Source organism: Haemaphysalis longicornis, unplaced genomic scaffold (genome assembly GCF_048455015.1).
Source record: "Haemaphysalis longicornis isolate Haplotype H1 unplaced genomic scaffold, Haemaphysalis longicornis Haplotype H1 scaffold_5, whole genome shotgun sequence".
NCBI classification, from domain to species: Eukaryota; Metazoa; Arthropoda; class Arachnida; order Ixodida; family Ixodidae; genus Haemaphysalis; species Haemaphysalis longicornis.
The window spans coordinates 89871843-89937646 of record NW_027526385.1 but is presented as its reverse complement, the minus strand read 5'-3'; the positions used below and the strand labels follow the sequence as shown (position 1 = coordinate 89937646).

The 65804-nt window shown below is 46.5% G+C and overlaps 2 protein-coding genes across 2 annotated transcripts; one reads left to right on the top strand and one right to left on the bottom strand.

Annotated features, from left to right (window-relative positions):
• Positions 1–15373: 15373 nt before the first annotated feature.
• LOC144138562 (serine/threonine-protein phosphatase CPPED1-like) lies at positions 15374–39083 on the bottom strand. The gene is made up of 5 exons (XM_077670908.1): positions 38516–39083; positions 35789–35998; positions 31352–31581; positions 26018–26210; positions 15374–16015 (listed from the first exon to the last, which is right to left on the bottom strand). Exons 1-5 carry the CDS (start codon positions 38703–38705, stop codon positions 15813–15815), a joined length of 1026 nt encoding a protein of 341 aa, XP_077527034.1. The 5' UTR covers positions 38706–39083; the 3' UTR covers positions 15374–15812.
• Positions 39084–39394: 311 nt separating this feature from the next.
• On the top strand, positions 39395–61079 carry Mkk4 (dual specificity mitogen-activated protein kinase kinase 4). The gene is made up of 12 exons (XM_077670907.1): positions 39395–39731; positions 40160–40292; positions 41649–41712; positions 43434–43547; positions 46753–46872; positions 48112–48231; positions 49026–49077; positions 52391–52518; positions 53216–53290; positions 53651–53802; positions 55915–55960; positions 57567–61079. The coding sequence occupies exons 1-12, from the start codon at positions 39692–39694 to the stop codon at positions 57666–57668; spliced, it is 1146 nt and encodes a 381-aa protein (XP_077527033.1). The 5' UTR covers positions 39395–39691; the 3' UTR covers positions 57669–61079.
• Positions 61080–65804: the final 4725 nt, after the last annotated feature.

The window sequence follows — 65804 nt, the reverse complement described above, 5'->3', positions numbered from 1 at the left end:
GCAAGGCCAACTGGGGCAAAGAGCGCCAAAACAATAGTCGATGATAGGGGTGGAACCTTAAACACTAAGTAAAATCAGCAAAAACAAAAGTAAAATCACAACACGACAATGAGCATGGCTGGTGTATAGGGCCAGATTTCATGATGCGTGATAGGAAATGAGGTTTAAAAACTTGACGTCGGACAAATACTCAAACACACGTTTCACGGAAACAATGGCATCATCACCTAGGAAAAACGATGGATGTAGGGGAATATGTTGGCTGTAGAGTTCTCTGAAGTGTTTGTGTCGTGTTGTGTGAAGTGCCTTGCATGTGATTAGTATGTGCACTACGGATAGGGCCTCTCCGCACCTGCTGCACTGGGGTCTAGAAGATCCCGTCAGCAGATACGAGTGCGTCGCATGGGTGTGCCCTATCCGCAGCCTACCCAAGGCGACTTCAGTGTGTCTGTAGTTAGATGTGTACCGTCCCAAGTGTGGCTTTATTACATGTAGTTTGTTGTCTGTCTGTTCGTCCCAGTGTGTTTGCCATGTTCTGCGCAGGTGTTGTCTTATGTGTGGCTTGAGGTCTGTGTAGGGTACCGTTGTAATGTCCACAGTGTTCCCGAGTGCAGCAGCACCGGCCCTCCCGTCTGCCAACTCGTTCCCAGCGATCCCTGCATGTCAGGGAAGGAATGTGGTTACATCACGAAACCGTCGTAACTCTTGTTTTATCAAAACTATCCAGAAAAAAAAACACAGTAGACTCGCGATAATTCAAACTAGTAGGGACCTCGTGATTTTGTTTGAATTATCATTATCATAAGTTGGAATTATCAGAAGTTCTCAAAAATATGCCTCGGAGCAAGATACCAGCTTGTGGTGTAATGATATATTAGCGATATAAGGATGCAAATGTGCAGCTCGAAGCGCCCAATGCAGCAGGTATTTTCCGGCAAGGCCAAGCCAAAAGTACAAATTGAGTATACCCCATAGAGCTGTTTCAATTAAGTGGCTTTGTATACAATACATCGGAAGCATAGCAGGCCAATCAAAATTTTGAAATTGTTTTAATTAACCGGAAGTTTGAATGATCGCGAGTCAACTGCATATAACTGGCAGCTCAGACAACTTTATGTGGAGTTTCATCTTTTTATAATTACATATCTACTGTGAAGTAGTAAATATCATGGAATTTTCGTCTTCTGCCAATACGTGGGCTACTATGGGAGGGAAACAGACAGCCCCATGTTTGTCCTCTAGAACAAAACTGTATTCTGTCCAAGCGTCATTCAGCTAATTAGCTAGTAGGTACGGTCAACCATAATTACAAACGTGTCTGTTTTGTGCACTTCTTGGACTGCGTCCAGCTCTACTGGTCATCCTTTGTCACAGAGTGGACGGGCACTGCATTGTTTCCCTCCGCGACATTGAATGAGGCTTCACATTCCGACAGAATGACGTCGCCTACCAACGCACGTATGCCGATGCCTTCAAGCACCGGTATATTCATCTTCTGATGGTACATGCCCTTGATTGGCATATCTTCACACACTCTCAATGTCAACCATCAAAGTGCGCCCGTGCACGTACAGTTGAGCCGGCTTATAACGAACATATCGGGAAACTGAAATCGGTTTATTATATCCGCGTTTCGCTATATCTGGACACAAAATATATGTATACAAATGGTAACGGGAAATGAAGATTTGTTCGTTACAGCCGCTATTTCGTTAGAACCGGGTTCGCTATAAGTGGGCTATACTGTACTACGCTCACGGTACATGTCACTCTGTTAAAAACCGAATACTGATATTATCTGACCTTTCCCTGCTGAAATAAAAGACTGCACATCACATTTCCCAGCAGTGCCTGTGGCTGAAATACTTTCGAGAAAAGTGAACAAGGTTCAAAAACACGTTTCTCAGTTTGTTTTATTTCACAAAAACTAGACAATTCAGACACTTCAGAGCACGCAAGACACATTTTCGCCTTTTAAGCTTGAATTTAACAAAGTACCGCCAAATCCACAAACATCCATGTCACCGTCCATCCTGCAATGTAAAGTGTTAGCATCTGCTGCTGCTGTGAACAGACGTACGGCATAGCCTTCACTTTCGACGCAACACTGGAGATAACAATCCCAGCATTACGGAAAGGCCATCGCAAGATATCAGCAACGTTTAAATCCGAGCGTATAGCTCAACCCAGCGCTTTCAATGCATGCAGTAAACACGTCACGGCCAGATGACAAAATTATATCCAGCAGCTAAAATGTACAAATCCTGCCGCCGACAGCAGCCGCTAGTACAGACAGCCCTCTAGGGGCACAACGCCTTTCCCTTGGGGCTTTTTCGTAGAGTCACGCACTGCAGCCATTCAGGTTTCCAAAGAATCTGATGTGCAAATGTAACTGAAGACACAACTGAAGACCAATAGGTTTCCCTGTACAGATATGCCCAAACACATCATGTGCTCACTGATATTAACAGGGGTGAGACAGCTGAACCAGATTTGGGAGCAGTTTTCGGAGCAGCAAAATCTCGATTTTGGAGCAGGAGAACCTTGATTTGGAGCAGAAGAACGACATTTATTATGTCACCTTAGGAGCCTAAAAAAACAAATTTCTGGCAAATCAGGGGAAGGGGGGGGGGGGAGGGAAGAGCACCTTTTAATTGGTTTTGAACATACATAACTCTGAAACAGCTATCAATAAAGTTTTTCTATCAGAATTGGTATGACATTTTTACAAACCATTTTTAAATGTCTAGGCTCTATGCATAGATAGCGTGGAGCGCCGTTGAGAATATCGAATTGAAAAACTAAGCAACTCCAAGGCATTTTTATTATCATGTGAATGCCTAAATTATTATTTCTGCAATCCCAGACCCGGCTCTACGCACAAGTGTAGAGGCACGGCAAAAGTTGCGCAAAGCGAGGTGACAGTCGTCGCACCCCCCCCCCCCCCCCCCCCCCCCTCCCCATTTCAATCCCCAAGGTACACGTTCACTACGATCGTAATTTGAGTAACGTTGGTATGTTCAGCCACCTCCCCCTTGGCTCCAAATTTCACTTCAGATAGATGAACCATTATTACTAGCGTGCAATAATAGCCCGTCCTCAGACACTGCTTGAATATTTTGCGGCGATGTAGCCTGCGCCGCCACTTCTGCAGCGTCTATCGTACCATTCCCGCCGCTCGCAAGCTTGCTGTCAGAGGCAGCAATATATCAGCGTTTTATAACACCTCACCGAGTGCGAAATTTCACATCAAGCACGCACCGCGCATCGCACTCAACGCCGAAACACGGCGAATTCGCCGGCACCACGTTGTTTTTGATGAACTCCCGTCTTTCGAGACGCGCAGCTTCCCGCAACAGATCAAACGACTAAATGTAAACCCAGCCACCCCCATAACCAAAACCACGGTACAAATCGGCGGTACACGGTACAAATCGGCGAAGCCTGAGCAACTGCTTCGCCCGGCGGCCATGTTTTCCAATCTTCACCACACCAAGATGGCGGCGCCCGCTGAACGCTGATGTCGTTCCGGAGATAAGGCGCTCCGAAAATTGCCGTTTTTTCGTCAACTTGCACAAGTAGTTTGTCGCCTCAGTACGCATAAGCATTTTTTCTTCAGGACTTCGGAATGGTTTTCGATAGGGAAACTTTAAAACTCGCAGAATGTAACATGTGCAACCTGACGCGACTTTCAAAAAAAAAAAAAAAAAAAACTATCTCTGAGGCAGTTTTATGCGGTGTTTTATTGAATGATCAATCAACCAAACCTTTACAAACAGCATCACCTTGGGGGTGCTGAAAAATTATGCCGTCAGTAAGCATTTTTCCCCACTGAGACTGACGGGAGCGTTAAAATCCTTGGCTCTCAGACTGTTTTGGAGCAGTTTGGCGCAATTTTTGCGATTTTCAAGCTTTTGGAGCAGCCTGGCGCAGGAAAACAAATTTGTATCAAAACTGCGCAATATGCGCAGCTGTCTCACCCCTGATATTAAGGTCATTTCTGTTAACGCCAGTGCATGGGCAAAGGACAGCAAAGGCACATAATAGCACCCACACTTAAATCATGCCTGTGCTTGTTTTTACACTGCTCTTTATAAGTATCAGCTGATATGCTGCTCCGAATGATTGGTGTTTGAAAGTTGGTGGATGCAGGTGAGCCATATAGTTTGGTAAAGATACTTGGGTAATGTTACGGTGCTAAAAAAAGTACAGGAAAGTTTTTCTGCGCCAATCACAGAACACCTTGCGGAAGCAGCGTACATTCTACCTATAATGCGTCATCCAATACCCCACGGGCGCATGTGCTATTGCATGGGTACATATGCAACACTTCGGTAGGCCTCAGAGAATGCACATACATTCAGAGCGCAGCCACGGGTTTCTTGCGGTCGACCCTCCTAGTGGTCGTGCTCAAAGTAATTGATTGATTGGTTGACAGACTATTCACTACATGCACCAAAACCCACCAAGCTGCTCTGCGAGTGTGTATCACATAAGTATCACTTTGCTAGACTAACAGCTGCAGTTCCCGGGTCATGCGCTAAATTAGGCCTATCACTTTGCTTCCAGGTTTCGCGACGTCAACTCATACCGGCATCTTCGAAAACAACAAGTATTTTTTCTAATGTTTACCAGATGATAATGCCAGGCCTCAAGGCGTACCGTTAGGTGTTCAGGCTTGCCATCAGCTAACGATGAGTAAGGCAACGTCGTACTCGTTCTGCGTCGAGCTGCGCCAGTACCGATTGACGACGTTACCTTTGGACTGTGACGTTGTCGGGTTGTTGCATGCTCGGTAATGTGCTAATCAGGCCTAACACTTTGTTTCGAGGTTTCGAGACATAAACTTGTACCCGCATCTTTGCAAACGAGTACATTTTTCTAATGTTTGCCAAGTGACAATGCTAGGCCTCAAAGCATACCGTTCCACGTTTAGGCTTACCGTCAGCTAATGACGAGTAGGGCAATGTTGTACTTATCTGTGTCAAGCTGCTGGTACCGATTAACGATGTTAACTTCAGACCGTGACGTTAGGCCTAATGTTGGGCCGTTGCATGCCCGCATCGTTTCCCCTCTATGTGGCATGTAGGCCGTTGCACAACTGTGTTATACACTAAAAAATATGAGGCGCTTCAAAGAACTGGCCTCACGAATTTTCCGTTAAATTGGGAGGTATGGCGCAACAGCGCTTCCACATTAAAATACGCCGGGGCTAGACAAAGTGTGCAACATAGTGCTGCCCGCAAAAGTTGTGTAGTGTAGCGATAAGTGAGGACACTGTGTGTCACCTATATGTCACTTCACAATGCCTAGGTCTGTAGAGAACCGCTTTATGATACCAAGTGGCACTAATGTGTCCATACACTCCAGAGTGGCAACACATTCACTTTTTACTATCATGCAATAAGTGCCAAAGTTAGCACCTAAATCATTTCTGCACTCCGATACTGCACTCCGAGAGCTGTTTAAGCATTTAGTTTCGCTGTCGAGTGTTACCAGAAAACTCAGCACAGCCGAGCTCACGTGAGAGCACGTCTCGTGAGGAGTGCCCGGTGTCAGCCAGCTCGACCTTCGAGAACACTCTGGCCCGCGTTTGTGGCATAATCTCTTGCGCGCTCTTCTCCTCGCCAGTTCACGTGCATTCGCACCTGAAGTGGGAAGCACAGAAAAGCTTGCAGTACAGACGGCGAGTTCGCAAAGCCGGTGGCCGCGGATTCTAGCGTGCGCTAACACGCTCCACTCTGGAAGAGATGTGAAGACCTGCGGACAAAACGATCCGGGCTTGCCAGTCATGGAAGACTTTCAGCGGCAATTTCGAAAATCCATGCAAGGTGCAACAGCCAGGTCTCCGACGAAGGCGCCGCCAGCTCTGCTGTCTGCTGTTTCTCCAGCCTTGCACCCCAGTGCGTGCAAGCTGCACCAATGTTTTTTTTTTTTTTAAATATTGAAACAAAGGCGTAGAAGCTATCTTATGTGCTGTACAAGACTACTCTGGTGAATTGTACTAACTCAGTCTTTTATAAAAACCGAGAGGCATTCATCACATGACTTTCAACTACGATGGTCTCCTGCCACATTTAGAAACCCTCTTTTTCACCAAGCAGCCAAAGGGTCCACCCACATTCCGCGACACGCTTAAAAGGGCCGCGAAAACAAAATCCAAGTTCGTTCAGTTTGAAAGAACTTTGGTAGATCACTCAGCTCCATTCCAGCCACGAAAGATGCCTTTTAACTGGATAAATGCAAGAAATGTAGAGAAACTTCCAAATTTTGCCCGACAGTGACGCCATATAGGACAGCACAAAAAATGTGGTAATCAGTGTACTGTCGGCACATTAGCATTCAAGTGAAGCGATCAAACGTAACTAGGGGCCCCACTACAATCACCCAGTCCTGTTTTGTAGCGTAACCTACACTGGCCGAGATTGATCAGTTTCGCGTGGACCTTGAAGAGCCGTTCTGCGCAAGCGCGAGGTGCATTGGATTGGTTTGGATAGGATCGGATTGAATTGGATTTGGAATGGATTAAATTGGATGAAATCCAATCCAATTGGAGTACGGGTGTGTAGAGAGTTGGGTCTGCACATTCGCCGGTTTGCACATTCCAGAGGAGTGACATAGCCGCGGCAGACGCACTGGCGCCGGCGCGTGCCTAGCTGTGCGCCTCCGTTGCGCAGTAGCCAAGTCTGACGCTGCTCCGGAGCCGCTCGATAGCTATTTTGCGTGGCTCCCGGAGAGCCATGCTGTGCATGCGCGAGGAGCAGTGACTGGACTGGACTGGATGGGACCGGATTGGATTGGATTGGAAATCGTTTAAGCAGCAGTAAGCATGATAATCAGCTAATCCTAGACAACCAGGGAACCTAAGAATAACCAGCTGAACCTTAGCTCACGCTACGTATATCCTGCCATAGCTGAGCTAAGCCACTGCTAATTTTTTTAGCAGTGGCTTTGGTTGGCAGACGCCAATCACAAAAAAATTTCGGGCCATCTCCACTAATGTGAAACCTGGGGAGGGGCGAAGCATGCAGTGTGTAAGTGTATTTTTGGCGCCTTGCCGTTCTTGCCAACGGAGATGAAACCGTTGGGGGGTACAACAGGTATACAGCTTTGCTGTAAAAGTCTCTCGTCTTTGAAGCACGAAGCTCTCTAGCACGAGGTGTAAACGAGTGTCCCGGTGTTTTAGTACTGTGACTACATGAGACGACAATTACGACGATGACAGGAGATGCCTACAGCCCCAGCCCCTAAAAAAATAAAACAAGATTCTGTGGCACCGCAAAGATGTCAGGGGAGGGTGGCTAGGGAAACTTCACTTCTTCATCTCTTTTCCTTAAAATCTCGGTTAATCGTTTGCAGCTTGCGATACAATTGGTAACGCTATTATCAGGACAAAGCAGCCTTTTTAATAAACCGATTTTTTAATTTGCCTTCATGGACCAAATTACACCGTGCAGGACAACTGCAGCATAATACAAGACGAAACGCTTCGTTTACACCTGCTGCAAGTTGCTTCTTGACTGGAAGCAGCAGCATGGATTCTGTTCAAACAAATCAACATCCACAGCTGTTATTAACGTTGCGAATATCATTAATACCACACTGAACGAAGGAAAAATGGCTGTCGGTATATTTTTAGATGTGCGAAAAGCTTTTGACCCTGTAGATTATGGTATACTTCTCAAGAAACTTCATTGTTATGGTTTCCGGGATTCTTCTCTAAATTTGATTCAAAGTTACTTGTCCCAACGCAAACAATGTGTTTGCATAAATGGTACTTGTTCAAATTTTCTAGCCATAGCAGCTGGAGTGCCTCAGGGTTCCGTCTTGGGACATATTCTATTTTCTCTTGATGTAAACGATTTGCCGAATTGCTTAGTAAAAGGGGAAGGCATGGTGTACGCTGTTGCCACGGTTATTTTATTCGTAGGAAATAGGATTGCGCAGCGAGAAATTTCGTTTATGCCAGCTGCAAGTTGCTTCTTGACTGGAAGCAATAGCAAACACGCTCTGCCGCGAGTACCCCCTGCAAACACGGTCGGGTCGCACACACACACTCCGAGTACCCCCCAAAAATGGCTCCAACTCCAGCATCAGTTGAGAGAAAAATGCATTGGTTTGAATGAACTTCAAATGAAACTCAACAATGGCAAAATCAGGAGCAAGATACCAAGTTCCCTACTCAACAACTTAGTCAAATGCAAGGCTTGGTAACCTCGTTGCCACCTAACGACTGGGGCAGCAGTGGTGGCTAGTGTCCACATAGCCTCCCCCACCTACTTTTTATCATGGCACCTGTGTGACTGAGCAGCAAATGTCGCACAACAAACCCAATCAACAATACCATTCAATGAACTAAACAAGCATTCAGTGGTTCACCTGTAAATGTTGAAGCAACAAGACAAATTCTGCATAATTCGCTTTGTTGCACGGAAAAGCCCCAAGAAAGCTACTCACTTGCAGGATGCTCTTTCCTGCAAAAAGTTTACTTTGATGCCAACATCTTACATCCTTCGCTGACACAAAAACAATCGTCATCATCACTATAAGCCCGTTTTTGTTCACAGTGAGACGAACACCTTTTCCATATCCGTCCAACCATTCCTATCTTGTGATGCTTTCGTCCATTCCTTGCCCCTGAATTTTGCAACTTTCTTGATCCCTACTGCCTTGGGCAAGGCAGTTCAAAAAAAATGAAATAAGCTCACAGTAATGTGAAAAACTTGAAGGTAGCGAAGCTGTACGCAAACTTCACGACCATCATGAAGGTTTAAGTCCACGATTGCGGCAGATGTGCTTCTTCTTCGCTGCCGAAACGACCTTTACTCCATCATTGCTGCTATAAGTGTGAGGTTCTTTCATTTTTTTTGGAAATGATAATCATTGGACATCACCTTGGAGGGGCGTACACTATGACATGTCTTTCTCATTCTGAGCAAGTGTTCCCACAATTACGGCAAACGCTGGAGTTTTTCTTTTTTTCGGCCAATCTTGGCCAGTCTCCCAAGTGAGTATGCTTGGCTTCACAAACGTGCGCAGAAGATGCTGGGCAGTCGCCACGAGGCACGCACACGAGTGCTAGGCATTTTCTTGGTTTTGTTACCTGCCGGGCGGTCGCCATGAGGCCCGCGCTCACGTGCCGGTGCTCGACAATTTCTTGGTGTTTTTAACTGCGGACACAAAAATTTACGATTTGCTAAACAGCTTCACTGTTGAAACCGAGCCTGCGATTTACTCAAAAATATTTATTCTACACTGCTAGCATCTATTAGGAAATACGAAGTGAGGCTTTTAAAGAGTGTCATGGAACATGCACACTCAAGTCAAGCTCTACGCAGTGCAACAAGCTAACAGAACTCAATGCTCGATTCTTTTCACCATGTGACAGTTTGATGTTTTGATCGGTTGTTAATGGCTCCCCCTTTAAGTGGTGATGACCTTTGTCATCTCTCTCTCTCTATCACACACCACACCACACCACACACACACAACACACAACACACACACACACACACACAAATTTAAAAAACCTGATCTATCCATTTCGTACTACTGTATCAACTTAAGCGCTGCTATTAGTGGCGCGCTCGAATTAAATTTCACCACCAGCATTTCAATCTTCTGTTGGTCACCTCTACGGCCTTGAGGTATGCAGTAAGGCGGAGTGCCGGGGTACATCACGTAATAACGTCAAGCCAATACACACCACAGCGTATTCCCCTACCATGGCCTCCTGAGTAAACACGGCTTACTAAGACATTCTTAGAAGGTTTCACAGCCGAGGAATTATAATCAGCTTCACATCACAAGCTGGGTTTGTGTCACAGTGACACACATTGATTGCACCACACTGCCGTCACATTAGAAATATTAGCTCTCGCATAAATACCCTAAATTGTTATTTGCGAACACTGTCACTTCCCCAACATGAACATACTACCGTATTTGCACGTAAATAACTCGACTTTGATTATAATGTGAGGGGGCACTTTTGGTCTCACGAAAAAAAAAAAAAAGGTTATATTATGCATATAATGTGAAGTAATGCAAGCGGAAACAACAATGAAAGGTGGTTGCCCGCAGCGAATGCGCACCTCTTTGGTACCGCCTTCATCAATGTCGCACCCAGGCGGAATGTCCAAAAAGATTTGAGTCTCAGCAGCATTCGCAATCTGACATGTGAGGTACTTGCGTTCCCTTCTCATCTTAAAGACGCAACACTGAAACTCGGCCAGTTTTTCTTCGCACTCGGCCGTGAGCTTCTGGAAGATAGACGATTGTCGGTGAAGTGAGAATCCCGCAGGATGCATGAATTTTTGTATGCAAGAGCGACTGGCCTTGAAGTTGTCATGTGGCGCACCGGCCTCACATGCAAGCTTTCTGGCTTTGAACTGCACGAGCTCAGCATTTACACACAATAACTGGCCGCCACGTTCGTGGACGACTTCTGCCAGGTCATGCTTGAGCCTAGCGTAGCGGCCATTCTTCGATCCGTGGCACGCTTTAAGAGTCGGTGCGGCTTGAAAGATGCGATCACGGCACTTCGAATGGTTTACTCGCTTAGTCCGAGATGCCAGGCCGCATTTGAAGTCTCCTGTTCTACGAACAGCAGGATCGCCCATTTCTGAAAAGCGGCGGTGTACTGATTTTGCTTGTCCATTGCAGCGCTATTAAGGCAGAAGCAAGTATGAACAAAACAAAGCACAATAAGGAGCCAATGCGCCTCACGCGCGGTAGCGTTCGCCTCTCGGCCGGACCGCCTGGTCATGTGACCACTACCAGTGTAGCCAATGGCGTTATCGGGAGAAGCCGGCGACGAAGTTGCTGCCGCTCTCGGCGGAAAAAATCCGAGGGTAGGGCAGTGGGTTCGCGGTTCACGTTCTATGCACAATAGTACGAGGCGTGTGCCAGCACGAAGGCATTTGAACAAAAAAACCTGAGAAAAAAAAAAGCTCCAGATTTGTTTGAGCGTGAATATAATGCGAGACGCGCTTTGGAGGCACAAATTGGGGGAAAAACATTCACTTTACACTTGTACAAATACGGTATTATTCTCCAGCGCGTTCAAACAGTGGTCTGAGGACACTGCGAAGAATTCGTGTAGCTTACCCCGTGTGTGCATGTGTGTGCCTGAATTGCGCGTACTGCTGTGCGACAATAACACTTACACCGTTTTCACCATCTGGCATAATCAACCTCTCCAACTATTTATTAAGCTTTTGCCCCCTTTTTTGCGGAACTAATGCCAAAAAAATTCAAGCCTAAGTGTGCTTATGCTTTAAAGCCACTCGAACTGAATGAATTCAAACACATGGTTCTGCCTAAGCACAACGATGCATTTTCAAAACAAGTCTTTTGAGCGGCGCTACGCTGGTCATAGTCACAAATCTCTACAATAAAGCAATGGCAATGGCTGTCTTAACGTCGACACACCCTGTTAATGGAGACGCGCATGATGCTATCTGATGGCGGCGGAAACTTCATTTTCGGCGGTATGCATCTCCGCAATCGCACACGTTATGTTCATACGATGATGATCATCATCATCCAAACACTGTGTCCACGGCAGACCAAATGCCAAGATTTCTCTAATTGTGCAATTATCATAATTTGTTGGTATAAAATGCTTCTAAGAATGTTTTGAAAGCTAGTAAAGTCATTTGAACAGCTCCAACATTAACAACCTAGACACAACGAATTTTGTGTTTCACAAAAATTCTTACCACGAACGCGGCTTGGTTATAATAAAGTTCGACAGTATTTATGCACTACAGAGGCTCTGCAGAATTCCAGTACTTTACACAATCACGTGAAAGCACTGCAAATTCAACGGGAAAGTCATTATCTCAAGTGTAATATGTTTCACGAGAAATATTTGATAACTGTTCTACAATACCCGTGAGCGTAAAAACCAAAAGCTGCGCATCATTTCATTTACAAATACTAGCCCCCCAGCATTCATAAACTCACACACACACACACACACATGCCAACACCTTCAACTCTGTTTACGTTACCACCCTTTCAAACACTGCAAAGCTGCAGACCAACTGCATTAATCTACTCACTCAAGGCAAAAAACAGACAGTTGCGTACTCCAGCAACACAAGCACTGGAAAAAATGCAGGGACAGAAAACCTAAAGCAGACTACTTTCATGTACCTATTTACATAGCCTAACCTACAAACCATCATCTGTCAGCCCAAATAAAAAAGGGCAAAACATGCAAAATGTTGAGCAGGTTCAGACACAAGGGACATAAGGGTTGTATCAACGTAAGGCATCTTTATATTCTTGTTTGCCAATTTGAGCTTAAAGATTTGGAAGCACCATTACACGGTGCTCTTAGCTGATTATTCCACACAGTTTCGTTTGTTGACGGACAAACAAAACTGAGACAGCACCCAACAAACATTCGTCAAACCGCTCTTCCATTTCTCCTGATGGAAAAGCAGCCATGAAAATCGCACGCAGAACATAAATCCGTTTGCATTTCTTTTGTGTCATAGTTTCGTATCATACACTGCTGCACTGACGTTACACAACCACCTTTGACCCTTTCAGGGTCATGGAGATACATGTACGTCATCTGCAAACACCTTCAAAATGGTCAATAACGTACATGTACGTCATTGCTTGTATGTTGAAAAAGCGTGCTTTTTTTGCCAACTTCTCTTGCTTGGCATGTGCTGCCACACTGCGGAAATACGTCAAATAATTTTCTTGTGCCGATGGCTCTTCTTTTTTTTTTTTTTATATGATTTACTCCAGCGGCGTGCCGGCTATTGCTTGCGCATCCGCTAACGAGGGGGCGTGCTGGGTATCGCCCACCTGGCACCCGGACGCCTCTCGCTTCTTGCGCCTGCCACAGGCCAAGCTTGCCTGCGAAACTGATGCCGCGCTTTTCTCCTTTTTTTTGTATTTTATAGGAGCAGTGCGCCGCCTATCGCTCGCGCATCCGGCCGCGCGCGTGCACAGCGGCTGGTTTCGGTATTGTCCTCCAGGCGCTTCCCGTTTTTTGCGCCCGCGAAACTGATGTCTATCTGATTTCGATCCACTCAAAAGGTGCCGGCTTGTTACTCTCGTTTTATTCAGAATTTTTCTTGTGTTACTCAGGAATTAACCACATGTACGTAACAACACAAACGATTTTTTTGCCACTTTATGGTCACCCTAAAAAAATTGATATTTTTTTTCTCGAAATAGATTCACCCGAAGAATCTAAATCAGCAATAACAAAAATCGACCCTGGGGGGTCGCATTCGGCGAAAACATTCGACCTTCAAAGGGTTGAACACCTAAAAGCCTACCTTGTCCGCTTAAAAATGAAGCGATTCTACAACAACGAAAGGCCACGGTGCATTTTTTCTGTGCACGGCAGGATGATTAAAATGAGAAATCAAGAAAAAACTGCCTTGAGCTCAATTTTGCTGACCTGCACCATAAGTATGCCAGGTCTTGCTAGTTTCAGCAGGATGCTTTCAGTAAGCAAAGTCGCAACAGTTCAGTCTTAACAGCGATGAAAACGATTGTTGTTTTGCTCATTCAATCACTGCACTGCCCACGACTTCGAAGGCTGCATGAATTGCTTAGAAATAAAAAGGTGCAAAAAATTTCGCATTTTAACTCCTCCAAGCAATTTGTAGCTTATTTATCAAGAGCAAAGAGTCCGATGCGCTAAGGCACAAAACATACTGTGGGGATCTTTGTCTTTGCTCTCAAAACCAAGAAACTCGGGATAAATGGAATTGAATCGTGACAAGAAGCTTTTTAGTAGCTGGAGAGTCCGACAAGATAATGTAAAACTAGTTCCTGTAGTCCAGCAAATATGGACTATGATGGGGTGCTTTGTCTTTGCTCTTGAAACAGGGAAACCTGGCAAAAAATAAAACACATGTGACAAGAAACCTTTTGGAGCTTGAGAGTCCAGAAAAATAATGTAAAATTAGTTCCCGTGGTCCAGCAAATACGGACTATGATGGGGTGCTCCGTCTCAGCTTTTAAAACAGAGAAGGTTGGCAATGAATAGAACTCAAAATGTGACAAGAAGCTTTCTTGTAGCTGGAGAGTCCGACAAGATAATGTAAAACAAGTTCCTGTAGTCCAGCAAATACGGACTATGATGGGGTGCTTTGCCTTTTCTCTTGAAACAGAGAAACCTGGCAAAAAATAAAACAAAGGTGACAAGAAACCCTTTGAAGCTTGAGAGTCCGACAAGCTAATGTAAAACTGGTTCCCGTGGTCCACCGAAACGGACTATGAGGTGCTTTGTCTCTGCTTTTGTTTTAAAACAGAAAAAGTTTGCAGGAAATAAAAAAAACTCAAGCGCGACAAGCCGCACATTTGTAGCTTGAGAGTCCATCACACGAACGTAAAACGAGCACTCACAGTTTATCAAAACATGGACTATGTGGATGCTTTCTTCTCCTTGCTCTTCAATCATAGAAGTGCAGCGACAAATAAAAACTGGCACTTAAAAAGCAATCAGGAGCCGCAAAACACATCTCAACAATTAGCATCAAACTTTGAGTCGCGTCCACCGGCCTTTCCAAACCGCTGTCATCAGGCTACTAATGTTTCATTCAGGAACCACTGAGTCCAGAAAATAAGAATACAAATAAACGAGTCGGTGATCAGCGAGCAGCTAGGAGTGCAGAATTTCGGCAACTCGCTCTCTTTCACCTTTCACGCAACAAAGCTACCCTCTAGTTGCCACATTCATAATTTTTTCTTGTACCAGCCTACTGACCATATCATTCTAGCACCACGGAGCCTGGAAAAAAAAAAAAAAAAAAAGAAACCAATGAGTCGGTAGCGCATGAGCAGTTAGAAGCGCAGAAGTCGAAAACTTGCTCTTTCAGGCAACGAAAAGCTACCCTCTAATTGTCACACGCACAATTTCTCCAACCCTTGCACACGAGGAAAAATGCCGCAGACATTCACACAGGCAGCGGGCACCAGAGTTACTTGATATAGGAGCTGCGAAACTCCCCATAGGCCCCCCCATGCACCAAAAAGTGGCCCTGCGATTGGTCCACTGCCTTGGATCTTGTTTTACAGTGGCGCCATCTTTTGGTGACAAAATAAACTACACAGCGTGCTTCGTCGCTCGACGACTTCGGCGAAAAAAGGTATTTGCGCGCTTGCGTAAATTTGTTACGCCAAAGGAGCCCGATGTGCTCAACTATGCGAGTGTTTTATATACACAGGAAGCAAGAGTAGTAAAAGGAAATGCGACCATGGGTCAACCGTCGCTTGCGCACTGTCGCCTGCTGTGCGTAGTCCGCTGCGCGTCCTTTTCAGTCTTCTGGCGGCAAAAAAATAAATAAGTTGCTTCGACGGCCTTATGAAAGCTGAAATTGATTATTTAGAGCCGCTTGATCGCCTACTAGATTATTTTTGGCATACAATGAGCTGTAGGCCAAACGATAACTCTAAATTTGCTACTTCAGTTCGGACCTATGTTGTGCTGGAGTGCCCGCACAAGCGCCAATTGGTCGAGGCAGATGCGCGGACACAGAAACAATCGCAACCTACAAGCCGGAGTTTAGCTAGCAATTAATAACTTACAAAAGCACAAAAATAAAGAATTATGCATGTTTAAAACAAAATTTAACGTTAAAGTGTCAGTCTGAATAACTAGTTTGTTTTTTGGATAGTGCATGCGGCGGCCGCAGTGGCGCCACAGTACGCACGGTCTAGATGCGAACCGTTTTTTGAGGTGGAGTTCCGCAACTGCCTACATCGAAGAGCTCAGGCGGGCACAAAAAACACGGCAACCGTCCTCAAGAAACTACGGCGGGGGCGGCGGGTCATTTGAGGTTGACCGACGTTGGAACCTGGTCTAGCGTGTGGTACTGGTGCTGGATTCCATCGTCCAGAACCTTGACCACGCGGAAGCCGTGTCCATCGTCGCCGAGCTGTGCTCCGATGGCCGAGGTCACCACCAACTCCATGTCCTTGTAGAAACCGCCGGCGTTTCGGTGGTAGTGGCCGCAAAAGATGGCTCGCACTCCTGCATTTTTTTTGATAGCATGCGAGAAAGCAGAAACGTTTGAGTGAGATGACGGCACTGAGCACTCGAGGAAATCAAGACAGCACAGTAAGCGGCAAAGTAAAACGATCAAAGGGGCTATGAAGGCAAGATACAAGTTTTGTTCATTAAGAAGGGACACTGGTCTTAAAAAAACTTTGCTTTAATTTTCAAGTGAACTTCGTGAAACTTGTCAGACTTGCTGTTTTTTTCCCACTGATTTCAAATATGCCATTATTTTCTCACTTGATCAATTAGTTCCCAAGATAATTAAAGGTAATTAGCCATTTTTGGCCAAACAAAAGACAAAACAGTGTTAGTCATGACACTGTAATAGTTACATTTTCCAATACTACGAACCCCGATGAATGCAATAATCAAAGTTTTTTGATGCACCACCTGGAACTAATTTTACAGCTCATTAAACTGTGTAGTTTGAAATGGGCATTTGAAATGGTTCCTTGCCACTGGTGCCACCAAAGTTTAATAATGAGCTGTAAAATTAGTTCCAAGCGATGCATCCAAAAAACTGCTTCGATTATTGCGCGCACCAGGGTTCATAGTATTGGAAAATATAAAGATTACGGTTTTATGACCAACACTGTTCTGTCTTTTGTTTGACCAAAATGGCTAATTATCTCTAATTATCGTGGAAGCTAACTAACCAACTGAAAAAATAATGGCGTATTTGAAATCATTGGGAAAAAATAGCAAGGCTGACAAGTTTCACGAAGTTTACTTGGAAAATAAAATAAGCTGTTTCAAGGCCAGTGTACTCCCTTAAGGGGGGACACTGGTCTTAAAACAATTTCTTTTAATTTTCAAGTGAACTCTGTGAAACTTGTCAGTCTTGCTGCTTTTTTCCCACTGATTTCAAATATGCCAGTATTTTTTCAGTTGGTCAATTAGTTCCCAAGATAATTAGAGATAATTAGCCATTTTTGCCCCCACAATTAACAAAACAGTGTTGGTCACAAAACTGTAATCTTTATATTTTCCATTACTATGAACCCTGCTGAATGCAATCTTGGAAACAGTTTTTTGATGCATCGCTTGGAACTAATTTTACAGCTCATTAAACTTCGGTGTTTGAAATGGGCACTGAAAATGGTTCCTTGCCACTGGTGCTACCGAAGTTTAATGAGCCGTAAAATTAGTTCCAAGCGGTGCATCAAAAAACTGTTTCCAAGATTGCATTCAGCAGGGTTCATAGTAATGGAAAATATAAAGATTACAGTTTTGTGACCAACACTGTTTTGTTAATTGTTGGGGCAAAATGGCTAATTATCTCTAATTATCTTGGTAACAAATTGACCAACTGAAAAAATACTGGCATATTTGAAATCAGTGGGAAAAAAGCAGCAAGACTGACAAGTTTCACAGAGTTTACTTGAAAATAAAAGAAGTTGTTTTAAGACCAGTGTCCCCCCTTAAAAGAGACTGATTTGACATGATAGGCATGATACCAATTTTATCACAAACTTTAAATAATGGAGATATAAAGGACAACAGATAAAGCAGAGGTGACTCCTAGCCCCCTTTACAGCAAAAGAACCGACAATTGGGAGAGTTGGTACTTATTCATCTTCCTTAACAGCACGCACACACGAAGACTAAGGCAAAGAAGGGGACAGGACGAGCGCTGACTCACAACTACTTTTTGATTGAAGAAAGACGCAAAATTATAGACTAACAAAACACCAGTTGGGCATGACAATACAAGGGAAAAACATCAGATTAACACAAAACAGGCTATGGACAACCGAAGCCAACTAATCAATAGGGTACGCCACTGCAAGAAACAAAACAAAACTTCACCGGTTATCTAAAAACTCGAATTCCTCGTGGCTAAGCGATATCGACGGATGGCTGACGCACGTTTTGCCCAGTTTGGAGATAAGGTAGGCCTCTACCACCTCTCGGGTCATCCTAGCTTTATGTTTAAGTAGCACTTTGGTTTGTCTGAAATGAGGGCAGCACTGTAAAGGACAGGTTTCACAATGCATTGAGAGGTGTGCCTGCGTGTCCTTTTTAATGCTATTCCTGCGCTCCATTAGGCGCACATTCAGACATCGCCCGGTTTGGCCAATACACTGGCTCCCACATACCAACGGACAACCCCTGTGAACAACCCCCGTGCAACGCGGAACAAATGGGTCTTTGTGATTCACCCCACTGCCTCGGCGCCTGCTCGCTCCATGGGCATCCCTCCTTTGAACCGCTGAACACACACCGCTTAGCTTAACAGGCGCTGATAGGACCACGTCAACCCCATACCGTTTGCCAACATTCTTCAAACCGCGTGACAGTTCATGCACGTAGGGGACGACAGCTACACCTTTTTCTTTCTCTTTGAGGCGTACTTTCCGGCACGACAGCCGACTGCGTACCCTTCAGCCACGTAATGAGGTTCTCACTGCTTCGCGCCAAAACTTCGTCAGGGTATCCAGCCGACCTCAGCCGGATTACTTGTTCCAAGCACGCCTCTTCGACCGTGTGTGAACAAGACTTCTGTAGTGAGGATCGAAGGCAAGACTTTGCAACACCGCATTTCACATTTTTAGAGTGCCCCGAATCAAACTTTGTGGGGATCCTTGTTTCCCTACGCCTCGCCTGCACATGTTTTCGCGAGCTGGTAGCCGCCATTTTGGGTAGCCAGCGCGTCACGTAGGTCGTGTCGTCTTCATGACCCCGCGTGACGTGCCGAACCGGCTCGCCGCGAACGTGTGCGCGAGGGCGCGAGGGAAGGTGGACCAGTTTGTCGCCTTTCTTTGCGCCACCCTCTCCCCGACCTGAGGAAGACCTCCTCTCCCCTCCGAGCTGACCTGCGGGACGAACAAGCGCTCCGCCGGGAGTCGACTGGCCGATTTGGTCGGAATCGGTTGGCTCGGCTGTGCCTACTCCGAATGCCCCGATGATGGTGAACCCAGTTGGTTCCACGGACTCTGCTGAGAGATTCTGCCCTGATCGGTCACACGGGATGCCTCCCCTGCTCCCGCGGCCGTGATGACGGATATCGAGGTCTGAGTCCCGCGGCTTGAGCCAGCGACAGGAGCCACTGTCTCCCCGCGAGCGAGAGTCGTGTTGTCTGGTATATGCCCTGTATCTGCCAGGCAATAAAGCCTCACTTTGGATTGCCGGAGCCTGTCTACCGCATGTGAGTACCCGAACCCACGCATGAGTCTTCGGATTCCGCAGGGCTAGTGTACGGCGCGTAGCGTTCTCTAGCGAAGCTAGCCGGGGTCCTCTGCTATCCCGTATGTTAGCCCACAACTTCAATAGTGGCTTAACAGATCTTGGCCTGTATAGCCGGAGTGTATAGAACCGGAGTGTTTAAGTCCAAGTACTGCAGTTCATCAGACTGCGGCACTTCAAACGAAAAGCACAACCCTAACCCCCTTTCCTTGAACATGTCCAGAATGTGCGCCATCCTTTGCTCAAACCCGTTTTTTAGTAAACACTAGATAGTCGCCAATGAACCGGAGTGTCCTTATGTGAATGTCCCCAAAACTCTGCTCCAGTGTCCCGTCTATTCTTCCAAGACAAATGCTGCTGAGAGCAGGCGCGACACAGGAGCCAATGCAAACTAGAGCACTGCACAGGCCGCAATTTCTAAGCCCGGCCCGACCCGGCCCGATAGAGATTCGGCCCGGGCCCGGCTTGGGCTTGATAAATTTTTAAAATGTGAGCCCGAGCCCAACGAATTTTTAAAAATTGAGCCCGAGCCCGCCAAATTTCTAAAATGTGAGCCCGAGCCCGGCCTGAACCCGACAGAATTCAACAAAATGAAAGAGGAGCCTCTTTCCTGTCAGTTTTCCTTTCTCCAGTTGTGCCTGGCACTTATTCCGTTTCCATGATGAAGTACCAACGAGATCGCATCGACACATTAGGAGGGCGCGCAGGAGACGCTTGAGCCTGTAAGGTGCTTCGCCACTAAAACCTGTGGTTAATCCTTTCATTCAAGTTGACGAGTATTGGCCTCGAGGACATACCGTGGCGCCACCTACGAGTGAGGTCACTTGTAGGACACTGAATCGTTTGTCGTCTGCTACAACACATTTCCCGTGCATATGCGGAAGCGCGTTTTTTTGTTGTGGCCACCGTCTCGCCCGCTCCTTGTGGATTTGATGCAATTTACCAAAAAAGTTGTCTGTAAACCAAATAATTCGGGCAAGCAATCAGCGACTCACCTGTTCCCGGCGACACCGCCGCGTTTAGGTAGTTGCTACCATCGCGACCCACAGCTCTTAAATACACAGCCAGCTAACGCCAAGGACGATGCAACTGATGCCGAGAAAAGTGCGCTGTAAATTCATTATGAAATACTTGTGACGGGACATGTGTGTGTGCAAGCAAACACCTTGTAACAGCGACGGAAACGCGTCGCTCACTTATGATCTCACCACGCGAACTACTCGTATTGCCTGGTAAATGAATGACGCGAGAACGGTGATCAGATTGCTTCGCCGCACATGCTTAAAAGTATTGTTATGGTCTGCAGTTTGGCTTAATCAGTGCCTATTTCCCCTACAATGTTTTTATAGTCATGCCCGGATTTCATTAACGATCACTGCCGTAGCCTGTACTCGGCACGGCTGATGTTTACTTTTCGCGACTTTTTAACGCCTTCGAGCGGGTTCGGACAAGGCTATATTTAGTTTTCATTAGGTGCTCGGCGTGTTAATTTATAATTGCAGTGTGTTTTGTATGTTGACAGTAAGCCGGCATTTCTCGAGCATCAATTTCGAAACTCACGACTGCTCACAGAAGGCGAGGCTGCGTACGAGGCGAAACACGTCGTTAATGATTTCGGGTAATGGGGATATTCAGAATAGGAGAACCGAGCGTTGGGGGCCCCCAATAATTTAGAGGAACCCAAGCGCAACACGCGCGTGCGCGACAGGAGGGCCTTTGCCAACAGCTCGCAGCCGGCTTCGGATGCACGTAATCGGATGTTGGGAACTTTAGGCTTGGCGTCGCAGCAGATATTTCATCGCCGTTTGAGTTGCAAGTGACAGCCCATAACAGAACGTTTCACCGCGCTGGGAACTCTGTAAGCGCAGTGATTTCCGTTGAAGCGATCGACAATCAAGATACCTGCACGGCCTCTCGGCTGCTCGCCGCACCATGCGTGAACGGGCTGGCACTGCCGGGACCGACCTCCGCGGCCGGTCGCCGTAAATCGCGGCAGATATTTGAGCATCGCTTTGAAAACCACAGCTGATGACACTACCTATCAGAATTTTTCATCCCACCAACATCCACTTTCACCAATCTGGAACTTCTTTTACACAACTTGTGTGATTTTAAAAAGCGGCGACAAGTTGTTGCAGCCGCGACCTGCGTCGGTTCGAGCCGCACCATCGGCTGTGCGGGCAGGCACGGCGGGTGCGTGTGCTTCTGCGAGCAGTTAACGCTTCACGATTTCCTGCTTTATACATTTCTTGCAAACAAGGGAAATCTAGAAACTTCACTCGGCGATCGCCGTAGTCCACATTGTTGATCGGGGAAACAAGCTGCTGCTTACGCTTCGGTCGCATGCGTAATACACCACCATGCTCATGGTGTTTGCGGATAATCTACCACAGTTGATACGGTTATACAGTCGCCATTAAAACTGCGCTTGACGCCCTGAGAATTAACTTCAAACGAAGGAAATTAACACGAAAATACTTTTAGAACGCGCTTCCTAAGCGAAGTGTCACGCGCTGCAAGCCAACTACGCAGTAAGATAGGAACGGTGATCCTACAAGTGACGTCAAAACGATCGCAGCGCCGGCCTCTCCAGTGGTGGGCCTCGCGGCCAATAGTCGTCATGAGATTTTGTACTAAAATGACTGACGACGAGTATTGGCGGTGAGATGTTTGAGTGGCGCCCCCTGGATCTGACGTCAGCTTAGGGACCAGCTCCGCTGTCGTCTGCTACATTCGCCGCGCTGCTACACCCGCGCCGCGGTCGTCCGGTTCTGACTGGCAGCAGTGCCTTTGCTAGAAATCGCCTGCTTTTATGCTTTGGTGCTTTAAACAGCGTGTTTTCAATCAGATTCTGACGGCTCTGAATAATTTCAAGCTTTGTCCCGCACAATTTTACAACACACGAGGAGAGAGAGAACGACTTTCAGAGAACATCGCTCAGACGTAACTCGCCCTCGTCCTATCTAGCGTATTTGCGAGTTTCAGCGCTCAGAGCTCCTCAATAAGTACCGTATTTACTCACGTAATCCTCGCACTCGCGTAATCCTCGCACCCCTAATGTGAGCCACCAAAACTTGAATTTTTTGGTTCCTCGCATAATCCTCGCACCCCCAACTTTGCAGCGGCGAAAGTTGCCTGCTCGCGAAACCCGCATGGTGCACGCGCTCTCCAACGCGCGCCCTCCCCCGCCGCCTCTCCGTTCGGCGGAGAGCGCTGTGTATCCAAGGCCATCCAGGCGTCTAACAACCTGCATGGCTACTCCCTAAAACAGGCGCCCTAACACGCTACTCACACTGTCGCGCATGTTTCGCGTGCGCGCAACGGTGTTCGCGCAGCCCGCTGTCGTGTCGCCGTCGTGGTCCCGCCGTTGAGCGGCAGCAGTCAGTGAGTCACTCGCGTCAGTGGTGGATAGCTCGCTGCCGTTTTGAGAACTTTTTGATCTAATTGTTTTGTGCTTGGTGCCGCTTCGCCATGGGGAGGAACGGCAGCTACACTGCCGCTTTCAAATTGAAAGCGAAAGAGTACGCGATCGAACACGGCAACCGTGCCGCAGGCAGGCACTTCGGCGTCACCGACTTCAACTTACTGGAGTAGGGCACGCACATACGACGACGAGATAGGGCGCGCGCCAGAAAGCAAAAACAGCAATTTCATGATCGCTGATCGACGGGAGACTGTTTACGTTGTAAATAATAAAATAAAAAGAAATGGCTGCAGTTGGCAACACTGAGCTTACCTATACAAAAAACGACCGCTACATTTAGCGGGATTGGCATAAGGCAAATTGGCAACACTGTGCAGCGGATTTTTTTTTTTTCCCCGCATAATTCTCGCACCCCTAACTTTGCATTGACTTTTCCGAAAAAAAAGTGCGAGGATTATGCGAGTAAATACGGTAATCAAATGCGTAGGCTTCCCTTAACTATTTCTGAGATGCTCTTATGAAGACTCAAGAGTCTAATGCTACGCATCAAGCAGCGGGTCGCACAGCAGGAAATAAAACGGGTGTTTTCTCTTTCTTTCGTTGTTGTTAGATGAACGTTTTTTTTTTTCTTCTGTGCCCAACGCATTCATTTTGTGCATCGTCCTAAACGTCCTAGGAGGTTTGGGGATGTTTGCGAGGCTCACAAAGTTCGTGTGAATATTCAATGCAATAAGATCTGTGCTACGGCGCAGATAACGTTGTCCACAGTACTCGAAGGCGGCTTTGTGCACCTAATTTCTATCCAACCATCGATATCGTAACGAACTCAATCTCAACCCGAAAAGTTCTGACATGATTACGGTGTTGAAAACTTGATATACTTGCTAACTAACGCAACAAATAGTATACATGCCAATTTTCAGTATAACACAATTCGAAACCAATGAATATGTCCCGACAGCTCTTTATTATTTTCCAACCCCTTCAGTCGCAAAGAACAAGTCCTGGCCTGCTCGGGATGACGTTCGGTGAATTGAAGAATGAATCTTACTCTCTCGTCTTGGACTGAGGAGCCTGCCCACTAACCAGCTCGATTTTACTGTTTTCTCCTCCTCCTGGTCCTCCCCCTCTTCAGTGCAGTTTTACTATAATGCCTGTCTGAATATTGGGATGATATGGTTGTGGCAAATGTAACGAAATATCCCTCCAAATATGAAAAAACATAGTCTTACTGTATGTTTGCCTTACAGGTAACTCGTTTTGCTCAATAAGCCTGCATACTGGTTAGAAGCCAGGTAGAAAACCAGCACGCGCCTATACACACAGCAGGTTATTTGGAAATCAACCTACATTATTTGTGCCCCATAGTGCATGTTGGCACACTTCCATGCCGTGACAACGTAAAGTGACTTGATACAATAGTTTCGAGTGTTAGGCAAGGTTGCCAAATCTGTTTTACCTTACATGCGATTAGCTGGAATCGTAATGCCTTCTGCCAAAGCCGACAGCCCCGAAGGCCTGGAATTTGTTTTGGTCTTCCATTTTCGCTGTTGTCGGTTGTCAGCCTGCGGCTGTTACCTTTGTTCGAAAGACTGCTGAACACAGAGGCTGACGCCTAGCTCCTACTCTTCGCGCTCCGCACAGGACCAGCTTCGCAGCAATGCATAGGCGACGCCGGCAATGTTTTTTTCCGGAGCGGTACCAAAAACTATACTTAAAATCACGAGCTAGTTTACGCTATTTTAAGTCTTTTGTTACGAAAAAAAGTTGCGCATTCGCGAGATCTTCTGCGGACAAGCACAAAATCTCAACCGCGCGCAAAGAAACAGCATAGAGAGCGAGCCCGAGTGAAGCAGACGACAAATGCGAGAATCCCTAAGCCGACGTCACGGAGGCGCGCTCCGCAGCGCCGCCCGTGGTCGCGCTCACCGCCAATAGTTGTCATCGGTTATGACGAGTACACTCGCCATCGGTCACTTTGGAGCCCTGACGGCGCTTTTTTGCAAGACACTGCGGCCATGCGGTGAAGCCATCTTCGAGCTATCTTTGAGCTAACTAAAGAAATTAAGGAACGTTATTTCTCAGAAATAATGGTGTTATGTGAAGCCATCTTAGAGCAATATTTTTTACACAATCATAGCAATAAAGGAACATTATTTCATTGAAATAATGGTGCCATTTTCTTCAAAAAAAAAACCTTACAAATTGAGTGAAAAACATTTTTCGGTAAATTTGGTACATTATCTTTTCCTTTTCACGGTACAGAAAGGGTTAAAAGAAAAAAATGATCAGAGTCGTTGATAAATGTTGTATACATACAACATAGTGTTTGCACCGCAGTCAATCAAAACGACGCAGTTTTAGTCACAATACCTTACAAGCTCCTAGGAGCATTGAGTGAGTGGGGTTAAATACAAAACTATTTACAAAAGTATCAGAGAAAAATTAATGACAGAAGACAGTGTTGTAACAAAAGGCAAACGGGCATAAATCTCTATGTGCATTATTACAGAGATTGATTGATTAATTTATTGTAGGGTATAACGCGTTGACGCAACGCAGACAATGAGGTGCGCCGTAGTGGAGGGCTCTGGATTAATTTTGACCACCTGGGGATCTTTGACGTGCGCCGAAATATCGTACACACGGGCGTTTTTGCTTTTCGCCTCCATCAGAAAAGCGGCCGTCGCGGCCGGGAATCGAACCCGCGACCTCGTGTTCAGCAGCCTTAGACACTTAGCCACCGCGGCGTGTCATTATTACAGAGGACGCAAACATAATAACATGTGGTAACACACACGAAAACAACCCGAAGGTTTCTACAATTTCATGCCAGAACAAGGCGCTTATAACATATAGAAGTGAACACAGTCTTTCGGGAGTGTCGGTTAACTACGGGTTGGAGGAAGACAGACAGACAGACAAAGAACTTTATTATAGGCCCTGAGGGACTATCCTGGATGGCCGCTAAGGGTCCTCTTCAGGTAGTCGCTGGCCACACCCGCGTAGGTGGTGAGAGACCTTGGTCTTCCGCCCTCTCGCAGGCCCTTTGGACAGCCAGGAGTTGCTTGCGAGGATCATTGCTCGAGAGAGCGTTGGTCCATTCGTGCTCGGTGCTGAAGTCCGTGGCCGTACGTAACGCCGGACATTGCCAGAGCATGTGTTTAAGATTGCAGCAAGCTTCTGAGCAGTTAAGGCAATGAGGTTCGATGGAAGGCAGGCTAAGGCTGAACCTGCTCCTTGCGGGGAACGTATTCGTCCGTAGCAGCATTCGGAAAGCTATGGATTGTGATCGCGTGAGCTCGGGGTGAGGTGGTGGGAGTGTCTGGCGGGATAGCTGATAATGGGAAGAGTTGGCGACGTACCGGCGTTGTGGAACTTCTCGAGCATGCGTAGCCTCAGCTCGAGCACGATGTTGAAGTACTCCTTGTCCTCGTCGTATTGCCGCAGGAACCAGGGGATGTGCTGGAACACCAGCACGTGCTTGGCCCCGCTGCCCTGGGCTTCGGCAAGCTGCTGGTCCAGCCACGAGTCCTGCTCCTGGGCAAGCTCTTGCACCTGTCACGGAGGGGGACAACAGAGAACACGGTGCCGCCCAGTTCAGATCCCCCTGGCACTCCACATTCGAGGAACCGCAAAGATGATGACACGCTATGACCAGAGGGACCACAAAGACGAAACACAAGCTTGGTTCAGTGAAAAGGCTTCCTGTATTTAATATACATACGGGGTGTTTCACCTAACTTTAGCCTGAGTTTAAAAATGTTTTGATGCACTCTAAGACGACGCAACCAAATGCATGCTGCTAACTTTTCTATGTGGTTTCTCACGCTATTTTTTTGCATGTTGCCTAATTAGATCTGTAGGAGGGTCTGTAACTGGGCTCGTTGGTTCATTGCATGAAGTTGAACAGCGCAGGGACGGGACTAAGAGCAGAGGCGACAAACACGGGGCGCTGACTAACAACTGCTTATTTTTGGAAGGAAAGAACATTTATACGGGTACAGAAATGAGCATGGTTATCAGAGAACGGATTAAGGCATGGCAAACAGGCAGGGAAGCTCTTATCCAGCATGCGCACGAAGATATAGGCGAAACGTGGGCTCCTCTTATCCGGCCAGATATGCGAGTTCCTTATCCAGCAAAGCCACCGACGGCGTGCTGACGCATGACGATCCTCTGCTGTGAATGAGGAATGCCTCGCATATTTCACGTGTGCGCTGGCCTCTATACCTTTTCAGGACACGGCAGTCTTCAAAGTCAGGCACGCACGAATTGCAAGTTTTCACATGCTGGACAAGAATGCTGCCTGTCCCGGTTTTCAGCGAGTTGGCATGTTCGCGCAGCCTGTCATTGAGACATCGTCCCGTCTGGCCGATGTACGACTTTTTACAAGACAGCGGTATTTCGTAGACAACCCCTTCTTCGCATTGGACGAAGGGCGTGGCGTGACTCTTAGTGCAGTCCTGGCTTGCTTCCTCCTGGTTGACTCTCTTGCAAAGCCCGCCCAGCTTGTTGGGCGCTGAAAAAAGGAGATCCACACCAGAGCGGCCGACGATCTTCTTCAGGTTATGACTTACGCCGTGCACGTAGGGAATGACCGCTCTCTTCTTACGCTCGTCTTGCGGGACCTTCTTTGTGGCCGTGTTGCGCAGATCACCCATGATTCTGTTGGCTACGCTGTGTAGGAGCGGTTCTGGATACCCGGCGGAACAGAGACGCTGGACTTGAGTGTGAAAACTAATTTCAACTGTGTGCTCACAGGACCTGGAGAGGGAATTCTTAAGAGCAGAGGATTCTATAGAGGATCCCTTCCTCGTTAGACGTCCGCAAGAAGTGTCAGACTTTCTAAGGGAAGAGAGGCCAAGTCACATACAAGCCTTCTCTGCCGATGTCCGAAACCTGTACTATTCGTTGCCCCACAACACTATTTTTGAAGCAGTACGAGACGGCATTGATTCGTACGGTGCGACCAAATTCCAGAATGCCTGTGGCGTAAGCATTGGCGGCTTTGTGGAATAGCTTGAGTTCTACCTGCAGTCCACCTTTGTTCGCTTAAGAGATAATCTATTCGTCCAGAAGAAGGGAGTGTGTATTGGCTCAGCGGCTTGGTGTTGGCGCAACTTGACAGGAAGCTGCAGGAGGCACTCAAGGAGTCCGCTGTTCAGAAGGTATTCCGCTTCATGGACGATTTTTTAATCATTTTCCGAGCAGCCGTCGGGAGCAGTGCCTAGAAAGTGCGGGAGTTGTACAAGATTTTTTGTGATGTACTCGGAGAATTCGACCTGACCAAAGAGGAACCGACAAATGGTGAGCTTCAATTCCTCCATGTACGGCTGCACCTAGACCGTCAGCACGTCTGCTGGATGTACGCTCCTCGATCAAAGAAGGCCCTCCTACCGCACTCATTGGCCCACTCCAAGTTGGTGAAGAGGGCGGTAGCCACCTCTGCTCTTAAGAATTCCCTCTCCAGGTCCTGTGAGCACACAGTTGAAATTAGGTTTCACACTCAAGTCCAGCGTTTCTGTTCCGCCGGGTATCCAGAACCGCTCCTACACAGCGTAGCCAACAGAATCATGGGTGATCTGCACAACACGGCCACAAAGAAGGTCCCGCAAGACGAGCATAAGAAGAGAGCAATCATTCCCTATGTGCACGGCGTAAGTCATAACCTGAAGAAGATCGTCGGCCGCTCTGGTATGGATCTCCTTTTTTCAGCGCCCAACAAGCTGGGCGGGCTTTGCAAGAGAGTCAACCAGGAGGAAGCAAGCCAGCACTGCACTAAGAGTCACGCCACGCCCTTCGTCCAATGCGAAGAAGGGGTTGTCTACGAAATACCGCTGTCTTGTAAAAAGTCGTGCATCGGCCAGACGGGACGATGTCTCAATGACAGGCTGCGCAAACATGCCAACTCGCTGAAAACCGGGACAGGCAGCATGCTTGTCCAGCATGTGAAAACTTGCAATTCGTGCGTGCCTGATTTTGAAGCCTGCCGTGTCCTGAAATGGTATAGAGGCCAGCGCACACGTGGAAATATGCGAGGCATTCCTTATTCACAGCAGAGGATCGTCATGCGTCAGCACACCGTCGGTGGCTTTGCTGGATAAGGAACTCGCATATCTGGCCGGATAAGAGGAGCCCACGTTTCGCCTATATCTTCGTGCGCATGCTCGATAAGAGCTTCCCTGCCTGTTTGCCATGCCTTAATCCGTTCTCTGATAACCATGCTAATTTTTGTACCCGTATAAATGTTCTTTCGTTCCAAAAATAAGCAGTTGTTAGTCAGTGCCCGTGTTTGTCGCCTCTGCTCTTAGTCCCGTCCCTGCGCTGTTCAACTTCATGCCTAATTAGATGATTAGACAATTTTAATTAGCCAACTTTCGAACCAACGACGCTAGGCAAAAAATCCCTGCGCGCGCGCACGCACGCGCACACAAGGTAAGTAGAGACAGAGACACACGAGAAAACATAAAAAAATAAAAATAAAAGTTTACTGACGTTTCAGGAAGAGGACTTCCTTCCTGAAGAACCTCTTCCTGAAACGTCAGTAAACTTTTATTTTTAATTTTTGACGTTTTTCTCGTGTGTCTCTGTCTCTACTTACCATATTTTTTCGCGCTCTGTGTGAGTTTTTATTTTTCCAAACTATATATATATATATTCCCGCACTAAATCACGCCCTTTTGTTTGCTGTTTTTCTACAGATACGGTGATTATCTTTGTTATGCACAGTGCCTGTCTGGTTGCCATGTTTCTCGCGCAACCCGGATAATGCGTGAATACTTCTATATTTGTGTTTTCCGAAATAAATCATCAGTTGGAAGTCGATTGATTTGATTGATTGATTGATTGATTGTGGGGTTTAATGCACCGACGCAACGCAGGCGATGAGGCGCGCCGTAGTGGAGGGCTCCGGATTAATTTTGACCACCTGGGGATCTTTAACGTGCGCCGAAATCTCGCACACACGGGCGTTTTTGCTTTTCGCCTCCATCAGAAAAGCAGCCGCGGCGGCTGGGAATCAAACCCACGACCTCGTGCTCAGCCGCGCAACACCTTAGCCACTGAGATCAGTTGGAAGTCAGCGCTTGTCCGTGTAGCCACTCTCTTTTGTCCTTTGCCTAATTGTTCGCGCTGTAAGCATTAATTCAAAGAATGCGAAAGTTGTTTGCATTTTTTTTTTCTTTTTATAGGGACAATGAGGTGTACAAATAAGTTTGCTTCCATTGGTAGAAAACAATGCTGCAAACGCAAATATACCACTCACAGCAACAGCAGTTGCTTACTAATGCACATAATTCCAAACGCGTCAAAACAGGTATCGCCCCCTGGATGCACTTTTCCGCACCACGATTTGTGACAACACGAATCTTCGATGTTCAAGCGCAAGACTGGTGAAGCCTGCCTACGCGTTTTTCTGAAACAAACACTAAGGCCGGTGTTCAGAAAGCTTGTTTCATTTTATTCAACCGTTTGTTCCCGAAAACGCTTAGGCAGCTTCAGTAACACTGCGCTTCAACATTCAAGATTCGTGACGCCACAAATCTTGGTGTGAAAAAGTGAATGCATGGGGCGATACCTCTTTTGGCACTTTCGACATTTTCTGCACTGATAAGCAACTGCTGTTGCCGTGAGGGGTATATTTGCATTCACGGCATTGTTTTCCACCAATACAGGAAAACTTGTTTATAAACTTTAGTGTCTCTTTAAAGGGGCCAGCAGACAAAACACAAGTTTGGTTTATTCGAAAAGTTGCCTCGTTAGAATCATACTGACACCACTTTTAACACACACTTCGCTCAAATAAGCTATATAATGAGGAAACAAGGGAATGGCCATGCGACCCACTAGCTCATTTCCCGCAATAGAACCTATGATGTCATATGTGCCCAGCTGTGCGATTGACTGAGGCCGGCAAAAGCAAATGCAAATTAGGCAGAGCTTATAAGCTTGCTGAACGAGCTAGTTGCACCTAAATGTAATGCATATTCATTTTACAGTATTCAGAATGGTGTGGTAAACAATGAAAGTTATGAAAATACACGTAAACATAGAAGTACCATTGCGCACTGCTGATGGTACTGGGTGCACTATGCTTGTTTTCGCTGCACAACAGTCCGCCGCTTTGGAGTAGTCTTTCACGGCACTGGCCGATCGGCTTAAGCGTCGTTGTCTTACGTGACCCTGTTTTCGAGCATACCCCATGTTTCACAAAACAATTACTTTCTACCGTAACAAAAACCAGCCGGGTGCAAATACGGTCAAAAACAAAGCAACGGCGGCCAATGGTTCGTGGCTGAGTATGGTAGCTCCATCTGGGAGGACTGACGGCAAGCAAGCCTGCAGAGCCGAATGACGCAGTGGAACTTTGTTTTAATACGTGCCGTTATGACCCGATTGCAGGAGTCACGCAAACACACGATTTGGCGGGAGAATCAAAACTTTAACCTAAAGAGATTAATTTCTCAGTGAATATGGCATAGTTTGCTGCCGGACAATCGCTGAAGTCACTATAAAACACGAAATCTTTCAAATAAAACAAACTTGTACTTTGTCTGCATGGCCACTTCAAATAAAACAATCTTTCGTGGCTGGAATGGAGCTGATGAGTTACCAAAGCCTAGCGCTTTCAAACTGAACAAAGTTGTGCTTTGCCTTCACACGGTCCCTTTAAAAAGACGAGAGAAGAGGGGACTCACCAGGGAGGGGTCTTCATAAAACTGCGAGTTGAGCACGAGGCACATGACGCCGCCGCACCAGAAGACGAAGTAGTCGTCCCCGAAGCTGTCTTGGTATCCGCGCACACTCGCCGGCGTCGGCTGGTTGCCGATGTCGTGGTTGCCGCACACGCACACCAGGGGGACCTCACTGCTCATCTTGGAGAAGACCCGCTTCCAGTCGTCCTCCTGTGGCTTCTTGCGGTGGTCACCTGATGAATGGGGACGGGGGGAGAGAAGCAAAACGAGGGAGCTTTAGACGAACTGAATGCAGCTGGCTGCAAAAGTCAGTCCTAATATCTGGAAGTTTAAAATAGCGAATAGCTGTAGAATTAACACTAAGTGAAGCTTACTACTCTAGCTACATACCCACCAAACGCCTGGTAACGTCCCTCTGACCTTCAAGCCCAGCCAAGGTCAAGCAAGCGCCTCATGCGGTTTTGCGGTGCTGACGGACGCGTCTCGTTTGTCAGTGCAGAGAAATACTTTGAAAAGAACTTTGTAAGAGACGGATTCGGAACAGCAAGCAATTGAATCTTTGTTCCACATCAATTTCCACCTATGCTAACAGTCTGCTACATTTCTTTGCTTGCGAGTCCTTAAAGGAGCCATGAAGACAAAATACACATTTGTGTTATTCGAAAGATTTCATGTTTTACAGTGCCTCCAGCGCTTGTCCGAATGCAAACGACGCTTTTTTTCTCTAAGAAATTAATCAATTTAAGTTATAAGTTTGATTTTCCCGCTAAATCGTGTGTTTTTGTGGCCCGCAATGACATCACAGACCACCCTGCAGCCTAGGGTCCCTTGATTCACGCGCCCGCCGTACAGGGTGGAGACACGTATACGCTGGCGCCGCCATTTTGGGTCGCTCGCTCGCTGCCGAAGGAAGTCATTGTATCAAAACCGCGCTACAATTATCGCCGCAACGCGGTTAACTGGCGAAGTTTCAATCATCTTATCTGTTTCGCGTTGCTGGGTCGAGTGGGAAACGAAAAGAACGACTCGTTGAGCGTGTTGACCAATTGCAGCGGCACGGGACCGTTCAAAGGGTGTCTCCACCCTGTACGGCAGCTGTGGCATCGAGGTGTTCGCACATTTCTTTACGTTAAACCTAGATGGCGCCACCATACCGTGGCATGCCGTTTTGTGCCTTTGGTTTGTTTTTGACCTTCTTTAACCTGACTTGTTTTTGTTCTGGGAGAAAATAGTTTCCTGAAACATTGTGCTCGCTCGACAAATATGGTCACGTAAGACACCGTAGCGTCAATCAATTGGCCAGTATCGTCTGAGACGACCCCAAAGCTCCGCAGTTCTGTGCAGCTAAACAAGCATAGTGCGCGCAGTACTAACATCAGTACGCATCGGTACTTCTATGTTTACATGTGCTTTCGTAACTTACACTGTTTGTCCCACCATTCTTACGGCTCCAAAAAGAATGCGCCCTAAATTGAAGCGCAAATAGCTCGTTCAGCAAGCTTGTAAACTCTGCCTAATTTGCGTTTGCTTTTGCCGCCCTCCGCCAATCGCAGAGCTGTCTCATGTGACATCATAGGTTCTGTTGCGGGAAATGAGCTAGTGGGTTGCATGGCCATTCCCTTTTTTCCTAATTATGTAGCTTATTTAAGCAAAGTTTACGTTAAAAGTGGTGTCAGTATGATTCTAACGAGGCAATCTTTTTAATGAACCAAACTTGTGTTTTCTCTTCATGGCTCCTTTAAGTGCGAGTCACTCAGCATGCTGCGACGAGTGCGAATATGTTTAAACTGCTTCACAGTCTCACTAGAATGAAAAGTTCCATGGGCGCGAGAGGTGTCACCCAACTTAAGCTGAAACCAAATGGCTTTTCGAAGCCAAGTGGCAGCGGCATCAGCTGAATCTCTTGAGTTGGAGGCTGAATTGAGTGACACAGTAGGTTTCTTCCACATTTGGAGCCGATTGTTTCTTCTTCCACAGCAACTGTGTGGGTGCTTGTTGGAACCTTTTAGTGAGGTCAGACTATATGAAAAGACAAGTTAACTGGGGTCAAGTTAATGGGTATGCTCCCTTCTTCTGTTACAACTGTCTGTACCTTACATACAACTATGGACGTGTGTACAGACACAAGGGACACAGACACAAGGGAAGTACTAGTCAGAACAATTATACCTACCATCAACATTATGTGCTGCCTGTGACACTCAACTGTTTCTCAACCACCACATGACAACCATGTCGAAGTCAGAACTACTGTGCATAATTGACGGAATGAAATCTGAAGGGGATGAAGTGATTTGTGTGCATGAACGCCGATATTCTACAAATGTTCGCAACAACAAGGCAGGTTCACAAAATCTGGCACCGTTAATCTCTTACACTGCGGTGCCTTGTTAACTTAACACCTAAGTAGGTAACGTGGTGTCGTTGATTCAGCCACATTGGCCGAGTTCCAGTTTTCGCCCTTTAATACAACAAGAACACACTAGGCACGCAGTTTCTAACTCAACGTGTGACACCACTACTTTGAAACAACATATCTGGCAATGACACCACATATTCAGAGGACTTCTTTAATTAAAAAATTAGGCAAGTTCCATGCCTGTCAAGTCTGCTGAAACAGCACAGCTGACTTCGACATGCTGGTGGCCACCTCCCACGAAGCGAGGGTCGCCCACAACACCACTCGCCGCGGTATGTATGTAATCGAGGCTGACCCACGGAGGTATTAGTGCACCACGTGCCCTGACGCATGTGCCGAGATTGTGCACTGGACAACCGTTGAGGCGGTGGCTCCATCTGCTGGCCCAGTGGGGTACCTTCGCTTGGCGTGATGAGCACTAACGGACAGTGCGAGCCTCTAAGCAGCTCCGCCACTAAGATGCAGACTAGTGGTTCGCAGTACAGGCTACCCAAAACTGCACTGTGGGAGCCCGAATCGTACCTAATCTAATTCAATGTCCCTTGTTCCAAGATAGCACACTCAGTACTGATAGGTATAAAAGCCAGATGCTGTATCTTAAAGGGGCCATAAAGACAAAATACAAGTTTGTTTTATTCGAAAGATTTCGTGTTCTATAGTGCCCCCAGAGCTTGTCCGGAAGCAAACGATGCTTTGTTCACTGCGAAAGTAATCTAAGTTAAAATTTTGTTTCTCATGCCAAAACAAAAGTTGCAACGACGTTTGCAATGACACCATAAGAACAGGTCTTTCAGCTAAACTTGGCGTGGAGTGGAGACTTGTTGACTGTTAGTCAACCTAGATGGCGCCACCGCACTGTGGCAATTAGTTTTCTGTCTTTGGTTTGTTTGTGACCGTATTTAAACCTGGCTTGCTTTTGTTCATGGAGAAAATAATTGTTTCCTGAAATATGGTGCTCGCTCGACAAATATGGTCACGCAAGACACCGTCGCTTGCGTCAATCGGCCAGTGTCGTCTGAGACAACCCGAGAGCCCTGCAGTGCTGTGCATCTAAACGAAGCATAGTGCGTGCAGTACCAACAGCAGTACGCATCGGTACTTCTATGTTTACGTGTGCTTTCACAACATCCACTGTTTGTCCCACCATTCTTACTGATATAAAAAGAATGTGCCCTAAATTAAGCGCAAATAGCTCGTTTGGCAAACTTATAAGTTCTGCCTAATTTGTGTTTGCTTTGTCCGGCCTCCACCAATTGCAGAGCTGGCTGGTATGACGTGATAGGTTCTGTTGCGGGAAATGAGCTAGTGGGTCGCATGGCCATTCCCTTTTTTCCTAATTATGTAGCTTATTTGAGCGAAGTTTACGTGAAAAGTGGTGTTAGCATAATTCTAACGAGGCAACCTTTTGAATGAGCCAAACTTGTGTTTTCTCTTCACGGCTCCTTTAAAAGCAATTATATGTGAATTTGCCCATGACTATACACATCGAGACTCAGGCTGCGAGACAAAATGTGCACCTAAATGAATGAAAAAAACAACAACAAAGAAGCGAGAGAAATACTTAGACACAAAAAAGGCATCAAAATTCGAATGTGGAACAAAAGGTCTCCCTGTGTGGCAAAATTTATCGCTGTAACAAAAAGTCGTTTGAGAGAAGCCTTAAGAAGGAAACAGTAATGACCGAGTCGGCTTGTTTTAGTAGTATATCCCCTCTTTACTGAAATGAAGACTAAACAACAAACACATTCTAGCTCAGTCAGTTTGTGCAAGATGGCACTAGCCATCTAGCAAGCGAGAGTTTCATTTCTTTATTTCAGTACAGAAGAGACATACTCTTAAAACAAGCAAGCGTGTTCAGAACATTTTCATAAATCTGTAGAATTTTTCCTATTGGTGCAGGATAGCTTTTAAGTGCGTGAGTCGTGAATTAGTTAGTCCCACAGGAACGCTATAGGGAGAGTTCCCTTCAACCCCATAATCTGAAACACCAACACTGACCGACTGTCGAAGCGCCCACTCACCAGGCATGGCGTCCACGAGGTCCCCGCACACGATGAAGAAGCGCGGTTTGGGGTCCATCCGGTTGACTGCCTCGACCGCTTTCTCGGTTAGCGCTATCTCCTTGTCCCAGCGTGGGTCAGGCTTCTTCTCCAGGTAGGACTCGGTCATGCCGAACTGGGTGTCCGCCGCCTGGATGAAGAAGAACGGTCCCTGCCAGGTGCCCTCAGTCTCTGCGGAATAGATTAGAGAAAGAATTGTGCTGACGATTACAATACCCCTAATACGGAATTTGAGTGCAGCACGAACTGCAGTCTTTGCAGTGACGGCACATAGCTGCTGCGTCTCAGCAACTGATTGCGTCATCAGCGAACGCACGGCGGTGCACGCTCGCAGTGTGTCGGCTCCACCGAGCATATATCGCGCGGCCCCGACATACTGCTCTCCCCCTCACACTTTTGCCATGCCTTCCTCCTCAGCTTTTCAGCTCACGCTATCCCGTCTATCTTCGGTGTCATCTTTGTTCACTTGGTTACGACGAGGTCAACAGCAATGCGAAACCACAGGAGTGGGCGCTTAAAAGCTGCGCTCTAAAAAAATTTCAAATTAGGGGTATAACACACGATGTTGTACACCAACGCTACAAGGAGCGCTGTCGTGGAGGGCTCCACATTAGTTCTGACCCCCTGTGACGAAATCTCGGCACACGGGCATTTTCGCTTTTCGCCGTCATCATAAAAGCAGCCTCCATGGCCGCGATCGAACCAACATCCTTGGGCTCAATGGCACAACACCTCATCCCCCGAACCACCGATCACTGCCGATCACAGCGAGCTGCCCATATTATGTCATAAGTTCAGTGCAGAAAAGTAGCTACGGTGCCGCAAGCCTATTCTCCGTTTTCCTCATTATACGGCTTATATGAGTGAAGTTTGCGTTAAAAGTGGTGTCAGCGATATTCTAACGGGGAACTTTTTCGAATGAATCAAACTTGCAATTCGTCTTCGGTGGCCTTTTTAACTTGCGAGGCCAAGGATTGCTGCTCTTGCAGGTTATACCGCAGCTTGGATCTTGCACATTTCAGTGCATTGCACACGGCTTCGAACAGTGACAGCGAGATAATCGTGGCAATGCTGGTGTGCATTCCTTCATGAACATCATGTCCACCCACTAACAATGGTTGGCCTTTTTTTTTTTCTGGTTCCATTGCTGAAACATCAATTTTCATGAATCATTACTGCTGTGCTTGCTTTATCGAGCATTTTATTAGGCTTTGACTTTCACCACATCATTCTTACTCGGCAGTTTCGGATTCAGTGGCTGGAAGATAAGGGAACCAACATTTTGATGTTATTGCTCTTTCTATGTGTGTTATAAGTTGCAGACAATCTGGCTGCAGTTGGCCTCTAACCACCTTTTTTTTTTTTTGACCAAACATACGCACTGGCTGAAAGTTAAGACACACACAACTGCTGGAGTTTGCCTGCCTAATCTACACAAGGCAATGTTTACAAAATCAAATGAACAGGACGGAGAGCAAAATTAAAGAGTTTGTTATCAGGAATTGAATAATGTATTAAGCGGTTAGTGACATCAACCAACGGAATACAAACAAATAAAATGTAGCTGCCGGCCATCCACATTGCACTTGCCAGTTGATGAACGCAGTATTGTTTCCTTGACAATGTGACACATGGCTCGCTTACGCATTCCTTCTAAAAAAATTTGTTTGTATCCTGTCGAGTGATGTCCCTAAACGCTACAATACGTTATTAAAACCATACAATAATCAGCAGTACTGTGTCCTGTTCGTCTTGACTCCAAAAAATCTACAGTAAAAATTAAGTGTACGAATTTAAGAAGGGACTCGTTATGTCGTATTATGTGAACGTTGGTGAATTTCAACTCTATCAGCACTTTTGTTTTGCACGATGCATAAGCTAAGGGAAATACAAATAAAATGAAATGCAGCTTTTTACGCCTTCGACTTAGGGGCAACTACAGATGCTGGAGTAAGCTAGTTGTTGACATTCTTTTCTTTTTTGTTTTCTGACTCTCTTGAGGGGATTTTGTATATGGCAAATTGTTCCTGCATTTCCCATAACTAACCATTTAACGTAGAAAGCCCTTCTGGCAAAGGGCCTGGCTTCTCTAATTGTCATTGAAGGAAATTATCCTTCTGTTCTACGTTATGCTAGAGAGTTAACTTGACTGAGTCCTGGCATGGTTCGAACCTTTAAACTTTTGTTCACTACTTGTGAGAAGCATCGTTAAACGAAAGTACGAGGTTTGATATCAACGGCCGGCTGATGTTCAAGCTTTGATCCTTTGCACGTTAAAGGCTCTTGAACTGCTCGGCTCATCACGAACAAGAAGCAGAACGACGACAAAATGCAATACAAATAGAACGAGAAAAAATCCTTTGCTTGTTTATCGTTGACAACGAAACTCAGATCGGCCTTAATCAAATCGTAAGAACCTGGTTCCGTCGGTGTAGATACTTTCGCTTTGATCTGGCTGTAGTACAAAAGGAAACAAACATTTGTTTTGGACGCCGGCCAGCCGATAATCAAACCGTCGCCGCTTCTAGACCACTGTACGGTCCGAAGGGGACGCACATGGACACTGCGCGAAGTTCCTTTCGCTCCCGTAATGCGGACTGAGAAACCAGTAGTTTCCACACGCCGACAGATGCGTACGAATGAAGTACAGCTAGAATGGGTCGACAGGTCGGTGTGAAGCGTTCTCACCCTTCGTCAGGCCCTCGTAGGTCCTGTTCCGCGCCCGCACTCGAAAATCGGGCGCACTCCCAGAATCCTCCGTGATGTGGTACGGCTGGAACGACTTCTGCACCGTGCTCGGCATTGCTGACCGCGAAAGACACCGGCGGATAGCAGCAGTACAACTGACGGCACGTTTGGTGTAGTGCGCAAACTGCATACACAGCGAAACCGCACGGTGCTCGGCGTCGCGGGTCTCAGATAAGCGCCTCGAAGGAGACTAAACGCAGAAAGAAAACAAAACACCACTCTAAAAGGCGAACGAACTAAAACGTGAGTCGCAGCTGCGAGATTTGCGTCACATGCCGGTCAGGCTTTTAGCGGAAGCGTGTTCGCTGTCAGTTACTTTCGATGCGTTTACGACGGACGCACGCTTGCCAACTCTCAGCGCGGACGCACACACAACCACTATTTTCTTCTTGTTTTTTTTACCGCGCACTTTGCTCGCACGCATTAACGAGTTCAACCAGAATCGCGTAGTAAGCACGCATTGCGAACTACGCGATGCGGCTAAATTTTGCACCTGGATTGGCACAGAGCGTAAAACCACGTAAACAATGTAATAATTTGAGTGCTTTTGTTACCTTTAAAAATGTTTGGCTTGCCAGTGCCTCGTTTTGTCATATCTTTTTTAAATTTTTCTCAGAAGTGTGGGTTGTGCCACAAATAAAAATACAAAAGTAACGCATTGCAAGCGCATTTATTTAAAACAAAAACACAGATAAAATCAGGCGCGCAACAGAAAGCGTAAGCACAAATTGCAGTACGTCAACGCGTGCATTTTTTAGATGAGTGGAGCGTGCCGTAAAAGGGAACGAATTTGAAGCGTAATGCACTTTTTTGTCATCTTGAAAGCGACGAGAGAATAAAAATATCTCAGCCATTTTGTGGGAGAGAGTGCGTAGGCGTGCGCGTTGTGTGCGTGCGTCTGTGTGCGTTTGTGCCGCCTAGTATGGCCCTGTGCAGGGGCTTTTAACGTCTTCTCCAGCTCCGGGATCATGTCAGCTAATCTGTAGAGCGGAAACCCGGAAAAACAGCGCAGCCCCAGCGACGGAACCCGAGCCTTCGTCGCACACATCGGTAGAAAAACGCAGCTCAAAAGTCTCAATGCATCTGTGATCGGCGCAAAGCAGTCGGCGGTGAAAAATGGCGGAACAACAGCGCGGGATGTCGCGGATAAATTCCCGTAAGTACGGCCAGATGTCTGCCAATCGGAGCGTTTCAAATTACGCGAATCCGTGCTTAGAGAACTCGTCCGTTTGTTAAGGCGTTTATCGTTGTAGTCCCATCCAAACACGCTGCCGCTCTTGTGCGGAGCTTTTTTTGACGAGACGTAACGCCTCACCGTTCGGCCGGAATATGTCGAGCTCTCGCTCGCAGTAGGAGTATGTATTGTTTCCTAATCACGCGGGCTGATCTTTTTGTTTTTCTTTTTAACTCTGTCGCGCACTTCGGTACAAACCTCAATTTCCGTGGGTCTAACAACGCGCGCGAAGCTCGCACTCAGCGCCTTGTCGGGAGAAAGCGGACGGAGGCGGTCCGGACCGCGTGTGGGTGAAACATTCGATTCACTGCATATTGCTGTGTCACAATTCCCGTTGCCTTGTCTCACAGCTCGGGACATACACGGCCGTTCGACAACACGGGAACAGTTGAGGCTGACTTTTGGAAACGGTTCCAAAAAGCACCTTGGCAATGCCAGCAAACTTCCCTCAAGTATTCCTGGATTCAACTATCCCGTGCGAACGTGAGTACCGTAAAGGAAGTGTTCGCGGAATCGGGGTCTGAAGGTCTTCCTTGGGCGGCGCTAATTAGACGTCGCGACTCGGAAGGTTGCGACTGTGGCAATGAATGTGTACTAGAAATGACGTCTGCTTTCCTACGTATACACTCGGTTCGTGTTTTGGTTCGGCGTTATGGAAATTACACTTCGTGGTTTCTCGTAGGCAGAAATTGTGTGCACATCAGTATGTATCTAAGACAATATTAAGCACTGTGTTCGAGGGAGATTCTCTTGGTTGAAAATATGCGTGTTGTGAATCAGTCAGTCTGCTTTATCAAAGCCGTCTGACACATGACATCTGCCATCGCATGCCGAACGCGCAGTATTCTAATATCTTACTTGATGCTGTCGTATGTGTCTAAACTACAACTGGCGTAGCAAGTTGGGCATTTTAGCCTGGCTAACATCGCCAGACTTCATTAAAGATCGTTCTCTCTCTCTCTCTCTACTGCTCGTATCTACAAACGGATTGATGTAACCTTGGGTACCTTGCCTCCCTTGCTTAGTATTTGAAGATGATAATGCCATGCGCGAAAGGCGAATACACCGGAATGTAATCAAGCAAGGTCTGGCAACGGAAAAAGCAAACTAATTGGCATTTTAAAAGAGAGAGAGAAATGGAATAAATCTTTATTGGCTAATGTTACGTGCTTTGTATCGTGGAAGGCATCTTTAGTCCAGGATTCCTTGGCTCCAAATGGCTGTCCTTGTCCAGGTCACCAGTTTGAGCTGGGTATCCGGATCTGGACTGGCCACAGTTTGACGGGAGTTTTGGTAGTGAAGCCAAACTTGGGATGTGTTTGCATGCCTGTACTATATATAGTATAGTAAGCCAGGCTGGGGATAGTAAGCACAGAGGGAAAGGTTCTCTCACAAGTTAGGCTGGTTGAATGACTGTAGTGGTAAAAGCAGGAACGCCCTTGTGTACGAGATTTTGGCGCACGTTAAAGATCCTCAGGTGGTCAAAATTAATCCAGAGCTCTCCACTACGGCGTGCCTCATCGCCTGCGTTGCTTCGGCGCGTTAAACCCTACAATCAATCAATCAAATCAGTGACTGTGGTGGTAAGGCACCCAACTTCATGCTGGGAGGCAAAAGAGTACCCTTAACACTCTTGGATGGTCGTTGGCTTTGCAACGCAAACATGATTAGGAACCTGCCTGTTTTTCTTGAAATGGGGAAAACACAGCCAACTTTTATCAACATTCACTTACAAAATTGACGAGATTTTCGGTCTTCCATCCCTTGTAAGTCGCACTTGTCAGGCACTCCGTATTGTGCGCTCGTTGCTGATAATTTTTACTGCCTCCCTCAACACAGCGAACGGGCGTGGCTGCCGCCAAAGATTCACTCATCTGGAAAGCTCAAGATCTCGCCTGAAGTGGTAAGTGCGCCGCGGTAAAGGTGGTAACGATAATAGTTTTTCTATTACCCTTGTATTGTCCGATCAGTGAAGGACAGCTCTTGGATCCAACGTGGGTTTAGTAAAAAACACAGGATTTTTCTTATGTAGCTGTCGCCGTAGGTTTACCTGGTTGCTGTTGTAAAATTGCTGTTGCTGTAAACAGTAAGTTAAAAAAAGTCGTGCGGGATCAGATGGGATTTGAACATTGGGATTGGCCAGGAATCGGGAGCTTTGAGGGGCGAAATGTGCCCGCTTTTAACCAAATCCACGAAACTCCGAATTTGAAACTTAACAAGTTGTAAGATAACTTTTTGCGACATGCATTAGGATGTAGCTGTCAGGAAACTTTTAAACTGCCTGTGTATGTTTTTGATAACCAAAATTTAATTTAAAAGCCATAAACAATTTGATCTCATAAGTAGTTAATAAATTAGGTCGTGTCCGTATCGTAAACGCTTTCGTAAACGTGACCACCGTTTCCTAACCATAGCTACAATAGAAAACGTTAAAACACACTATTGGGATCTGTAGCCCCTATATATTAAGGTAACACCTTCAGTTTCGCTTTATTAAACGTTTTAACTAGATCGAAAACGTAAAACCAAGAACACCTGCTTGACGCACCGAGCTATTGGTGTGTCAAGTAGGTGGTCTTGAACCGCTCAGTAGGCGTTATTGAACCCCACTTGAACCTCTCAGCCAGCAAACTAAGACTTGAAACTGAGCGGTTCAAGTGGGGATGATGACGATTGTAACTCACAAAAGTGCTCGTAAAAATCGCGTGTACAGTTGTACACGCCCTGTCGCAAAGGGATAATGCATGCCGTGTGATACCCGAACATGATGCCACACGAGTAGAGGAAAAGAAGTTGGTCAAAGTAATCAGCTCCAAAAGACAAAGAAACGAAGGCGGAGAGAGAAACAGAAATACGATGTAGCCATAAAGAAGTTGTTAATAACTACCGCCAGTCTTTAACCTTCTAAGCACTCAAGCATATTTAAAGGAGCACTGACACGAAATTTAAAAGCTGAGATAACTATGTAAAATGCTTCCTTTTTATCAGGAGATACCTCCCAACAAGTTTCAACAGCAACCTTTCGGCGTAACATATTTTAAATCCATTTTAACCTTCGCCCGCACAAGAAAGCCCAGAGCGGGCCGACATAACATCATCTGCTACTTTTGGGCTCCTGTGACGAATCATCTGCTACTTTGGGGCTCCCGTGACGAAGCCGACGCGCTGGCTGTGGTTGGCGTGCGCTGCTCTGGCATGTGTGCACATCATGGTTTTGGGACTGACGTCATGCTGCCTGGGCACGTGGGGACGGTGAAGACCTCGGCCGGTCTGGGCGCGTGCGTGCGCTCGCTCGCGCGTGTCCAGAGCGGCAGCGGTACAGCAAGAATGTTGACGTCACATGATACCTCCTGTCAGTCACGGCACGGCCGCTTGGCGTTTGTTTTGTCAAAACCGAAACTAACACGAATAAACGACGCCGTAAATGAATGTTTACACTGCGCTCGGCCGTCTAATGTGTCACTCTGTGATTAGTGGGCTGGTAGGCACGCGTAGCAGCGGGAAAAAAACGTAACACGAAAATTTTGTGTCAGTACTCTTTTAACTGCCCTGGGGATTTTTTTGGTCACTGTTGCGAGCGATTTGCAGAGCTTGCGTTCTCGCTCTAAACGGAGTTTGCTGCAGGTTTACGACTTCACTGCGGATGACCTCACGGATCTCGGCGAGATTGGTCGCGGAGCCTTTGGCACTGTGAACAAGATGGTCCACCAGAAGAGCATGCTGGAAATGGCAGTCAAAGTGAGTCCAGCTGCCGGCCTTTTATTTGTTTATCGCTCATAATTGTTACCTCTCAACTCGACCGCGGACAATGCGACGAAAGCTGCGCGCTGTCTCCCGGAGAAGGGGGCGGCTCGCGACGTCTTCTCCGGCGACCTTCGATATAGACATGCGGGGAGTTTTCCCCCTTTTCTCCGAAACCTGGAGGGGTCTATTTCCGGTTAGGTGCCACAAAAAAGCAGTCATGGCTGCCTGCTTGCAAGCGCGCGCTCGGGCTAGTAGGGCGTCTTTGAAGCAGTAAACGTTTGTTGTCGAGTGGTCTGGTTGAAAGGGAAGTATTGAGCTCATCACTTAAACTCCGCGCACACTAAAAACACAAAAGAAATGGCAAAATTGTGCCTACAGGTTCAGGCATAGCAAGAGGGTCGCACACAGCGCCGATGGCAGCGGATCGTCATAGGAAATGGGAGAAATTAGCCGCGAAGTTGACCAGTGACAGCAGATCGGACTGCCATGGCCTGAATGAAGTCGTATAGGCCACGTCAGGGGTGCATAATGAGGAGAAATGAAAAGAGTGCAGTCGGTTTTTCCGCGTCTTTCACAGCGATTTGCGCGCTCACCGCTTCACGTGCACGTGTAATATTTGGCTCAGGTATTCCTGGCAGTGTAATCTAAACGTCGCGCAGGTTTACTTGCACTGCTCAAAGAGTGTTGCAGGGTCCCTTTCAGGTCGCTCAGCGTTTCCTTTGGGTTGGTTGCATGGGCACTGGCTTTAACTCTTTCGGGACCGCCGGAAAAAGTGATGAAAAAGGGAGGTCTCGGTAAAAAATTTTTATTACATGAAGCAAAGATACCATCCTGCTTTACCATACACCAAAATGCAGCTAATTATATGTTCTTTGACATACAATACCGTGTTTTACTTCAACACTGACGATAGCACCATGAAAAAATCAGAAAGGAAGAACTTCGCAAAAAAACTACTGAAAAAGATAGAAAAAAGCGTAAATCTAAGAATAATAAAAAAGAATAAAATTATTTCAGGATATACAAAATCTAACACAATGCTTTGTTTATTCATCACGAAAGTTTGATGCGGCTAGGTGTAACTGGTTTTTTGTTTTGTGTGTGATTTCTTTGGCACTAGGGCCATGGCTACGTCGTCGCGCAGGTACACGCCGGGCTCTCGGCTCGGCGAAAACTTGATCCGTTTCTGCGCTGGTGGCAGGAGATCACCACAATAGGTAGTTAACACCCTAGCGAACAGATATAAACTAGCCAGAACATATTTCGAGCGAACATACCTACTCCAGAGCCAATTGAAACCGAAACCAACATCCACCTTTGAGCGCGATTCATGTTCCAGGCTGATCGACACCCGAATCCTCACTTGAGCTCAAATGCGATCTCTAAAGTCGCATTTCGACTCTTCACTGCCACTCTCATCGTCAAAATCCACAGTAGAAGGCGAAGATATGCGAGACGAGCCGACGCGGATCTCTTATCGCGCTCGCGCGTGAGTATGTTTACATTTGGAACCACCGCCCGTCAGAATAAAATATCTGATGCGTTGCCGCCTGGCGATAAAAAAGAAACTTCACAAAAGAGAAAACTCTAGTTTTCAAACTATCTCCTAGATGTCGCTAGGTGTTCCATCGAGCGAAAATTTTTATTCTGCAGGCTCGCGAAACCATCGATCATATGTGACCGATGGCCTATAGGAGCGGTCCCGAAAGAGTTAAACTGGCTGAGTTGAAGTGGACTTTGGCTCTGGAAGTTTGGATTTTGGGCTTTGATTTGACTCAGTTTTCATGGAAAAAGCTTTGTGTTTTAATAACCATTTTTTCTCTAAAAAAGGGGCTTTGATTTTGATTACCCATCAACAGCTGAAAAGTCCGACGTGACTTGTAAGTGGTTGGTTTCGTGAACTGTGGCATAGGGGAGACTCGGCCAACATTGCGATCACCGTCATAGTTCTGAACACACCATTACCCCTTTGAGTGTGCGCTAATTAGTATTCAGGCTTCGTGCGCCAGAAGTGGTTGCGCGAGAATGGTTGACGCGCGAACGGTGACGATGAATAGTTCTCTTTAAGAAAAAGTAGAGCCCAGGCGGTTACGTCACTCCTGCCATACTACGTCACTGTAGCGTAAAGCTGGAAGGTTTTAGATGCGACGCTCAGAGCATCTCTTGTCGGCGGCCCTGTCCTTCCTGCGTGCGTCCGTTGTTGTCCACGTGCGTCCGTTGTTGTCCGCAACCACTCTCCCCCTCTCCTCTCCGATAGCGAACACTCTCTCGCGAGGGGCATTGGATTGGGTTGGCTTGGCTTGACTTGGATTGGATTAAAGTGGATTGTGTTGCGTCATAGCCGTGGTACTCTCTCCGCGGTCTCCTCTCCTTCGGGCGCGCTACGCATATAACCAGTGTGCCGCTCTCCGGCGGCTTTTCGGTCGACGGTTGCTCTCCGCTTGCGCTTGAACCCCCCCAGCGTCGCATCACACCAGGGTTCTCGCGAGGGGAGGTGGGCGTAATTTTTCAATGTTTCTTGCGTTTTTTGGTTAACAAAAGATGTCTTTTGTGGCTGCAGCCGAGTGAGTTCCCAAAGGCTGTCTTTCAAGTTGAAAAATACCTTTCCTCATCGCCTCAATTGTAACCCACTGTATATTCCCCGCTATGCCGCTTCTGCGAAGCCCCCAGTATGCTCTCCCAATGGTAGGGGGCTGCACCCACATCCTACTATATTACAGCAGTCCCTTGCTTTCTTCTTGCAAGCTTTGGGAGAGAGCTCTGGCCAGCTCCAACCTCAATGATCACCACCTGCTGGTGTTGAGGACTGCTGAGGCTGGAAGAGCTCAAAGAGTCTTGGACTGGGGACTCCTCCCCATTGCTTTTCGTAATGAACACATTTACCCTCTCCCCCCCTCTCTCTCTCTCTCTCTCTCTCTCTCTCTCTCTCTCTCTCTCTCTCTCTCTCTCTCTCTCTCTCTCTCTCTCTCTCTCTCTCTCTCTCTCTCTCTCTCTCTCTCTCTCTCTCTCTCTCTCTCTCTCTCTCTCTCTCCTCTTTCTGGAATTAAACCAAGGTGTACGTTGTCTTTATGGCCCCTTTAATAAGAACATGAGAGGTTTGTCGTAGTGTCCTCTAAATTACACGCATTGTCTGCCGAGGAAGGTTGTGACCCCTGACCTGTGTTGCTCTCCCCCCCCCATTCCCCACCCCCATGCACAGCGCATCCGCTCGACAGTGGACGAGAAGGAGCAGAAGCAGCTGCTGATGGATCTGGAGGTTGTGATGAAGAGCAACGACTGCCCCTACATCGTCCAGTTCTATGGCGCCATCTTCAAGGAGGTAAGGAGGAACCTCTTCCTTTCTTTGATGGGTGCTGTCTTCTGGGGACTGCTGCTTCTGCTCAAGTCGTATTGAAGCAGTTGTTGTAAGGTCACTTGTGAATACTTGGCTCAGTGCCACTTTCTGCGGCAGCCGTTTCGACCTTTGAAGGCTTGTCGCGGTGACCAATCATCTTCAGTTCTTGTGCGTGAGTGGATGCATTTTGCACAGATGAAAAAAAAAAAAAAAAAAAAAACTGTCTCTGCAAGTTTTTAAGTTCAGAGGGTTGAACTCGGGGTTCAACGCTTTTGAAGTTATACTACTTTAAACACCTGGCCTTGATTATTTTCTAATAAGGAGGTTTGACTGCGCGGTTTTGTGGGAAAGTCTCGTGGCCAGCTGTAAGATTCAGAAGGTGAAAGAAATTTTTTTTTTTAAGATTTGTAGGTTTTGCCGCAGCTGGAAACGGCAACACCAGAAGCCAGTATGCCGCTGTTGCCCCAGACCTTCCCGCACCAATTTGCACACATATGGCGATTGGGAGTGGCCATGTACGGGGGAGTCGCTGTGATGGCAAGGCCAAAAATTCGTTGCTTGATAGATCTGTGGAGGCTTATCGGCGCAAGCCCATCACGATTTCACACATGCACACACGGTGCGTGCTGAGAATCAACCAAAAGGGGATGGAATGTGCGAGTCACAGGCCAGGAATACCAACCTTTCTTGCTCACCTCCCCCCCTTCCGCTTGCTCACTCGGAAAGTTGAATTTTACGCTTCACTCGCTCGGAGGCTTTCCTCAGAAAGCTAATGTCTAATGCAGTTATGTCTAATGTTAATGCAGTTATGTCTAATGTACATACAAAACAGCGCAAAAAACACGAGGACTAAAAGTGAAGGAGCGCTGACAAGCGCTGTCTGTGCTCCTTCACTCTTAGTCCTTGTGTTTTTTGCCCTGTGTTGTATGTTCAGGATGAACCAACTGGCCCCACTCCAGACGCTAATGTCTTATGTCTAATGCGAATGTTGAGTGCAGTTTCTTTCTTTTTCTTTTTTCCTTTTTTTTTTTCATTATGCAGCAAGTAAGCTGAAAGCTCCTTGAGCCGTTCCGATAGCACTCTACTTCTGATCCCCTTGTTGGTGTATTACATCAGCATCTACATCTCCTTCTTGTATGAGGGATGGATTTGCAGATCAGGGGATGGTCATGGGTGCAGAGAACGAAACAGTGCCCGGCTTCTTCCTCTTGTTTTAATGTGCAGGGTGACTGTTGGATCTGCATGGAGATTATGGACACGTCGCTGGACAAGTTCTACAAGTTCGTCTACGAGAAGCAGCATCAGCGCATACCTGAAGCCATTCTGGGGAAGATCACCGTGGCGGTGAGGGGCCTTGTTTTTCCCTATATGGAAACTATATGGGGAAAATCCGGGACCAACATAATAACTACGTGAAGTTTGCAACTTATATTTTAAGTGCAGAGCACTTTAGGGGCTCACCATGTCGTCCTAGCTGGCTGTGACGCTCGATGTCAAGCGACTGCCAGCATCAGGCGGCACAGCGAGATAACGGACCCAAGTGGAGCCCAGTGTACTGGCATAGGGCGCCCCGAAGAGTCTTCGAAAACCAAGCGGGTTGAATGGCCATAACCATTCGAAACTCGTGAACCGCTTGCGCTTGTCATACATCTTCCCGTTGTTTAGTGCAAAAAAAAACTTCAGGTACATTTGAGGCAAAATATACGTAATTAACCGGCAGCGCCCGCTTTGGTTTAGTTGGGAATGCTGGTTGAGTTGGTTTTTCTATAGTAAACGAAAAAAAGTGGCAGTGCAACGCCGGCACGTGCGGTAGGAAAAGCAAGCACAAAAAGAACAGAACTCCCGCTGGCGCAGTTTCAGGCGGGGGGTTGCGCGAGCACTGTGAAGGCGGGAAATTTGAATTTCATTTGGTGGTAGCAGTGAGCGGATAACGGCGCTACAGCCAATTATGGCGAATCACTGCTCTGCACTTCCGACAGCTTTCACGTTGAGTGGAACGGCTTTAATTTTTATACAACCTGTTTGATGTCATCGGAGCTGGCTTTGGCTTGTTCTGCTTTTTCAGAAGTAGAATGTGAAAAGCCCGTTGTCTGTACTCTAGACAAGACGTGTTTGTCTTCTCTCCTTTTGTTGTGCAGACTGTGAAGGCCCTGAATTATCTCAAGGATAAGCTGAACATCATCCACAGAGGTCAGTAGACATCCTTGTTCCTTGACTGTTCCTGCCTGCCACTTTGCTTATGCCCCTGTCACTCGGGCACTTTCAATCACGATTGAGCCGATCCGGATCGAGCTCAATCCGGATCGAACGCTGCTACACGGCAGTTTCAATTGCGAACGAACCCGATCACGCTCGAGCTCAATCCTAGTTTCCGAAGCGCGATCAAGGTTTCCAAGCGCGATTGGACGAAAGCGGTGATACTCTTGTCCCCGTTGAGTAATGGCACAGAAGGTGACAACTTCAACTAACGCCACAAATTGTATCAAATAGCTTTACCCAAATAAGCGTGCAGTAGCATTCCTATAGTTTCGGATAACTACAACCACGCAAAGTTACCAGACGTCGGCCGTGAAGGACAATTTTAGCGCCACCTGGCGTACACGAGTGCTACCGGTGCAACTTCTCGATGGTGCATCGAGCGCGCTAGAAAAGTCGATCGCTCTTCGCTTTAATCCGGATTGAAAATGCCCGTGTGACAGGGGTATCACTAAGTGTTCACTCTGCCATTTCTTTGGCTCGAAGTGGCCCTTTCCTCTGCTACATATTCTAGCAGCATGTCAAGGTTTACAAGTGGATTATGCTCAGTTCTTTAGCTGCAGTAATAAGGCCAGCTGTTGGGCTGTCATCAGTTGGTACTGCGATTCTCAAAGAAGGAAATTTTAAAGTGAAGTTACGCCCATTTGGTCCTGTGTGCTTAGTGCAGTGAATGTAAACTTCTGTACTTAAACGACTTAGTGATGTCGATCGTCCCTTGGCTCGATGAGGAGGTTGGGAGGATGTGGGTCAGGTGATACGTGACTGTGACGGTCTGTTCACGTTTAGTGTTCCACATTATGACCACGAACAAGGCACCCATTTAGATTCAACACTACTCTTAAAACAGCTTCCTTTAATTGTTAAGTAAACTCTGTGAAACTTGTCAGGCTTGCTGCTTTTTTGCCACTGATTTCAAATATGCGATTATTTTTTGAGTAAGTGAATTAGTTGCCAAGATAATTAGAGCAGGGGTGAGACAGCTGCGCATATTGCGCAGTTTTGATACAAATTTGTTTTCCTGCGCCAGGCTGCTCCAAAAGCTTGAAAATCGCAAAAATTGTGCCAAACTGCTCCAAAACAGTCTGAGAGCCAAGGATTTTAACGCTCCCAACAGTCTCAGAGGGGAAAAATGCTTACTAACGGCATAATTTTTCAGCACCCCCAAGGTGATGCTGTTTGTAAAGGTTTGGTTGATTGATCATTCAATAAAACACCGCATGAAACTGCCTCAGAGATAGTTTCTTTTTTTTTTCGAAAGTCTCGTCAGGTTGCACATGTTACACTCTGCGAGTTTTAAAGTTTCCCTATCGAAACTGCGTACTGAGTACTGCGTACTGAGGCGACAAACTACTTGTGCAAGTTGACGAAAAAACGGCAATTTTCGGAGCGCCTTATCTCCGGAACGACATCAGCGCTCAGCGGGCGCCGCCATCTTGGTGTGGTGAAGATTGGAAAACATGACCGCCGGGCGAAGCAGTTGCTCTGGCTGAGTGTCTTCGCCGATTTGTGCCGTGGTTTTGGTTATGGGGGTGGCTGGGTTTACATTTAGTCGTTTGATCTGTTGCGGCGGGAAGCTGTGCGACTCGAAAGACGGGAGTTCATCAAAAACAACGTGCTGCTGGCGAATTCGCCAAGTTTCGGCGTTGAGTGTGAGGCGCGGTGCGTGCTTGAAGTGAAATTTCGCACTCGTTGCGGTGTTATAAAACTCTGATTTATTGCTGCCTCTGACAGCAAGCTTGCGAGCGGCGGGAATGGGACGATAGACGCTGCAGAAGTGGCGGCGCAGGCTACATCACCGCAAAATATTCAAGCAGTGTCTGAGGACGGGCTATTATTGCACGCTAGTAATAATGGTTCATCTATCTGAAGTGAAATTTGGAGCCAAGGGAAAGGTGGCTGAACATACCAACGTTCCTCAAATTACGATCGTAGTGAACGTGTACCTTGGGGATTGAAATGGGGAGGGGGGTTCGACGACTGTCACCTCGCTTTGCGCAACTTTTGCCGTGGCTCTACACTTGTGCGTAAAGCCGGGTCTGGGATTGCAAAAATAATAATTTAGGCATTCACATGATAATAAAAATGCCTTGGAGTTGCTTAGATTTTTAATTCGATATTCTCAACGGCGCTCCACGCTATCTATGCATAGAGCCTAGAAATTTAAAAATGGTTTGTAAAACTGTCATACCAATTGTGATACTCTGATAGAAAAACTTTATTGATAGCTGTTTCAGAGTTATGTACGTTCAAAACCAATTAAAAGGTGCACTTCCCTCCACCCCCACCCCCCTGATTTGCCAGAAATTTGTTTTTTAGGCTCCTAAGGTGACATAATAAATCTCGTTCTTCTGCTCCAAATCAAGGTTCTCCTGCTCCAAAATCAAGATTTTGCTGCTCCGAAAACTGCTCCCAAATCTGGTTCAGCTGTCTCACCCCTGTTAGAGATAATTTGCTATTTTGAGAGGAACAATAGACAAAACAGCGTTGGCCATAAAACTGAAATCTTTGTTTTCCAATGCTATGAACCCTGGTGAGTGCAATAAGAGAATCGGTTTTTTGATGCACCGCTTGGAACTAATTTTACAGCTCGTTAAACTTTGGTGGCAGCAGTGGGAAGGAACCATTTCGAATGCCCATTTCAAACACCAAAGTTTAATGAGCTGTAAAATTAGTTCCAAGCGGTGCATCAAAAAAACGATTCTTCTTATTGCACTCACCAGTGTTCAGAGCATTGGAAAACAAAGATTTCAGTTTTATGGCCAACACTGTTTTGTCTATTGTTCCTCTGAAAATGGCTAATTATCTCTAATTATCTCGGTGACTAATTGACTGACTCAGAAAATAATGGCATATTCGAAATCAGTGGCAAAAAAGCAGCAAGACTGACAAGTTCCACAGAATTGTTTTAAGAGCCATGTTTAATAAGTGTTTCTGCAGCTCCACCCTTCTTGTGTTTGATTGGCCTGTTGCTTGGCCTTTGTGGGTACTGTCAAGAGCAAAAGTTTACGGACCGTCTTACTGTTGATTTTAAGGCGTTAGTTTGCGTGCCCATTTACAGTTACTTGTGGATTGAAGAAATACTTGGGTTGTAATGGGGGTGAGAAATTGCCTCTAATCATTTGTGCTTCTGGCTGTACACGATGCAGTGCACTTCTCAGCGGGAGGGAACAGTTTTTCTTCAAGACGTGGTGTGGTACTCTGTTTGTTGTTTGTCTTGCGAGCTGTCTCTGGGACTGTCGTGACGCAGATGTCAAGCCCAGCAACATCTTGCTGGACCGGCGAGGCAACATCAAGTTGTGCGACTTTGGCATCAGCGGTCAGCTGGTGGACTCCATCGCCAAAACGCGTGACGCGGGCTGCCGACCCTACATGGCGGTAAGTTTGCACTGTTGCCCTTCGAGTTGTGGCCAGCATTGTGTACCTTTGTTGACAGGACTGGGTCTTTTCTTGCTTCTAGTTTTGTCCTCTGGCCTTTTTACTACTTATGTGCCGATCTGTTTTGTAACTGGTGTGTGTTTTTTGCGATGTCTGCTGGAAAGTCGCAACACAGGTCTGATTTAACCAAGCAGGGGAAAATAGCTGCTTCTATTCGAGAGGAACTCCTCAAAGACAGAACTGAATCAGCCTTGCTTTGAATTACATATCCGGTCTGTTTTGTAATGAATGTGTGTGTGTGTGTGTCTGTTTGTACACACATATACAGCAAGGCCTTGCTATAGCAAAATTGCTTTGTTGCGTTTTGAGGTCCCCTTTGCAGTTCGTTGAGAGTCAATCATCTCTGCTTTGAAACGAAGTAACACTTATATTGAAGTCAGTTTTCTGTCCTGACGAATATAGCGTGCCACGTCTACCAGAAAGTTGCAACACAAGTCCAATTAACCAGGCATATGAAAGAGCTGCTTCTATTTGAGAGTGATACTTGGTAGACGACGAAACCAAATCATTTGTGCTTCTGTTTGAAAAACATCTCTACTTAGCCCAAATTTAGAGTGTCCGGATCTCTTACCAGTAATGATTGTAAAGACCGTTATTCACTTCTTTGGCCCCGCATTTTCGTTCCTTCCTTTCCCAGCCCGAACGCATCGATCCTTCCAGTGCCATCGGCTACGACGTCCGGTCTGACGTATGGAGCCTAGGAATAACCTTGGTGAGTTCATTGCACCGTTGCTCCTAGTCATCCCTCATCTATCTTCATCTCCCTCATCCTTTAAGACGATCCCAGATTTATGGAGTCTAGGGATAACCTTGGTGGGTGTTACACCATTGCTCCTGGTCATCCCTCATCCGTCTTCATCTTCCTCGTCCTTTAAAACAATCCCAGATGTATATAGCCTAGGAATAACCATGCTGGGTTTTACACCGTTGCTCCTTGTCATCCCTTATCCATCTTCATTTTCCTCGTCCTTTAAAATGATGCCAGATGTATGGAGCGTGGGTGTTACACCGTTGCTCCTAGTCATCCCTCATCCGTCTTCATCATCTTCCTCGTCCTTTACAACGATCCCAGATCGAGGTGGCCACGGGGAGGTTCCCGTACCCAAAGTGGAACAGCGTGTTCGAGCAGCTGACCCAAGTTGTGCAGGGGGACCCGCCGCAGCTCAGCCCTAACGAGAACGGAAACTGCTTCACCGCCGAGTTTGTCGACTTTGTCAACACCTGGTGAGGAGCCTCTCTTTTCTTGTCGCAGGAGGAGGAGAACGTAATGTACGCACGGCACGAGGCATCGCCGTTTGCGCTGACCTCTTTTGCATTGATGCGAGGTGTGAATCCCATGCCTCATAAAAGGCGATGGGGAGTAGGATCTTGCATATCCACTTTTTATTAAAGCGAAAGCTTTCTTAGTGGGGTCGACGGCATCCTGTCAAAAAACGAATGCGTTTCCCGGTAGACCGGTTGGTCGACCGAAAAGCTCTGATAAGATCTCTGGGTGCACGGCATGTGCGTGAAACCGGACTCCCACTGTGTTGAAACAGTGAATTGAAAATCGCGACAAAGGAACGGTTCTAGATAAGACAATACACGCATCGATCATGAAGGAGTACCATATTAGTATACCTTTATCTCATAAACCAAGTATGGTTATACATTTAGATCATCCTTTGATGCGTTTAGTTAGAGGACGAAAAATCGTCCCATGGATTTGGTCTTCGTTTGTGATTTCGGTGTTTGAAGGATTGACGATCGATTGGACGCACTTTCAGCGAAGGTCGGGCACACTTTTATCGAAGGTTTTGATGCGCTTTTGATGCAGTTCTGGTGCGAGAAAGCTTTCGCGCTTCTCTCAGCTTCCTTTAGGAATGGATGGTAAAGTTTTGTAAGGGACAGAGTGACGTGTGCCATGGAGTGGAACCAAACCATGATCACCCTCCTCGAGTTGGAAAAATGGAATGGTGTTTTGCTTCTCACTGTAGTGGTGAGGAATTGGTGGGCTCTTTTGAGAGGGGACCAAAAGGCTTTACAACGTGATTGTGTTGGGGTAAACACCACGTCTGAAATTTGGTTTTGGGCTTCACCTTGCACGTTTGTAAGCATAGTCCGGGTAGCTCTTGCTTACACCCCTGCCACACAGGCGTTTGACGTTGTGTCCGAGTCAAATTACCCTAGGAATTTCAAATGTACGACATTTGAAACTGCAAATGCCGTTTGACTTGAATGCCGTCCAAATGTCATTTCAAATGCGCATGCAGCACAGGGGTATTTTAGTCTTTCAAATGCCACGATGCCGAAGTTTTCATTTACCCACCATTGTTGGTGCACATCGCAGACACAATACGTTGTTTCAGTGCATCGAAGTTGTCACAGCTGTACTAGTGTGAGCCCTTCACCCAGATTGGAACTCAGTGAATTGAAAGTGCACTTTCTCTCCTATGCCTCCAGTGAGGGTGCACATAGGAGCAACCACTTAAAGGAGCCACGAAGAGAAAATACAACTTCGTTTAATTTGAAAGAACTAGGATTCAGTATCTCACTCAGCTCCATTACAGCCACAAAAGATGTTTTTTTAAGGAAAAAAAAGCAAGAAGTATTTAAAAACTTTCAAATTTTGCGCCACAGTGACGTGTTATGAGCAAGAATGACGTCATACGGGCCAACAATAAAACATAATTTTCAGTGCATTAGCTGCACGTTAGCATTCAAGTGATGCGGTCAAATGGAACTAGAGGCCGCATTACAGACATCCAGTCATGTGTCGTCGCGACAGGTGAGTTAGGCGGCCACCAATCGCACAAACAAGGTTCCGTGACGTCATAGAAAAGTTGCGGGAAATCGGCTAGGGGGTCGCGACTGCTTCACACGTTTTCTTTAATATCTCCGTTATTTTTTCGAAGATTGCGATGATATTGGTATCATTGTTATCGGGACTAAGCAGTCTTTCTAATAAACCCAACTTGTATTTTGTCTTCATGGCTCCTTTAAGTGCGCAGCGCTTTGACTGACTTGAGGACAATATGGTCGAGATGTGCGCTTAGGGCAGGAAAAAAAATTGAATGGCTGTTGCTGGCACCGATAATCAAACCCTCAAAGTGTCCCCAAATGTGTTTTGACTGGAAATGACAAGGCAAGAGTTCTCACAAGCGGTCCTTATGAAGTGTGGATACAGTAGCGCTCGAAACGCATGTATTGTGACCGTCGTATGGGCTGAGCAGTTGGTTGAAGAAGGCCACTGGGGGACAGAGGGTGCTTGAACCATTGAGTGTGATATTAATGTTTGGTAACAGTTTTTCGTTTCATGTATACTTAAACAAGCGCCATTCTTTCTTGTCGTTTCAGCCTCACGAAGACCGCCCACACACGTCCCAAGTACAAGCAGCTTCTGGTAAGCAGCGCTTCTTGCACTACCGCGTGTAGCTATGTGCCATTTCGGCTGATGAGCTTACGCCTCCAAGGCAATATCAGGAACCGTTCTGTCGAACTTGTTGCGGCCTGTTGGCAGTTAAGAGAGGACACTGCTCTTAAAAAAAAGCTTCTTTAATTTTTTACTAAACTCTCTGTGAAACTTGTCAGCCTTGCTGCATTTTTTCCCAGTGATTTCAAATAGGGCATTATTTTTTGAGTCAGTCAATTAGTTATACCAAAATTATTAGCCATTTTTGGAGGAACAGTAGACAAAACAGTGTTGGTCATAAAACTGTAATCTTTATATTTACCAATACTATGAAGCTTGGTGAGTGAAATGAGAAAATCGGTTTTTGATGCACCGCTTCAAACTAATTTCACAGTTCATTAAACTTTGGTGTTTGAAATGGGCATCCGAAATTGTTCCTTGCCACTGGTGCCAAGGTGGACAGGGAATGGAGAAGGGAAGTTGTTTTAAGAGCCACGTCCCCCCTTAAAAAGCCGTTTCCAACAGCACCTGGCAATGCAGTATAAATGTCGTGCCAGTCCGTTTTAGATCACTGCAATACTCTGCGGCAGATGTAACATTTTGGGCCGTAAACAACCGCCAAAAGTTGCAGAGTAGGCAGACTCGGTGGCTAAAGTGGAAAGTTGGGCAATTTGATTACTTACTAAGGAATTTATTGTTCTAACAAACATCGAACTGGACTAAGTGAAGGAAAGGACTAAGTGAAGGAAAGATGAAGCACACGCTAGATTCTAACGTGTTTCATCTCTCTTCTCGTCTTTCAGAAGCCTCTGTACTCACTTCAGTACTAATCTTCTCAAATGAATGCTTGTGGTGAAAAATGATGGCAGGATGTTTCACGCAAAACTATTGCATTAAACCAAAAAGCGTGCCCTTTATGTGAGTGCGTGTGAATAGTATTGATCACATGGCACGTTACTGCATTATAGTAGGCGCTTTCTTATACCAAACTATTTGTTCGTTTGAATTGACATTAGGCACACAAGGATCCCATTTTACGGTGAATCTTGTGTAGCACAAAGATCGGCGACAGCTTTTAGCTAGTTATTTTGCATCCAAATAAAAACCAGTCTTCTTCTTTGGGAGCAGTGATTGCAATTTGGGAGACTTTTTGGAAAGGTGGTGCCACTTATCGACACCAAACAAATGCTCTGCCCCCTATCTCCCACTATTCCACGAATTGTCTGAAATGGACGTCACAAAAGCTGCTGTCAGACGAAAGCTAATTTTCATACAACCACAATAACAGCCAAGCACCATCACGGTGGCATGGTGGCTAAGGTGGTGTGCTGCTGAGGCCAAGGATGCGGTTTCGATTCCCGGCCACGGTGGCCGCTTTTCAGATATAGGCGAAAAGCGAACATGTCGATGTGTTGAGATTTCGGGTCATGTTGGGTGGTCAAAATTAATCCAAAAAACCTCGAAATGAGACCTTCTTGCTAAACAACAGATCAAATGAGTGAGTGGTTTGATAGAAAACAAAACAAAACAATGAAGTTTAGCAGCGCTGCACACCGCTTTGCTCTTACCAGTGCTTCGTTCCTTGCAACGAACGCAGGACCATGATTTCATCCTGCGCGCCGAGCGGGACACCGTAGACGTTGCCTACTACATCAGCACCATCTTCAGCAACATGAACGGCATGTCGTCGCCGTGCTAAAGTCCGGGCGTCTTTTGCCGCCCCGCCTTCGACTCAACAGTTGCTGCTCACAGTTGGTGAACCCCTATTCTCCCGCAAAGCAGCGCCACCACCAACAACCACCATCGAATGCTTGTGTAGCGGTATTGCCGACGGGGCAGCTTTTCTTGTTCCAGTAGAGCGGGGTGTTGCCGTGGCGACCGTGTACAGTCATGGGCAAGTGGAAATGGAACACTAAACTATGAACCGGAGGAACACAGGATTTCGTGGAACTTTGTTCCGTCTAAGTCAGCTTGTTGCCTGGCATGGTATTGTAGTCAGGTAATCGCGCTTTCTAAATTTATCCGAAGCATGTCGTTGTTTGGTCTTTAGCCAGTGTAGATTTGTTGCCGTGGCAACCGCATACAGTCGTGGACAAATGGAAATGGAACACAAAACTGTGAACTAGAATACACGACTTCCTGGAAATTTGTTCCTGTAGGCCAGATTGTTACCTGGTGTGGCGTTGTAGTCTGGTAATTGCGCTTTCTAAATCTTCGTAATCTCCGATTTGTTGCTGTGGAAACCGTGTACAGTCGCGGGCGAATGGAAATGGAACGCCAAACTGTGAACCGGAATGCACGACTTTCCGGAAATTTGTTCTGCACAAGTCAGATCGTTAGCCGGCGCTGTATTGTATCAGCTATTGCCTTTTCTATATTTATTTTAAGCGTGCCGTTATTAGGTTTTTATGGACCGTAATCTCCTATTTTGCACCATCCAGTCCATAATTGCGTGCCTACGTTCCACTTAGAAACGGACCTTGAGACTATGAGCTGGAACACACAACTTTCTGGAACTTTGTTCCATGTAAGCCGGATTGTTACCCGGTGCAGCATTTAGTCCCGTAATTGTGCTTTCTAAAGTTAACCAAAGCATGCTGTTATTGGTCTTTACCAACCGTAATCTTTGATTTGTTGCTGTAGAAACTGCGTACAGTTGCGGGCGAATGAAAATGGAATGCCGAACTGTAAACCTAAGTGCACGGCTTTAATGAACTTTGATCCATGTAAGTCGGATCGTTGCTCCTCGGCGCATTGTTGTACCAGCTGTCACCTTTCCATATCTAATTGAAGTGTGCCATTATTAGGTCTTTACCAACCGTAATCTCTGATTTTGCGCCTTCCGGTTCATAATTGTGCATTATGTTCCACTTAGAAACGGAACGCGAGACTATGAGCTGGAACACACGACTTCCTGGAACTTTGTTCCGTGTAAGCCGGATTGTTACCTGGCACAGTATTGTAGTCCGGTAATCTTGCTTTCTAAATTTAACCGACGCATGCCGTTATTTGGTAACCTCCGATTTTGCATCCGTTATTTGGTAAACTCCAATTTTGCACCCTCTGGTTTGTAATAGTGCATGTGTGTTCCACTTGACCATGACTGTTTTCACATTTTCGGTGTATTGCCAGAGCCGGGAAATTTCTCGCTACAGAGCATAATATGCAATTGTAACGCCACTTGTGAAGACTCTGAAGATCAGGGAAAAAAAAAAAAGTTTCGCAATTGCGAAAGACAGGCTTGTAGAAAAACGAGCAAGTTACCGAAAGACATGGGCCAACGAGCGTACTATCCGTCTGAGAAAACCTGCTTCATGAACTGGCAAATTTAGAGAGCTGGAAACTTTGTGGGAAGGTTTCTTTTTCTTTTCTTGGGCGAGTTGTGTAGACTACTTCCAGGTTTGGTAAGAGTTAAGACTGATGTAAGGATTTTGCTGCGGATATGTCGGTGTGGACCTAGTGTGGAGGAAGGGTTAGCGAGATTCTTCAAGGTATTTTTTTTTATTACCGCTCATTTTTTGTTGCCTGAAAGTTGCTGATGAGGGTTCAAATACAATGTCTTTCATTTCCAGTTTCTTCTGTGTATATGGATTGCTGGTTTTATTTTGTGTATTTTTTTTATACGGCATACTGAATGCTTTTTTTTTAGCTTCTTTACTATTGGCTGTCATCCCCAGCTCAACCTTTATATTCCCACTTTTGGTTTTAATCCCCGAGAGAGTGAGAAAGAGTTTGTAAATTGAGTTCTGTATGTGGTTGCATGCACCGATTACTTTTTCTACTTGTTTTTGCAAGTGTTTAAAAGCGAGAGCACAGGGAGTTTTTCAATGATGCGAGCGTTTGAGAGTGGGCGATGAAAGTTGATGTAATTTTGCTCAGCTGTTCGCACTTTTCCTTTTATAACTTGACTCGAGCCGGCTTATTGAGGCTTCCGGCTCACAATTCCATGTGTTTGGGCAGTCTTTCTTTTCTTTTTTTGTGTCCCCCTGGTTTACGTATACAGAAACCAGCTACCGTTGTGTACATATTGTACATAGAAGAAGAAAAACCTCTCTTAAACAGAACAAGACAGCTTCTTCCACGCTCTCTGCTGCGTCCTGCGAGGTTGTAGCGATAGCCTCCTTTCCCTCTTTCTCCCGTTCTTGCATTTGCAAACTAGTGATAGGAGGGGGGAAAAAAATGTGAGCCCTAGTTCTGATTTTAGCGCAGTCGCCGCTCGAGTTCAACCGCATAATGTAACTGTGGCTGTTTCACAAATGCACCATCCGTGTTTTAAAATTTTAGACGCATTTGTTTTTCCACTTCTTGAGTTACGTTATTGCAGAATGAACTGTGCATTCCTTCAAGTGAGATGGGATTTTTTTGCACTCTATGGCACGGCGTTTGACTATTTTTACGTCGCAAGAGGTGTGTTCTGTGCACAATTGGGATGTCAGCACTACGATGTGTTCGCGTTTTTCTCTTTCTTTAAAGCTACAAGTTGTTTTGCGCACGTTTCTAACATAATGATGCGTTCCATTTGCCCGTGCTACGCATATCGAACCCTCCACCTTGGTGTTGCAAATCTAGGGCTTGTGCATTTGCTGTTAGTGCTGCACAGGATTTTACGGGGGTTAGTTTAAGTAGACGCGCGATGCATAATGAATTCTAAGTGAACACGGACATAATTTCCCACGTTTGAAGGGAGGGAGTGCCGGTGAAAATGCATAATGGATTGACGAAGCTGTGTGTGTTACTCAAGGACCCAGCCTTTCTCCTCTGCTGTTCAAATCACGCTGTATTCGGAGAGTGCGTTGCAAGCGTTGTGAAGTACTAAGCGGACTTGCACACTGTGTCTTTTTGTTTCTTTGTAAATTTTTTGCAGCACTGACGTCTTTCTGTCCTAGTGTGTAGCACTTTTTTTCTCTTGCCACCGAATGCAAAGTATGCTGAAACTTCCTACACTCTTTGCGCTGCGTTTTGAAGATGAAACTTGGCAGCACCACCCTGTCTTTGTTTTTTTTTTTTTCCACGCTCATACGGTGATGTCTTTTACTTTGTTTCACTGCAGCCGTGCTTTGCGCCAGAAATGCAACGTAAAAAAAAATAATAAAGGAAAGATCTAGTCTGACGTCTTGTGTAGTGGTTTGTGGATGACTCCATCACTGGGAACGAAACAGAAACATGGGGATGATCATACAGGTGGTAAGAATTTCAGCAGCACTGTAGTGATTTCACGAGCGATTTTCAGATTTACAGCGTCAATGAGTTCGTTGTCTTGTTGCGCATTGTTGGTTGTTCTTGCAGCGGCAGCAACACCATTCCAAGATCAATTCTGGTGAAGTGGTTTGGGCCTACTTTCAATACGAATTAGGTAACCGCTCACGCAGCATCTGGGATTGTTAATGGATACATTGTGTCCGGCACAAACGAACCATTTTAGCATCTTGACCTAGGCAGCTGGCTGAATATTGGTAAAGTTCCAAGTGCTGATGTTAACCATGAGAGAAATCTGGAGCAGAATTGCATGGTCTGTAGTGCCTTTGGAAAAATTCAAGTAATCAAGTACTGTCACTAGGGGTACTACTGTCACTGTCATTAGGGGTACTACTAGTACATGTGGTGTTTGCTTATGGCACAGAAACTTGGGGACTTGCTGAACACATTAAAGGTAAAGAAAGCGTTTTGGATTAGAGATCAAACTCCGATTGAAGATATCACTGCACACGTGAAAGAAGCAAAGCTGTGCGAGCCATTTGATACAGAGGATGGACAAGAGCTGGACCACCGTATTAACAGACAGACTACTGGGGCATGAGCTGTGGAGAAGACAGATAACTTGACAGAGGGATGGTAAGAAGAGCAGAACCAAAAGTGGATTTGGATAGTACAGTATAGGAGCAGTTGAAAGGGTACGGGATGGGCCGTTGCCATTTAATGGACGTTCATAAGAAGATTATAATGACATCAATGCCCGATATTCACATATGGCCCACATTTTTACTGACAGCTCAACTACGCCTCACGGTAGTTCTTCCGGCGTCTTCATTTTGTCGACCGGCAAAGCCTTGTCCTACCGCCTGGAACGAATAACCTCATCCATGTCTGCCGAGCTCCATGCACTTAAACAAGCCCTGCGCTACATTCTTCGTCAGCCACCAGCAGAATGGGCTATATTCACGGACTCGAAGGCGGCGTTGCAAACCTTACGGCGTGCCAGCTGCTTCAGCCTTCACGCGCATGTATCCCGTGATGTCACGTACCTGCACCATCTCGCCAACCTCGCTGGTCACCGAGTGACCCTACAATGGATGCCTGCACATTGCGGCATTCTCGGCAATGAGAAAGTGGATGAGGCAGCTTGCAGAGGCCTACAGCTGCGAAATGTAAGAAAGATTTTTTTCGCAAAACACGAGGCCGCAGCGCTAGCAAAAGAGCTTGCCTTAGAGGAGCGAAACCGCCTCTGGTCTTGTCCTGGAACTCGGCACCCTTTCCTGCACCATTTAGAACCTGGACTCAGAATGAGGCTACCAGACAGGATTCCACGTAAGCTTGAAACTCTTTAACACCGGTCGCGTCTCAACGCAGCGCTCACGAACTCTTACCGCCATCGCCTCGGTCTAACTGCAAATCCCTATTGCGATAATTGTGGATTGCCCGAAACAGTAGAGCACGTCCTTCTATAGAGTGTCCGGCATACATCCAAGAAAGAAATCACCTCGCAGAAAAGATTGAGTGCCTCAGCAACGCATCTATATCTTTGAAAGGTCTCCTTGGACCCTGGCCCTCTCCATTGTCCCAGAGAAAAGTGTTGGTTGCCTCATTTGACTATTTACGCGGAATCGGCGTTGCAGAGACAATTTAGAACTTTACCTGTGAGATCGTGCGGACTTTTACCTCACCACGCAAAGCTTCGTGTTAACTTTTTCCTTTAACCTCTTCTTTTCCCCCTTTCTTCTGCCCTACTTCTTTTAGGGCCTTTACTCCTTTCTCCCGATCCCTGCAGAGTAGCATGTAGGCGGGAACATGCCGGCAAACCTCTCTGCTCTCATCTAATAAAGAGCTCTCTCTCTCTCACACACAATTTGCAAACTGCACGTCAAGACGGGTTCTGAATAATGAAAGGCAACTTGCACCTTGTTCCAAGGCTATATCCTGGCTGCAGGAGTCATTTTCCTGATGGAGGTGGAAAACAAATTCCCACGCCAGGATTCTGGTGCGCATTTTATGATACCAGGTTGTTTGAGTTAATTTATTCTCCACTACAATACGTCCTAAACCAAGTAAAGCTTGTGAAGCCCCCTAACAGAAGAGCTGTAAATCCATGATCATCACCAACAGCCTAATAAAGCTCGGAAATGTCCCATTTTCCCCGATTCTAAGCCTACAACCCCCTACAGCTTGCTTCATACCTTACCGCCACTTCCAATTTGAATCTTGGTTGGTCAAGTTCAGCTTTGGGGCCCCAGACCTTGGTCGTTAACCACTATACATTACAGCGTTTGCTACGACAGTTATGTTTCAATCAAAATTTGAAAAGGTTATCTCTCTGTACTACTGAAAAAATAGTTTGTGGGTTTTAGTTGCCTACAAAACTGCCTCAAAACCACAGAAATGGATATGTAATAAAGCAAATTAGGTGGCAACAATCTTCCAGGCGGGTTCCTGTCAGCATCACACTCCGTACTGAAGTTCAATGATATGCATCGCTTAGAAGTCACCGCTTAGGAGTCATCAATTCAGCTGCGGAGGTTTGTGGCATATACGAGCATACGTGGAGGCGGCAGTTCTCTTCAATAGCAATGTTTCCTGGCTTCTGCTAGGGGTTTGAAAATGACTGCACTGGTCTCACGAGATAGCGTGACATGCCTGAAAGCCCTGCAAGAAGTTTTAAGAGAGAGGAAGTACTTTATTTGAGCTTGGCATGGTTAGAAGGCTGTTGTGGCGGCTGGTTTATGCTGGCCAGCGACTTCGGCGGCTCCGATGACCAGCGAGGTTTGGATCTCGGTCTGAGCTTGCCAGTTGCCTCTGGCAGAGGATATCAGGAGGAAAGGGTTGTGTGGGCTACCCATGCTTTGCAGTGTGGCGAGGGGTAAAAACAAGTGGATGAGGTTGGGTTTGGCTGGTTTCGGAAAGGTTTTGTTTTGGAGAAGTGCCGCATTTGCGACCGCAGTTGTGGAGCTCTGTGTCGGACAGAATCCAAACAGTGCAAGCACCCCTGTTTCATTAAAGCTGAGGGCAAGTGTATTGGCACGGCACCAAGGGGACAGAAGCTGAACGTTCGTACAGGTCCTTGAAATTGAAAATTGAAATTTCAAGGGCCTTAAAATTATGGAATTGTCGATTTGATTTGATTGTAGGGTTTAACGCGCCGACGCAACGCAGGCGATGAGGCGCACCGTAGTGGAGGGCTCCGGATTAATTTTCACCACCTGGGGATCTTTAACGTGCGTCGAAATCTCGTACACACGGCCGTTTTCGCTTTTCGCCTCCATCAGAAAAGCGGCCGCCGCGGCCGGGAGTCGAACCCGCGACCTTGTGCTCAGCAGCGCAACGCCTTAGCCACCGAGCCACCGCGGCGGGTAATTATGGAATTGTTTTCCCTCTCCTTTCCTTGAAAACCCTTGATTTCTTTGGGCCACAAAGAGGAAAATTACATGGCTCGTGATCCAAAACGTGTTTACAATTTAACCATTTTGGCGTGAACCAGTAACCGTTTTTTTTTTCCGGTTCAGCAATCTCAAAAAGAAATGGTTCAGGTTCAGTTCCGGTTCGACACCCTGCATTTTACACACCTTCCCGTTGCTGTGCCCCGCCATAGCTATGCCCCACTACGTTTGAAAAAACGAATGGTGCCGACACGCCGGGGTGAATTAAAAATGAGTAGAGATAAGCAAAACTCTGAATGTGAGAACACAGTGGATCTAGCTCCTAAGCTTCACTGGAATATCTTATTTTGACGGGAGTGATGGTGGGCAGAGCCAGTACCCCCGCCTTAATGAACACAAATTTTGATGATAATGGCAGCAGTTATTAAGTTATGCTCCTTGCTATCTGAGACTGTATAGAGTGTTTGCAAAGCTCAAAAGATGGCATTGCTTTTGTAAAGCTCCCAGAGTTTGGTGGTAAACTTGTCCTCTTCCAAAGGGTGGAGCTGTTCCAGAGATTTTTCTTCATTTTTTTTTAATGTAAAGAAGCAAACGTTTAGTGCGTGAAAACAGCAGTGAAATGTTAGTACACATGCTCCCCTGCACCCTTGAAAAATGCCTTGAATGGCTGATTTCTTGTCCCTGAATCCTGTGAATATTTACTTAACACAGTTTTATAAAATAAAGCCTGCTTCTCAAAGCAGGAAACTATTAAACTAGGTAATGCTCACTAATCTTCCCATGGTTTTTCTCTTACGAGTTGCGGCAGCAGCTGCAAGCACTTGAGTATAACCGACTTTCTACCAACGAGCGCAGGCTAGTCAACTTGCCCCAGTGCAGACAGATTTTTAGATGCAGAGCATCTGATTCACTCGCCTTGTCCCTCCGGCGTTGTCCACCCCTCCCCCATTCTCCTCGCCGCGCCAGCTGCGCTCTCTGCCGCTCACCCCCTGTCCTCTCTGATAGCGAACACTCCCTCGCTAGGGGCATTGGATTGGATACGATTGGATTTAAGTGGATTGTGTTGCGTCATAGCCGCGGCAGACGCGCTGGGGCCGGCGCATGTGCAGTACTCTCTTCCGCGGTTTCCTCTCCTTCGGGTGCGCTGCGCATATAACCGGTGTGCCTTTCTCCGGCGAAGCAACATCCATGCCGCTTTACAAGTACGCCAACGTCGTCATCGACTGGGACCGGCTTACGCAGTCCCC

What these genes read in the sequence shown, in the direction of transcription:
- Mkk4 (XM_077670907.1), top strand. Translation starts at nt 39,692, where the DNA reads ATGGCGGAACAACAGCGCGGGATGTCGCGGATAAATTCCC. An exon ending in TTCAACTATCCCGTGCGAAC is followed by an intron (nt 40,293 to 41,648) that starts GTGAGTACCGTA and finishes CCCTCAACACAG; the next exon opens with CGAACGGGCGTGGCTGCCGC. An exon ending in TGGGGAAGATCACCGTGGCG is followed by an intron (nt 48,232 to 49,025) that starts GTGAGGGGCCTT and finishes TTTGTTGTGCAG; the next exon opens with ACTGTGAAGGCCCTGAATTA.
- LOC144138562 (XM_077670908.1), bottom strand. Translation starts at nt 38,705, where the DNA reads ATGCAGTTTGCGCACTACACCAAACGTGCCGTCAGTTGTACTGCTGCT. An exon ending in CTACGAGGGCCTGACGAAGG is followed by an intron (nt 35,999 to 38,515) that starts GTGAGAACGCTT and finishes TCTATTCCGCAG; the next exon opens with AGACTGAGGGCACCTGGCAG. An exon ending in CCTCGTGGACGCCATGCCTG is followed by an intron (nt 31,582 to 35,788) that starts GTGAGTGGGCGC and finishes CCCATTCATCAG; the next exon opens with GTGACCACCGCAAGAAGCCA.